General features: G+C 44.3%; 2 protein-coding genes and 1 long non-coding RNA gene across 4 annotated transcripts; all 3 read right to left on the bottom strand.

Annotated features, from left to right (window-relative positions):
* Positions 1-37,279: 37,279 nt before the first annotated feature.
* Positions 37,280-47,162, bottom strand: TFAP2C (transcription factor AP-2 gamma). The gene is made up of 7 exons (XM_034066714.1): positions 46,917-47,162; positions 45,154-45,630; positions 44,848-44,899; positions 43,114-43,336; positions 42,341-42,459; positions 40,796-40,937; positions 37,280-38,954 (listed from the first exon to the last, which is right to left on the bottom strand). Exons 1-7 carry the CDS (start codon positions 46,962-46,964, stop codon positions 38,669-38,671), a joined length of 1,347 nt encoding a protein of 448 aa, XP_033922605.1. The 5' UTR covers positions 46,965-47,162; the 3' UTR covers positions 37,280-38,668.
* A 2,009-nt stretch (positions 47,163-49,171) lies between these two features.
* LOC117436753 (uncharacterized) lies at positions 49,172-50,387 on the bottom strand. Its single transcript, XM_034066991.1, has 3 exons — positions 50,149-50,387; positions 49,847-50,034; positions 49,172-49,485 (listed from the first exon to the last, which is right to left on the bottom strand). Exons 1-3 carry the CDS (start codon positions 50,349-50,351, stop codon positions 49,172-49,174), a joined length of 705 nt encoding a protein of 234 aa, XP_033922882.1. The 5' UTR covers positions 50,352-50,387.
* Positions 50,388-52,717: 2,330 nt separating this feature from the next.
* Positions 52,718-53,552, bottom strand: LOC115946255 (uncharacterized). 2 transcript variants are annotated; one of them, XR_004080342.2, is made up of 3 exons: positions 53,379-53,552; positions 53,069-53,233; positions 52,718-52,815 (listed from the first exon to the last, which is right to left on the bottom strand). It is a non-coding gene; the product is annotated as an uncharacterized lncRNA (long non-coding RNA). The 2 variants fall into 2 exon arrangements; XR_004080341.2 differs by having other exon boundaries at positions 53,069-53,552.
* Between the last annotated feature and the right edge of the window lie 17,932 nt (positions 53,553-71,484).

Genomic DNA, 71,484 nt, shown 5'->3' on the forward strand with positions numbered 1-71,484 from the left:
AAATGTAGAGGAAGTTCGGGATAACTAGCACGTAATTGTGGAGTTGGGGGAGCCAGCACAACATCTGAGTTTTCCCTTGGTTCAGATTTCCCTGCATATAGAAAGAGTGGGTGGATATAGCAAGACATACAGTATTTATATATCAGCTGATGTCACATCTGAATGCAATTCTAGATTTACTATTACAACTCTTCCTTCATCTAGGCAATAACTACCTGCCTGCTAAAAGGCATCAGATTCTTTTATTGTTAAAATGAAACCGGACCTGGTACCCTGGGGCAACTGATTTCAATCTCCAAGTTCATATGGTTTTTCTTGCTGACAAGACTGGTTTGAAGGAAAGCCAAAATGCCAGCGGCAGTTGCCCTTGCTAGGAAGAACCTTGAAAGACTTTACAATGATTGTTAATAGAGTACGCACACACATGCACACAATTTTCTGTAATAAGCTGGTGGATTATAACTGGTTCCCCCAGTGCTACACTTGGGATGGATGTGAGGAGGATATAGGAGACACTTTGTGTCCTGTTGTGAAGGAGACAAGAAATCTTGAGTTTGCAAGAAGCCAAAGGGTATCCCAAGTATCGCACTGCACTGCCAACTGGTTGTGCCTCAAATGCAGGAGGCACCTACTTGTCATCTACACATGCAAATACCAGATTTTCATGTGGACTAAGGGTTCCTTTACACAAAAGCAATAGTAATTTCATGCATTTTGCTGGTGCATGTGCCATTGCCTGATCAGTCTTTTGAATGTTAAGCCTGATGCTTTAGGGGTAGAAAGCATGCAGAAGAGCCACTGATCTTAAAGTGACTGACGATCTGGAAACTGTCTTATTCAAAAATATTAGGAAATTTCAGAGCAGTGGTATGATGCACTGCTGATGTTCCTATAGTTGTTTCCACACACATTGTCATGTGATGCACTGCAACACAGACACCTAGCTCTGCTTGGGCATGGTTATACGTTTTCCAGACAACATGCGTGATCCTACAGGAGCATCTTCCTTAGCTCATTGCCTCTGCTTTCCCTGCATTTAATGGAACTGTGCACTCAATGGGTCTCTGCAGCTTTCATAAATAAACTGCATACCCCGCTTCCCATAAATGAAGCTTATATTTGAGTTCTGGTTTCTCTTAAAGGAGGATTACAGGTTTAGTTCTTGCATTTACAGTACTCTCTAGGCAGAGGTTTAAGACGATAGGTTTGTCTACGTGAAGGAGTTCCTCTGAATAATTGCACCAAACAGTTCCAGTTTTTCTGGACCTGCTGCATTTTTCTACATTTTGCAAACACTTTAAAAAAAAAAAAGAAGAAAAAGAAAAGCGACGACAGCTACTGAAACCCTTAGGCTGCTGGGCAGCTTGAGGAGCACCAGGCAGTGCCCCTTGTGTCTGTATGACTGCCTCTGCTCACCCTAAAACACTTCCCAGGTGTCCCCTTCGAGTGGGTTCAGGGACTCAGACTGATACAACTTCCTTGGCCACCCAAAGCAGTTACAGTGCTCAGCTGAACAGAACAGTTTCAACCATTCTGACTCCAGGATGAAACCACCCTTTATGAAAACTCCAGCTAATGCGACTTGTGGGTTTTCATTCACAACTTCTGCTTCGCTGGTGCACTCATGCATGTGCAGACTAGCTCTGCGCCAGGCAGAGGGGCTCTGCCCAAACTAGCAATGGGAGGCAGGAGACCGGCACACTGCACAGGGCCTGTAGCTCTCCATGGCCCCCAGCCAACCCTGCAGCACCACATGCAGGGCACGTTGCATGGACAGAGGGGGCTGAGCTACACACACGAGCACCCACCTGGGCAAGGGGAAACCTGAGACGACAATGTCACTATCAGTAATAGAACCAGCATTAACAAAGGTTCCAAAAGCAGCTTTTCCTGTGAGAGCAAAAGGCTGCAATGATCTTTCCCAGCCAAATGGTCCCACGAGCACTCCAGCAACGTATTGAGAAGTTGCTATTCCCCAGTCAGTTAACTGGATAAGAAATCATACTGACAAGCAGTACGCAGACAAGCATATTCCCTGGAAGTCTCCATACCCACTTCCAGAGCTCAGTTGAAAGCCTGTTTATTATTATTTTCTCCTGTAAAACAGACTATCATTTTTGACACTGATGTTTAGATCTACAAGAGCTCATCACTTGACCAATATATTAAATTAGGAGTGAATGATGTAAAAGAAGGGATCAGATCAAAAGACAGATCATCCTAACCCCTGATTTACCATATCTGGAGACAAATTATATGATCATTCCACAGCTATGGCTCTTGGTTCTTGCTTTTCAGTTGTAACCAAGTATATTTAGTTTCTCCAGCATTATTAAATCACCACAAAATTGATGTCTGACAATTGTTAGCAGTACACCTAACAGACATGGACTGCATGTCACTTCTGTCTCCTGTTTTATTCTAGCATTTCCTAGGCAGAAAATATGAAGAGTCTTCCAAAAACTCTCAGTGTAAGATGCAGACCCCAGACATGAGACAACATACCTGCCAACAGCAGACAATACGAGAAAAGGGCAACAATCACAAGCACACCCTTTACACTAGGGGGGTTTTTTGTGTTTCTGGCTGATCAGCTTAAATGTTTTGGCTGAATACTGTTTCTTAAGCAGCCTTAGTTTCTTCAGCAATCTTAGAAAAACAAATCTAGCTCTTGTGGCTAGTCTTACTAGAATTCATTCATCTTTTCCACTCTACTGTTCCATAAACAAGACAAAAAAGCAATTTGTTAGATTCAGAGATTTAACACGGTCTATTCCAGCCCAGCACACAGTTCTCTCCCTGGTAACCACATTTTTGTAACCAGCTTCCTTACGGATCCCAATCTCTAGAATATCCGCACACCAAGTCAATAGAAACCAGGGTTTAGTCCTCGTAGCTCACCACAGGGCAGTTTGCACCTTTCACTATGAGGATCTGGGAGGTGGGAAGAGCTGCTAAACACTGTGGACTTCTGACAGCAAAGACAATTTCTGTTACAAGAGGATAGACCCCTGCTCCATCCCTGGCAGTGTTGAAGGCCAGGTTGGACAGAGCCTTGGATGAAATGGTCTAGAGTGAGACATCCCTGCTCATGGCAGAGGGGTTGGAACTGGATGATCTTAAGGTCCTTCCCAACCCAAACAATTGTATAATTCTGTGATATGTAAATAGTCTGTTAATAGAAAGCAACAGATGGCTCTTAACAACAGCATAAACACAAGTTTTATTTGATCTGATATAAGGTAGTTGATGAAGCCATTTGTTTACAAGTGTATTTTTAAGTAAGATCATCCCCAGTGCCCAGAGCATTGTCTGGGTGCTGTTTTATTACAGTTTGTGAAACTCCAAGTAAAAAACTAGGAGGCAAGTAGATCGTTCTTTGGAGCTTTGCTTGTGTAACAACAGGGTTCTGCTTGCATCACCAAGTATTCAAAACAGAAAGAATCAAAATAAACTTTTACAGCTATGAATTTGCAGTTTTACTCATACACACACAAAGATGATGCAGCTTGCTTGTGCTTTTACTACTGCTGTTTGCATAACTGATGGTAAAGTGACAAACAGCCAACTATGAAGATGCACCGGACACACATGTTTTGAAGTAGTCTCACACTGTTACACCCACTTTTATCTCTAGTACACTAAGACTGTCCCAAATAAGGTCACCATTTTATATGTGCTGGCAACCCTAGATGGCCTTACTTATTTCTCTCACTGGAACAGGATCACAAATAAGCAGTAAATTTGTAATAGAGCAACTTAAAAGAGGTGGAAGAACATCAGTGGGTGTAAAGCCTTCTTTCTCACAGCAATCCAAAACCATGTGGAATTGATTTACAATTCTGACCTGTAAATTCCTCCCTCATTTCTCCGATCGCTTGCTGTGTCTGAGAGTCATGCAGAAGCACAGCCTCCTGCATCGTGGCATGCTGGCCCCACATGCACAGTCATTCTTTCCGCTGACAGTTGTCACTACCACACACACTCAGACACTGCCCCAGGGCACAGTATAACTATCTTGCTTCTAACAGACGCAGCCAGAGCAGACACAAAACAACTTGTGTACCCCCCAATACAAATATGACATACACCCACAACAGTGTGTGGAGAAAGAGGATTGAGAGCTAGTCTGGAATGCACTGGCATTTAGATATTGGTATATATGCTTCTCAGAAGATTAAAACAGAGATGAAATATGACTACAGTATAGGCAGACTTGCAAAAATAACCTTCCTTCTGTACCATGTGCAACTTTTTAATCAAAACACTGCTAAGAGCATATATGTGCTGACAGCGTAAGCATCCAACTCACAAACTCCATTACTGAAGCTACCATATGCAGTCAGCTTTGCAAGATAAGACTTTGCATACACTGAAGACAGTTGTGCAAACAGACGAGGACATCAAGTCACTGCAGCTTGAGGGGGCACAGTCACAGCAGCCTCAGACTCAGGACTTCAGCTCCTGAGTTTTGCTGGCATCTCAAGCAGGTTTGGCAACAGCACTCTGCTTCCTCCCTCAGTGGCATTGTGGGTGCCTGGGCAGCACAACAAAGCTCCCTCCCCACCTCTACCAACTTGTCCAGTTTGATAAATAGTCTAGGGTAGCTTAAAAAAAGATCCCAAAACCTTAGGGATCATAGTACTCTAAAATCTCCCTTGATTTCCTGTTAAGCAGCTACTGTGAGGGTATGTCAGCCAAGAGTTCGGTCTTCCCATCACCTTTCAAATGATTTCCTCTTCAAAATACTTGCTTTGATCTAAAATTCTTCATTTAATAAAGACTTGCAGAAAGAAAAGGGAAACCTGTAACTTTCCAATGTGGAGAGGAACCAAACCAGGAGATATCATTTTTCTCTGAGGAAAAGATTGCAGCAGGAGTACATTTGTGCTGCAGCACGGTCAACTGGCGGAATAAGCTCTCCTGGATGTAAAGTAGCACATTTAGAAGATAAAGATTTGCTCAAATAAATTAATTCCTTTCTTCACATATCTACAAGTTAAAAAAAGCCAAAACGAAAAAACACCAAACCAAAAAACACCAAACAATGCAGTAAACATCCTTAGGTTTGTGGAAATTTAAAATTAAGAGGAGGAAATATTCATCCTCTTAAAATTAAGCTAAAAGCAGTATAGGAGCCCAACCAGCAGCAATACACATGAACATGAACATTCCAAATATCCTAACCTTAGTGCTGTAAACAAACTTGTTCTTCACTCCCTTCAACGAAAGACCAAGCCACGGCTTCAGCCACTCTTCCCACCTACTGCTCTCCCCTTGCTCCACTTTTCTGAAGATCGTCCTTCAGAGTGGAGGACACATCTTAGAGGTTTGGAGCCATCTCTCCCCCATTTCAGCCTTGCACTTTGCATAGACAACACCAAAACAACCACATGCACCACCCCATGCTCTGCTCCTTCAGCACTCTCTGTCCTTGGCGCAGTGACATTGACAGCTGTATTTCAGATGCCAGCAGGGACGGATGGTCTCTTACAGCAAGACAAATCAGAAGTGGCATGTAGAGGATGATTGACACCACATGTAAATTCCTATTCTGTCAAAGCTTTATAATGTTGTTAGTTGTCAAACCCAACCACCCTGCCATGGCTCTGCCACAATCCCACATGATGCCCAATGTCTACCAGGCTTTTCATCTGCTCGCAACAATGTTCGCAAATCCCATCCTCAGGGTTGTATGTATACCTTCTGCATAGCCTAAAGTCATGCAGTCTTGTGAAAGTTCATTTGCTTTGTAGAGGATGCCGCAAACCCATTTTTGCTTGTTAGGCTTGTAAGAGAAGAAGTTCTTTTGAACTGAGGGTTAGTTTTTAAATAAATAAATAAAGCAAATCTAGGGCTAAACCAGCTCATGCGTTACCAGACTCTGCATTTAATGGGCAGGACTGGGGTAATCCAATCTGGAATTCTCCCTTTGTAGTGTTCAGGAAACTCACCTCCAAGTTTGGCCAATACAGAAACTGCCAGACCTGTTTAGCTGAAGATCACAACAGTCCTGTATCATGACACCCATGCAGCCTAACTCAGGCTACAGTCAGAAAGTCACCTTGGGTACAAAATTAGTTCTCCACAATAGGAAAAAAAGTAATAATCCACTCTCATCAGTTAAGGAAAGCTTTGCATCCTTCCAGAAAACCAGCCAAGTTCTCTTCTTCAGTTATGTGTTTAATGTTTTCTCTGCTGGAATCAAAATGCATCAAAATGCATGGAAATCAAAATGCATGGAAAAGGTAATCAGAGTTTTCATATAGCTGGCTCATCAGCTATAACAGACAACATGATTCCGTCAAAGCTTTATTTCCCTTGACCTGAGAATTTACTCTGACCAGCACCTGTTAGCAGCAGCCCCTATTGCTAATGTTCTAGGCTAACAGGACCTGCATGTCTAATGAGGACAGATTCCCTCAAAGAAGCATTCTTCTAATTGGGCACTGTATACCAATGACAGAAACATCTGCATGTGGCCCATATCAGTTTTAAAGACTTAAATTGTCCCTGTTGGGGTTGTATACGTGATGCATTTCAACACCCCTGCACAAGCATAAGGGAGGCTAAGGAAGCGAAAGGGCCAGAGGATGAGCTATTCCCATCAGGTATCAAACTTCAGCAACATCATGACAACAGTTGGTGCAGACAGAGGCTCCCCAGGAGCATAAGTTCAGCACTTAGCTTGGATACCTAAGGGACATGACATAAATAGCCCCACCTGCAAGCACAATGCTCCAGGACACCCAGCTTGTGTGGGGCAGGGCAAGAAAACAAATCCCAATTTCTCCATGCTCCCAATTAGCATCTTCCTTGCTGGATGGGCCACCCCTCACCAAACTGTTGGCAGGGAATGTTTTTACTTGCTGAGCAGGGATGGATTTCAAGAGCCACAGTTCACTGCAGTGTTTTCTTCCCTTCTCCCCACCCAGTGAGCAATGCTGTCCTGAACTACAGCAAAAACTTGCTGCAGGATTTGTTTGAGCAGAAAAATAATCCTATCTTTCAACAAGGGTCAGGAGAGATTTTAAGATGTCTCTTTTTGCTTTCCATTGAAACTTCTTTTTTTCTGGACAAAAAAAAAAAAAAAGGTAACATTTTTTCCTGTTATAACTATGAGCATCCTTTCTTCAGTTTTAGGAGAGGAAGAAAATGGTGATGTGTTATGCTTTTAAAACCAGAACAAAACCAGGGACAATTACAGAACTTGCTGTTGCACAATGATAGAATCGCATCAGTCAGAAATACAGAATGCAGTGAGATCCTTTTTCTCAATGTTTTCAGAAAAATAAATCAATACATTAAGAAATCTCCCCTGAAGTACCTGTCAGGGATGAAATTAGATGGTTTTCAGTCCTTTGTTGCCTCTCCAAATAGAGGGCCAAGCCCAAGATGTGCTGAACACTTTGAGACTACAGTGACTGCAGTGCAGATGGAATCAGACCCTCCATTCCTAAGACTTCAACAATTCTCTTTTTTCTCCTACCAAAGTACCATTGATATGCCTTTTCCTGCTATCTGTGCATTTCCCCTTGGATCCTTACAAGTGAGCTACAGGAAGTAGCAGCACCTGCAAGGAAGGAAAATCCTAAATAGCTCATTCGCATACACCAGGTCAGGATCTCTCTTCTCTTGAACAGCTTCAGGTGAAATTTCCAGCCAAATTCAACAAAATAAAACAACTTTTTTTACTTGCTGTCCTCCATTTGTGGGAATTTTAAGAATCTGCTGGTAAATCCAACTCTTAAGAGTTGTTAGTGATGACTAATCACTAACAGACATGTAGTCACAGCTGCTCAGATATTTATTTCTTGTCTAAACCAAACTCTGAATAACTTAAGCACCTTAATAGAAGTAGAATAATAAATACAGTCCAAATATAGGCAGCAATCCAATACAACCATCACAGCTCTCTCTTAATTCCCCCATCTTTCAACAGAGCTCACTGCAATAGCTCTTACTATTGTATAACAAGAATGTAACAGAAAAGCAGACTAGGAACGACCAGCATAGTTACCATATTTACTGCTTTCACCTAGTTCTTTATTTTTTTAAAACTGAGCACATTCTGGTTTGTCACAGATTCATTCCCCATACAAAACAATAACCTCCCTCTGCTTAACAGACTTGGGTGGAGATAAATCAAACATGCACAAGTTTGATTTGGATCAAACAGGATGTGTATGGGGGGAAATTTCCTGATGATCTGGGCTTAGGTTTTTGTGTCACTTTGAAAAGGAGGAGAATCCCAGCCATGAGTGCATTTACACCAATTAGGACATACTGTCCAAAGCTTCCCAAGTGAGACAGAGCCTAGGTAACATGTGCCCTGTGAACAAAAGGCCCTGAAGCCAAGTACTAGCCTAAGGAACAGCTAGTACAGGCACTTGGGCTTCCTATTCCCAAAGGAATTGCAATTCCGTAAGAAATATATATCAGCTGTTAAAAAAGCAGCTTTGGTTTAATTGGCAGAGGGACAGCTTCATTGATGACAACCCTGAGTATCAAAAATAAATCTTGGTTTTACATTCTGAGGATCCCATCAGTAACCCGTAGGGAAATAAAAACAAGAAAGAATTATTTCCAAGCTACATTTTGGGGTTTCTTATAGGCTTTTTAGTTTGTTTTTCTTTTCCCTGCTACTACAACATTTATAAACTCTTTCTGAATTAAGAACTTCAAGATAATCATGCGACTATACCTTTACAAAGATGAAAATCTACAAGGTACCAATTTCCCTGTAAAAACCAAGCAAGTCAACAGCCTAATGGTATGGCATCAAGTTTATTTTGCTTAGACTGAGTTTGCAAAGAATGAACAGAGACTGGATCACTTTGTCTTAATAGGAACACATATGTAGCAATTCAAATGGCTAACACTGCTTTGAGTTTCCTTTCACAAGGGTGTGGATTCTCAAAATGCAGAGTACCACTTCAGTAATATTTGCAAAAATAAGAAAAAGGAAAAAAGGGGGGGAAAGGCATGCACATACCACTATACACTCCAAGATATGTAGCTATACATATCAGTTCTGACTTCATTTAGAAGTTAGGTATGAACTAAATATCTGTCTTCTATTGTTTTCCCACTCTTCAGTTTACTTTGATAGACAAAACCCTTCATTCTTGACCTGGCCTCTGCTGTAAAGGTTGGCTCTCTCTTCACTCAGACATACAGTGAAGGTAAATCCTGCTGTTGCAGTCCATCAAATAAGTTTCTGTCTCCTCTAACCTATAATTGAGGTTGTAACAGATGGCTTTGCATTTTGCAAGACCAAAGGTTGTGCAACAGCAGCAGCTTTATTTAAAGGGGAAGACTTATCAGAGCACAGAGTAAGGTAGGAGTTTGTGGAAGATAAAAAAGAATTTCTCACTTTGAAGGAAGACTCAGACTTAAAGCTCATCTGCCTGCGTCTTCTTGTTAGTGCTTTTAGTGGAAATAAAACATCCATGCATCCCTGCGTGGTTAAGGATTTCCATGTTCTACTGTAATCTTGCCAACATCTCTGTTAACAGTTCCACAGGCTTTATTGTACTGAGGTCAGGTGGAAGGGCTATTACAACCACCCAAACGTGAGGGCTGCTCTGATAATCTCAAACCTTTACCAGGAGAAGCAACATTTTTGTGGGTGATGCTCCTAGCTTGTCATGCAGATTCTTTGTGCAGGACCACAAAAGCAGGAGCAGAACACTTAGTGGTAAAGCCACAGGAGGGCTCAGCAAGACAGCTTCCAGCAAGCACCACCCAGTCTGGCACAAAACCCCATCTTTGGGTCACAGAGCTCTTCCAAATCCACAGCAACCTGTGCTTTGCAGAGGGATCTCAGCTGTCAGCAGGCTCAAGCCCAACTATGTTGGGATCACACCCAAGAATTTGTTTGGGGACAGCTTTCTGAACCAGTTACTTGCCAAGGTTTTGTTTGGTAACAAGGATGAGTCCCTTATGGCCCTAAGAGAGGTTATTTCAGTGCTGCACCTGGACACCTCTCTTCTGTATCGCTCACCCAGAGCATTTCTCCCTGCTTTACATAGCTCCTTCTTTTTAAGCCTGTTAAGTGAGTCCAGCCCCCCAGGCAGAAGGGTGGTACCTTCCAGCTTTCTGGCTTTCCATGGTCTGCTTATCAGATCTAATGAAGACATTTATGGGTTGATGGTCTGACAGATGCTCAATTTTCTGAGTGGATGAGGAAGTCAAACTGTTATATAAGAAGCCAATAAGTACCATTCATTCCTAAAGCAATAAAACACTGCCGTGTTTCCAAGCTCATTGGCACAACTGAGTGAGTGTATTTAATCTAATCTTTAGTTAGGGGCTTCTGTGGCACCCTGCACTATACTATCTGAGATCTAGAACAGTAATGACTGCTATTACAAAGCACTGTTTTCCATAGCTGTATACAGCATCAAAACATATTGCTAACACAGCAAAACATTGTTGGAGACATTTGCACCTTTCTCCGTTTGCATGCATGGTGCAGGTTAACACAGAGGTTTGCTGACAAGTTAAAGTTCAGAAGGTTGCTCCTCTCCTTTACTGAGAACACTTTTGTATTCTTAAAAGTTCTGAAAATAGTTGAACATTTCCCTATTAAAGAGAAAAGCCATCACCTAATAAAGGTTTTCTCAGCACTGGCTGTCCCAGGTGTTTACTAAAGGCACCACTTTGCCATCCACTGTACATTAAATTCAGGAGTGCTTTGTGCTAAAGCATTAAGGCTTGATGGGGCACGTTTTATGTGTTCATTACAGTGTGCCTCTGGAGTATTGCAAGGCATGAGACCAAAGGCTATGTCCCATTGGCTGCCTGAGTCATTTATTAATGGCCCCATTAAACATCCCCTCAAGCTTTCGATTGCTGTTATCCAGTTTTCTTTTAAATGATGTTTTCCTTTTCCTTTTGATACACTTCCACAGCTGAAGCGCATCCTTAGGGAGTCACAGCGAGGCACTTGGGTCTGGTGTCTGAAAACCTTGGTGTGGAGGTGTCCCAGCTCCACTGTGGGCTGGAGGCCTCCTGCCATCTGCACTCCTGCCTTCAATCCCGCTGTGCACTAGCCACAAGAGGGGGACAGAGACTCACCCTGCCCCGCATAAACACAGCCTGTGGGTCAGGCGAGGGACTGCAACGCCACCATCCCAGAGCTCCAAAATCTCTCCCTGCAAAGACCAAGGATCCTCCTTTCCTCTTGCTTAGCATAAGCATTTATAATGCCCTGTACAACAGGAACATAGCATTAGTATAAATTGTTTTGAGTGTATAGGATGTCCAGTTCAGGCATAATTCACCTTCCTCACTGCCATGGAACAGTGATGCCAAGATACATCAACAGCAAGCCATACAAACTCCATGGGGTTGACCTTCAAGGGTCACCTTCCCCTCCAAAAGATTTCCATCCTCTCTGCCACTGGATTAACTGCATTCAACAGACAAGAATTAATAGCAATACTGAGCTTTGTGCTACCACAGGAGATAAAGAGCACTACTCATATGTGACAGAATAAAGGGAAAACTCTTAGACCCCTAAGTCACTCCCCCATTGTTTACCCTGTTGCTGCTGTACTAGGAAATGTCAAGCTGCATCTTTAAGAGTGGACCTGTCTCTGCAGCAAAAGCACAGAAAGCTGGCAGTTGAGAGAGCAGAGCGGATGACAGTTCTTGGCAGCAGTTTCAGCTGTCTTGTTGGGTTTTTCAGATTAATCAGCCCCTTTGGAACACTGAACAGATCATCAGGACAATCCCTCAATCCAACATCTTTTGCAGTGGAAAAAAAAGTCATAAACTGGGACAGCAGCATAACAGAGGCAGCTTTCTGAAAAGGACTCAGTCTTGGCTCTGAGAAAAGTCCTTATCAAGACAGTGTCTAAAGCCAATGGCATGTCTACACCATCATCCCTCTGCATGTGCTCACACCAGAAAGTCATGAACTGAAAAGAAGCTTCTCTCCATGCCCTGCAATGCCATCATTTCAACCTTTTGTTAAATACATTGCATTCTTGTCAAATGCCAAAAACTTTGGGTGGTTTATTTCAAGGGTATCTTCCTTCCCCAATATCTAAGACCAAGTGCACACACACAACACATTTTGTTTAAAACATTCAGTTTTGCTTTATATAGGAGACAAATAACCAAGAACCTTGTATTCCCTTAAAAATCTGTCCTCAGCAGTAAGTTTCCCGAGTCTTAGTTTTCCCGCATGAAATCTGAAATCAATATCCTCACAAGCTGAAATCATTCCTGCCAGAACAATTAGTTACTGTTAGGAGTTACTTTCCCCTGTTCCACATTTTTACTTCTTCAGCGCTCCTGTTGCTGTTTAAACACAGATTTCAAGCTCTCCTCAAAAGGCATCTGCATTTCAAACAAGGAGAATATATTGGCCTTGTCCTACTGTTGACCCTCACAAGCAGTACTTTGCACCTGCACGAGTATCTACCAGAATCAGTAGGTGCTAAGGTCTGCCTGTTGTAGCCTGGAGGCAGAACAGGGTCTACATTTTATAGATCAGAAAATATAAATGCAATTAATAATCACATAAGCTATTTATTAGATCATGCAATGAGTATTTTCTTACTGCTCTTGCCAGAAATGAGAAGCAGCTCAACGCAACCCACCAGTGTGCATTTGTAGCCCAAAAAGTCAGTGTCCGCAGTCCAGCTCTGGGGAAACAGCACAACAGGGATGTGGAGCTGTTGGAGCGAGCCCAGAGGAGGCCACAGAGATGCTGCGAGGGCTGGATCCAGGCTGAGAGAGCTGGGCTGTTCAGCCTGGAAAAGAGAAGGCTCCAGGAGACCTTAGAGCACTTCCAGTGTCTAAAGGGGCTACAGGAAACCTGGAAAGGGGCTTGGGACAAGGGCCTGTAGGGGCAGGACATGGGGGAATGGCTTGAACCTGCCAGAGATGAGACCGAGAAGCTCTTCCCTGGGAGGGTGCTGAGGCGCTGGCACAGAGCTCCCAGAGAAGCTGTGGCTGCCCCATCCCTGGAAGTGTTCAAGGTCAGGTTGGATGGGGCTTGGAGCAAGCTGCTCCAGTGGAAGGTGTCCCTGCCTTGGAGCTGGATGAGCTTCAAGGTCCCTTACAGTTCAAACCATTCCATGATTCTATGAATTCTGTAGTATAAGAGCAGCAGAGTTCATTATATGAATTTAACCACTTGATAATCTGGTATAGCTCCTTATAGCACGTCATAGTGTTGGCCCACATTATTTGAAATTTAGGCAAAAAATAATAACAAGCAACTTTGCAAAGGAGTTTCACCCTTCATTACACAACAACCTAACAATTAGCTCTTATGCAAGTTTCTGCTCACCATGAAGTGTGCGCTGCTCTCAGTTTGCCTAAGATAGCAAGCATGCAGGAGTGCAAACTGAAATTACATAAATACATTGTGCTCTTTACCTAATCACCATTGCTTTCAACAAGGATTTTGCATCATCACAAAACTACTGCACATCTGAAGACAACGCTTCACTTTACTCCTGGCATCTCTCTGTGGCTTTCCCTTCCACATCACACCAAGCAGTTTAATGTTCAGAGTGGAGATGGCCAAGTTTGAGCCATGACACCTCCATCCAACAGGCTCTGCATGTGCCCTGCACAACTGCTCACTGCATCCCTGGGATACAGGCACTGGGGGTCAAATCCCCAGCCATTCCCAAATCACACTGGCATATAGAGCTGATTATCCCTAAAAACAGATGCACAAGCACAAGTGAATATTCAAGCTCCTTCACTGGAACAAAGGGTTTATTTCCAGCAGAAATTGCAAGAGCTGACTTAAGGAATGAACCAGATGAACCCAATGAACCAGTCCACAAAACCAGAACTACAAAAGCACCTTTTGCTCCATCAGAATCCTGCAGCATGGCTATAACTTCATTGCTCTCACAAGTCCCAGACCTGCCCTCCACCAAGCACCCCAGTCCCTGCCCAGTACAGTAGCTCACAGCAGTGGGCTAATCCACATAGGTGCTGTTCCTACACTAGTACAGTTCTGCCACCTCCATCTCACTGACGTAAGCCTGGCCTGCGCACAGCTCCCCTGCTAACCCACAGTGGTAGCTTAGCTCCTGCTTTTGCCCCATGTGATGTCCTGTCACCCACCTGCAGTCTGTGACAAGCTGTGGCCATCACCAGGGATCTAGGTGGCTCAAATAAGACATGCCAGGGTTGCAAAACGTTCCCAGGGAGATGTTCTTATCACAAGCAGTTTTTACAGCAATAGCCTAGAGAAATCCCATCAGAGAAGAAGAGATGACTCAGTCTCGTACAGACACTTTACACATCCAGACATTCTTGCATATGAGAATCTACTGGATATAAAAAATGACCTCTGACTTTTTGTGCCTCTCCTCTACACTGTCACAAACAAGAATATCATTTCAAGAGATGCTGTCAACTTATATTTAGCCCAGTTTTCTATTTTGTTTAAAAATAAGTCTTCTGTAAAGCGTGAGATGACTAGAATTAAAAAAACTATTCTTTAAAACAAAACAAAAAATCGTGCTGTTGCCTTTCAAACCTTTACCCTGTAGCGCTGAAAACTTGGAATTGTCCACAAATGAATATGAGACATGATATTTATTATTCAAGCTTAAAATAGCACAGAACAAACAGAACACAAATCATGGCAAGTAAAAATTAATTTAAAAATTCAATTTAATAATCTAACAGTTTAGGGGCAATATGTGGTTTATATTGGCAGTGGCCTTTTAATCTTGCAAATCATATAATTAAGAAAACTTAATTAGTAAAAGCAGCGTTTGAATATTAGAGCTGTGAAAATCTCTCAGAAAAAATGGCAAGTATTGGCTTGAACTTTCTGTAAAGCCTCAGTTCTGTGTCTGCACTTCTAGTAGTGGAAATAAAAGGCAGGAATGAATAAATGGCAGAAGTACTCAGGAAACTGTGAAGTTGGAATATTCACAAACCCCAGCACTGTAACTGTTTGCACAAGGGTCTGAGGCATAGCCTGGCAAAGAGAAGCAGCAGCACAGCGCATCCTGCTTCACCACTGGACCTTCCCATCCCAGCCAGGTCAGCATGGAGAATGGAAGATCCCTTGTGTGAGCACAGGCCTCCTCACCACCCATCTCAAAGCATGCAAACTACTCAGCCATAAAGAAATGAAATAAAGGCAGCGCCTGATTAAGATGAGGTGTGTGTGTGTCTATCTGGAGAAAGCCCTAACTTGTTTCGTACACCTGAAGGAGAACAACAGGATTGGGGGGAAGGCTTCTGGCAGTCTTGGAAATCCAAGCTGGCTTCAACCTTCCCCCCTGCATTTGAGTTAAAAGACACTAACCCACCATCACATCTCAGGAGAGATTCTCACAGGCTGCAAGTCCTCAGAGCTAAGACATTAATCTCAAGCCCAACCAGCTTTTAAAAGCACAAAAACTACTAGACTTACATTTCCTTTCTTGGCCAGGTAGACAAGGAGAATCTATGCAACATGGAAACTCCAAAGACATCGTGCATGCAGTTGATACAGGGACTGAAATAATGGCACCCACAGGCAATATTCACACTCTCCTTGTAGTTTAGAAAGGGGGGAAAAAAATACCAAATAAAATCATAATGCTGTTAAGCATCAAAACATTCTCATCTGTAAAATCCCAGGGAGACATTTCTCTGCCCCAGAAAACCAGAAGTCTGGTTCATTTACTCCTAGGCCACTTTAAAACTGCAGAAAAGTTACAGTTTGCAGCAAAGCATCTTTAACAGATAGAGAGCTTGACTGCATTTGAAGCTTATTTTGCAATATCTGCTCAAGAGAGCTTTTATTGTTGCTGCTCTGCTTTGGGACATGTACTGTATTTTGCTAAAAAGATGATTTATCATTGCCTTAAAAAAAACAAATCAAGAATCTTTGTTACTATTCTTAAATTGATCCGATTGCTTTGTTTCTGGGGCCGATTCAGTGACTTTCATTTGCTCTGCAGACAATTTCCAGTATGGGAATGAAGTTAGGAACTCAAAGCAGATCCAAATTTTCCCCAAGCAACCCCAGGACCTTGGAGTGCTTCAAGTCTCTCTTCTGCCCTTCAAGCTGCTTCCTAATTAACTTGCACAGATCAAGGGCCCTCAGAACCCATACGAAATTCAGGGCTTCACCCTGCATCCATCCTTCCTCATCCAAGTTCAGGGTGCATGTCAGGGCTTTCCCATATATCCTAAACCCCTCCTGCATAAGGAGCTAAGGGGCAGCAGTTAATCTGTACGTCAAATGTGCCTTTTCAACAAGTCCCCTCTTTGGACTCGTTATCTGAAGAGCGCGGCAGTGCCTGGCAGTTGACATCCGGCCTGAAATAATGACATATTAAAAGGTTTTAATCTCCTATAATTGGGAAAGGTTTCCAAAGAAAACACGGGTGAACAGATAAGTATCTCCCCATCTTGAATGTGTATTACCCAGATGTCACCAAGTTAATCCATGTGAGCCACTCCGTTCTGCAGCCAGAAAGCAGCGCAAGGTGCCTGCTTCTCAGACAGACTCTGCTCTGTCTATGCAGACATCTGTGCTAAGAGTTTATCCTGTTCATTTACTCTTTTTCTCTTCCTACAAATGCACTGCATTTTACAAAAGCAAACGAAACAAAGAAGATTTAGGGAATTTTCAGTCTTTGCACCTCTGAAAATGCCCCAGTGTTAGCTAAGTATGAACATCAGGTATATGCACACATCTAGCAAGATTTAATTGTGGATTTACTCTCTCAGCTGCAAAACTATCAACATGCAAGGGAACACCAAAGAAAGGAGAAACAAGGATCTGGTCCTTATTTGTACCTGTCAGAGGACTCAAGGAAAGAGGCTGACCAACCAAGAAAATTAACATTTGTTTCTGACAGGGATCTATGCAAAGCAACAGGGTTTTAATTTAGGGCTCTTTTCAACCGAATGATAACAGCTGTCATCTACTGTGTGAGTGCAGTAATTACTGAATCTCCTATGTGGAAAATGAATACCTGATGTTTCATTTACACAATAATATCTCAATCTCCAGTGACATTCCCATAGAATGACTAACACATACCCCACCTCTAAATTCCTGCAATTCTACAGCCAGCTGCCCCCAAACCCTCAATGGTTTTCATGGTTCTTCCAACAAAGAGCAGAAGTGCTTGTGATAATATTTATGACCCTGAAATTTCAAAATCCAGCCTGATTCATCCTATTCTTTCACAAGCCACTTGAAATAAATCAAGTTTTATTAAGCAGCGTGAGTATTCTGTCTCACCTACAATTTTAACCTATTATTTTTAGTCTTTACCACACACAGCGAGATTTTTGCTCCATTCACCATTACCACACCAGCACAAGAAAATAAATAGGAAGCCACAAACTCAGGATTCAGACATCTTTTTGTTTTGATTTAAATGGAAACGTTTGTGTATATTTATCAAACAAATTGTAACTGATCTGAAAACAGAACTTGGTTGTAGATCTGATTTCCTCAAAGATGAGGAACTTCTCCTATTTTTGTTTTCCTTTTTAAAGTAATCAGCTCTGATCTGGTTTCTTAATAGAAACAAAATTAGATTTTGAAAGCTAAGCAGCCTGACAAGAGAATGCAGTGATTTTGCTTACTAATAGAACAGTCTCGCTGGTGTCATTATGGGAATGAAAGTAATTAAAAAAGAAAGCATTTCCATCAAAACACGTGTAATTGCACAGCAGAGATCAGTTTAAAAGTATATGTTTCCTGAGTATTAAAACAAGTGAAGTAAAATTACATGTTTTGCAGAACTGCTTGTACCAGCCTGGGCTGTATTATGAGGCAGGGGGCCAAGAGCTAAGTGCTTCCAACAACCAAAAAGTACCAGTAATTCCTGCAGAGCCCCACACCTCAGACAGCAAAATGGTTTCAGCATTTTATGTTGTTTTTTCATCAATTGAAGAGGATGTGGAAAATGGCTTTGGATGAGATAAATCACTTGGAAACCTGTTTCAATCAATCATTTCCCCCTTTCTAGCCATGCCCTGAAGATGTTTTGCCTACAGCTGGTTTGCATTCAAATGAGTAAGCATGTATCTCTTTTGCATACACTACCATGCAGGAGCATGCTTCAGTTTGACAAAAGGTGCCTATCACTCCAAACTGCCTTCCTGCTTAAAACTATCATGGAGCAGTTTCTAATTTTAGAGTTTCATCTATTGTCAGCACACAAGTAGGGAAGTGGGAGCCTAAATGATCTTTACTGGATAAAATCGAATGAGTTTTATGTTAGGCAGCAAATAAATATGAAGTGCCTAATTTAGCTATGTTAAGGTGTGTGCTTAAATCCTGTTAATTCCCATTTTCAGTCATTTCTCAACTGTCTTGATTAATGCACAGTGTGGATTTCCAGAGAAGCAAAGGAATTGGGGGTGTTCGAATCCTTCAGAAATCAAATGAAGCCTGAATATACAGAGAAAAGAGGTTCTATGAAGAACAGCCAAAACTCAGCCTGAATAAGGTGTTTGAAACGGAGATTGCTAGAAACAGGTTTTCTATTTGCAAAATGAAGTCACATTTGAGTGATGCGCAGACAATATGGTTCTTTTCTATATCAAGTATAAATCAAGATTTTTTTTTTCTTCTCTCCTTCAGGACAGTATGTTCTGTAAAATGCTTTTTATTTCACCAATAGGTAGTTTCCTGGAGAAGTTGACAGGGAGCTGCAAAAGAATTTCTTGACCATGTTTCGTTTCAAGCAAAATGCTTCTGTAGAAGAAAAGCTTCTGATCTGGGACAGGAAGATTAAGCTGACAAGCTTGCTTCGAATAAGGTTTTTCAGCAACTGAAGTTACAGCCTTCTAAAATTACTTATTCTAACTCATGGTGAGGAAGTGCTTACAGCAGTCATTAAAAAAATATATAATCACAAAATCCAAACAGGGCTGGGAGGGATGTCAAGCCATCTTCCAGCTATTCCCTTTCCATTCCAGATCGATGTTTGGCTAATTTCTCCTTCAGCTGAAACTCACAATCTATTACAAATATCCTCATACTGCTAAAGTTGTGTTTCTGATGTCTAGATTTATATTCATAAAATTACTTCTTGGGGATGAATGGATGCAAACAACAAATTATCTTCCTTCTTTTTGAAGGTTTGTGATGCTCGTTTACAAGCAAAGCAACCACAACTTCAATCTTTTTTTTGTAAAGTCTTTGTTTTTTTTCCCCTTCCTCTCCAGATGCTTTTCATCTGGTCCACATCTTTCCAAAAATACTGTGCCTAAATCTGTAGAGTCTCCCTACTACACCTTCACCAGTACCAAGTTGAGTCAAAGATTATCTCTGATCTCTTCTGCAAGGTTTAGTCCATTTATAGTGTTTAACTTTTTTCTTTTGGTAACAGCATAATGTCAATTCATATTCAGCAGATGGAAGTGCAGCCATTGCATCCCTTTGTCAGAATGTAGACACAGACAGGTTTTCCTGCTGGGAACCCCTAAGAATAAGATGTGTACTTCAGAGAGCATTGTCTCCAAAAATGGAGCTGTAAATCAGAATGGAAGGTGAATATCTTTGCTAATAAAGATAAAACTGTGCATCTGCACTTCAAAGATGAGTTCCAAGGGTTATATAGAGATGCAGTTTGTTTGTTCTAAACATAGCACAAGACTATTAACATTTTGCTTCTTACTACCTAGTAGTTACTCACTTTTGCTTGAGTAAAACACATGAGCAGAGTGCTACTAAGTTATTGATCATTGATTTAAGTCTGCATCTGGGGCCCAAGCTTAAAAAAACCCAAAGAAACAAATAACAAACAAGAACAGTAATACAAGTAGGATATGATTTTCTAGATTAATTTTCAATGTTATAGATAATATCTTTGCTATTACAAAATAGTGATTTAAGCAACTAAACTAATTTTAGATCACCATCTACATGCAAATTTGCCTCTGAAAGCACACCTTAAGCACCAGTCATCCTTCAATTTGGAGACTCAAAGAACTATTTCATCAGCAGATGGTTTTGTTAGGAGCACCCCTGAGTAATTGCAGGGCCTTCATGATGGTGTGCTGTGATACTTGCATCTTGCCATGAAATTTATTGTCACACCTAGGTGGTCTTTGAGATGAACATCTCAAAAGCAGAAATTTTGTCCTTTTTAGAGCTATAGCCAACAATGTCAATTCTTTCTCTTCACTAGAGATGTAAGATTAGGAAGACAGATGATAAAGAGTGCAGAGTAAGCAGAACAAATAAGCATGTTTGTCAGCTGCATGAGGAGTTATACACTCCACTTACTGACTGTTTTGAAATCCAAGACGAAGGGTGTCCTGTGTGCTGCTGCATTGTCCATGCTACGCGTCTCCAAAGCCCAGAGTTAAGTTTAAACAAGAAAAAAAAAGTCTTAAGAGGTCATCTATGGAAACATTAACATCAAGTAGCAAATGTTTTAAACAGAGTTACTCCCTCTGTTCTTCTAAACAGGAATTTTCCTCAATGCAGATTCCTGAAGTTTAGCAAATGACAAAGCCCTGCTTCAATACCTGTCCTCCCACACTACAGTCACAGCACGCAAGGGAGATTCCCATCTCCTGCTGCCAAATCCAGCCCTGCCAATGTATCTATAAGCAAAAAATTTCAAAATAAAATACCAGGTATGACAGGCTGGTTCCTTTGCTCAGGAAATGTCAATTTTCCCATTTGACATACAGCTGAGGAATGATCCCACCTGCAAAGGGAAGGCAATTGCTCAACTGAGAACGCACTGTGGCAATTTCTGCGTAATTAGCAGAATACATTTAGTCTTAACCTTCTTCTGATGAATTCAGTCACACCTGTTTACGTGAAATCAATTAAGAGACCTTAATCTTCTTAGACAGTTTCCAGCACTCCATCCACAGGTTCAGGCCTGTTTCTTGTATTGCGAAGTTTAAATTATATTAAAAAGAAACAATTATCCTATAAACATTAAGACCTAAATTAAGCCTTAATAATTAAAACCAGTTACACTTTTAGTCTGCAGCCTTTTGGTGGACAGACATATATCAAACAATGCTGTCCATTTTGACACTGATGAGCGGAGGGGTGAGCAGAATAACCTCAAAGCAAGGTCAACATGAACATGTCTGTGTGCCTGCCCCATACAGGCATGTGTCAGAACACACATTGCTCTGCCTGGATTTGCTGAGGACTTGTGGAGTGATGCAAGCATAGCCTTGTAATGGGGTCATCCAAGGAAAGGAAGCCCAGACTGCCTCTCTACAGCATCCAAGATCCCCCTTCTTACAGAAGAATTCTTTGGGAAGGACTTTATTTCAACTTACTCTAGTCATGTCCCTAAAACAGACATTAACAGCAAGTCAGTTGAATCACTCTTCAGAAGTAGCTATATTTCTTCACTTCGAATGGAGCCTGCAAAGAAGCTCAGTTTGGATATCTGGAATTTCATGAGACAAATCCCACCATTAGTAGGATGTACAAACAGCACTACCATCTAGTGAAAGAACAGGGTTCATGAATCCATGTTCACCTATGAAGTCAGAAGCTACCCTATTAGCTGAAGCTAAAAAAAGAGTAATGTTGCTAGTCTCCATTGGGCATAGTTTGCGGTTTACAGCATAAAGAGTCCTGGCAATGTTTTATGCCAAAGGAGGATTTAAATCTCACATCTGTGTTTGTTTCTTGAAGCAACTATGCTGGCAAGTGAGTCATCCTAAGAAACCTTAAATTACTTTTCATCATACATCTAACGTTATAAAAAGCATTGAATTAGTGTCCAGAAATAGTTCAAGGTGAAATAGAAGCATACTTCTTAGGACACTCACGAGACTATCTACTGGGACATACATGAAAGGTGCTTGAAGTACCTTGCAGATTTTGGAGCCAAACCTCTGTTTAACCTACAGAGCTGCACAAGGCTATTTTGAGGTGAAACAAAAACAATGGAAGTCAACAGCTTTACCTGAGTAAACCCTGCCATTTAGTATGTGCCTTGTCAAAACTGACCCACTCCACTAAGCCTCCTCAGAAGGTGAGATCCTGCTCAATGTGAATAAGGAGTTTCTCTTGCAGTAGCATACATGTTTTCAAGCCATGTTCTTTACACTGTTTCTAGAAGGTGGTTTAAAAAAAATGGGGAAGAAGAAAGAAAATAAAAGGGAAAAAAAAAAGGAAAAAAGGGGGGAAATTCCTTCCCCCCCTCCCCCAACCTCTCGTAAGAGAAAATATCAAGTAGCAGCTAAAATCTGTTTGAGATAAAATTTTGTTTTATAAACTTTGGGTTTCATTCTAATTGTTAGGAAGACACATAATAACTGGCTTTAACATAATTTTCTTTGGACTATCTCCCCAAAGCCACAATTAATGTAAATACCAGTGTCTTGTTAGTAATTTCCTTTCATTGGTAAATGCTGAAACGCAATGATCCGACCACAAATCACAAAGCAAATAAGCTTGCAGCATTGTTCAAGCTACATTGTTATTATGCAGTTTGTACACCAGTGTTGATAAGGGAGATTTCTATGAACAGCAGAATTATTTAAGTACTCGGAAGAGTTTCACAAGGACTGTAATGCCCTTCCAAGCAATGGAGATAGCAGCTTCTAGGGGCACTTGCACATAAACTGGCTTGAAGAAGTAAAAGCAGAATCAGGTGTTAGGAGATACCTGGTGTAGATGTGGTGTCAGACACCAGATTACTGTCCCTCTTCTCTGGTCATAAACCTGAAGGGATTTACTCTCTTGCATTTTCTTCAGTTGCTTTTGAGGGGCCTCTAGTGATGGACAACACAAACCAGCAGCAGGAGATGACTACCAGCCTCTCTGTCTCTCCTGTGTGCTAGGAGACCAATGGTAGAGGAGAAAGGACCTCCAGCATGCACAAATCCTAGTCTTTCTAGTTTTGCTATCACTACACATCTCATATTTCAGCATTCACTTGTTGGTATGCAAGAATACAGGTATTATAATGCCCTGTTTTCACTTTATTACAGGATATATGTTTAGCAGCCAAAAATACACAAACAAAAGACTGAACATCCAAATAACTGAAGTAGATTTCAGTCTCCTATCAGCCAAGATCCCTCTTTGCCAAATCATCTCTTCTCTGCCAAGCACTCAGTCACACACAGAGATGCTACTAAAATATGCAACAGTAGAAGATGCTTTCCAGGGAAAAATTAAATTCTTTCACTGAAATACAATTGGCACACACACAGCAAAACAAGATTTGTCTCCATTACCAGACTGCCATCCATGGTGTGGCAAGACCAATCACTGCAATACACACCAGGGACATGTTACCAACATGTCATGCCTGCATATGACTGCAGCCAATATTGCTCTGACCAAATAGAAATCCTTGGTTTTAATTCAACATTTTGTAAATTGAATGGTTCCACCCCTGTTCTTCCATGATGATCTACCCATTAATCTCAAAAAAGTGGCCACAGAGCTGCCACTGACAGGGCAGAATTGTCATTCTCCTTACAGGGCCTCAGAAATGTTTTCCCAAGGCAGGAAAATCTGCCTCTAATAGTTGTGAGGAAGAACATGGAGGGATAACTACATTAATCCCTTAGCCTTCCTAAGCAACCTAAGTAACATCCTTCCGTTTCTGAGCATCTTTCAGCTCAGAGTCTACCACTCATCAGGATAAGCATGATATCATGTTTTCAAAGATAACAGTATATGCCAAAAGAAAAAGTAAACTCCCTGTGGCTATGCAAGACACTTGGACACAAGGAAACAAGGTGCACAGCTGTACTGTAGGCTGCACTTCTCTGCCAAGATACTTTCTGGACTCTCTAGCATTGACGTCTGCATGGCTTAATGTAATCTGCTGGTGGAAGGGAAACTTGCTCCCCATACCCCAAAGTGCAGAGCTAGGTTATTCTGCCAAATAAGCTAGTCACAACCAGCTCAGGTATCTATGTGCTACATTAAAGTCTGCAGTGTCGGCATTCATCACATCTTCTCAGGTCAGAGATTAGTGCCTAATCCCTCTGCCATGTTTCCCAGTAGGAACATCACAGTACTAGGGCTTTGCTCATCTCTACAGCCGATGGTTTTGCAAGGCCCTAACTACTTTGCAAGGATTGCAAAACATGCTTGAACTTCTACATTTTCCCAGTCACAAAGGGCTGCTCAGCCCCTCCCCCAGTATGTTGGCATGAGAGATGGAAAATAAACCAAAACCCTCCCAGAAAAAAAAAAACATGCCATCTTGGAAATCAATAGTGTCTCAAAAAACAATCAGATACATGTGGATGTAGACACACAAGACACGAGTTCATCATCCCTGTGTATTCTTACATTCTTTTTTTCCCCTGACATTTTTTCTCTAGGCTATTTCTATATTCTAACTCCTGCTCCAATTTCTAATCTGTGTTTCTGTTATGCTCCTGGTGCAAGAGCCGCACATCCTTTTCCATCTTGTTCTTGCCATGTAGTTAGAAGTGCCTATAGATGATTCGCAAAGGCTTGTGACCTTGCTGCAGTACATTTCCCAACATTAAGCTCCTCCAGCTCCCTGTTGATCCAAATCACTCTGAATTTTATTACTCTCCTTTGTATTGCCTGACTCCCTTACCCTGTAGTTTATGCTCAGTCCGACCTTTGCATTTCCATCAGAAGACACTTCTCAACTAACATTAGGTTAAAGCCTTTTAGAGCTGCTGATACAAGAGAAACCCCTAAGAAATCCTGAAGGGTGGAACTGGGGATACAAACAGTACAGGAGCAATAAGCTTGTTCCCTAGCAAACATGATCGAAATGATGGATCTTGCCAGAAGTGTCAGTTGCCCAATTTTTGTTCTTACTGAAGCTATAGGGTTTCCTTCACACCCTTTAATTACTCAAACCTTACTTAAGGAACGTGGTTCAAACAAATAAACATAAAAAAAAAGTTACAACAACGTAGCATGATCTTGACATACAAGATGTCAGAACCATTATAAACCCCTTTATTCCAGAATGATGTCTTTTGTGCTTAGAGGCATGCTTGCTATTCATAGATCTACTGCTCAGCTGTTCCAGTTTTTAGTTCTGCATAAATGCCCACTCATTATGTCCAGAGGGTTTTGCCTGTAGCTTTGTGTTTATAGCCTTGAGGCAAATGTCTTGATGGCTTAGGGAACTCATAGGGAATGACCAAATAACATCGGATTTTCCACAGCAACGAAGCCATTATGGGACACATTTCTATGTAACAGCACCCTTCAGTGTGCAATCATTATAACTAAGGATTTAACCAGGCTCTGAGGACATAACAAAATCACTTTGAAGCCAAAAATCCACAGTGAAATCTTAAGCATTAGATTTCTGAAATGCTGCTCAGAATTGCTTGAGTCAGGCAGCTTTGTCACTTACAGTAAAACCAAGCAAAGGGGAAGGAGTTTGATGCACATCTTAAGAATGAATCCAACTATTCAGACCGGTGCATGCAGAGCAGGGGGTGCAGTGTGCATTCACTGCACATAGTTTCTTACAGTTGCACACGGAGCCATCACAAGCACACAAAGTCCTAGTTAACATCTATATTTTTAAGCTCTGACTTTTAGCTATTGCTAAAGCTTCTAAGTATGTTACTCACAAATTTGAGGAAAATCTGCAGCTAGGCTGTAGGAGCTTACAATGAGCCTTCATAATCCTCATAGCCCAGGGAATCCAGAGCCTGAAACCCAGCCTGTTTCAGCTGCAGTACTCCCCACTGACTAAGGAATTGATCTGGTGAGCTCCTGTTGCATTAGTGGTCTGTGCAGATCAGGTTTACAACAGAAAAGAAGGTTTGTGATTTAAAAAAAAATAATAAAAAAAAAGAATTAGAAGAAAAATAAAATCAAGGCTATAGCATAAGCCCTGGGTGAAAAGAGTGTGTGCAAGTGTAATGGGTTAACTCTGGACTGCAGCCAGCCAGCTGCCCAGCTGCTGTTTTACCCCCTGCAACAAGAGAGAAATAAGGTGAAAAAGTTAATGGTTCAAGATAAAAACCAGGGAGAGCCCAACTGTCATGAGCAAAGACAGACTTGATTTGGAGAAAACTAATTTAATGTATTGCCAATCCAAATAGATTTGGATGGTGAGAAACAAAGGCAAAATTAAAACGCCATCTCACTCACCTTTTCAGGCTCAACCTCACTCCTTCATCTCCTACCCATCACCCTGACATTTTTCATAGACTCCTAGAATGATTTGGGTTGGAAGGGACCATAAATATCATCCATCCACCCCCTGCCACATGCAGGGACACCTTCCACTAGAGCAGTTTGCTCCAAGCCCTGTCCAGCCTGGCCTTGAACACTTTCATGGATGGGGCAGCCACAGCTTCTCTGGGCACCTTGTGCCCCTTTAGGTACTGGGAGCTGCTCTAAGGTCTCACCAGAGCCTTCTCTTCTCCAAACTGAACCAGCCCAGCTCTCAGCCTGGCTCCAGAGCAGAGCTGCTCCTGCCTGAGCACCCTGCTTCAGCCTAAGTCCTTCATGAGCCACAGGAGATCTCAGCTCCAGCACCTTGAGCACATGCTTGGCAATGGCAGGGCTGTTTCTCACACTGCTTCCCCTCACTCCCAGCAGCATTTTGCCCTTTCTTACACCTGTTTTCAGTGACAGACTCAGCTGTGGCTGCAGGGGTGCCACTAAAGAACCAGCATGGGGCCACTACACAGCTCTCCTCACACAAGCAGCCCCACCACCAGCACCCAGGCATGGACACCCCATACAGCAAGTACAATACAGGCTTTGAGAAGCCACACAAGAAGCTTTAGTCTCTCCAATGAGAGAATCTCAGACTGGAAGGGAAATTATAGCTGAATCTATCAGAACTTGCTCCCTGCTCTTTGCTTTGAAGACCAGACTGCACCTACATATAGGCTTGCAACAAGAGAGTTCCCCACACACATGCCCATCCCAATCGCCCTCAATGCCGAGAGCTGGAAGAGGAGCTCATGCGGAAGGAATGTCTGTTTTGATGGGGAGCGTGTGGAAATAATCACATGTGGGGCAATCTGTGCCAGGCAGCCTGCACCCCTGGTCAGCAGACCCCAAACAGGGCTGCCGTTAATGAGCTCCTGGTCATGGCACATGAGAAACTGCACCGGCACTTCGAGGAGAGGAAGCAGGACACCTGCCTGCTGCACATATGGCTCTGTTCTCCCAACAAAGGCAGGGAACAACATTCAGCCAAGGACAGAGCGAGGAGGGATGTGGTTCAGGGAGCACAGTGCCCTGGTTTCACCACTACTGGGAGAGCAAGAACAAGGCACAAGCTTACAGCTGGTTCCTTCTTACGTTAACACAAAGCACCCCAAGAAAGGCAGCATTCTGCCCAGCAAGCATCTCTGAGGATGAGAAACTGTCCTGTGGTAAAACTGCTGAGATGCTAAGGGTTGGATAAGGGCTGCATTGAAGAGGCAGGAAGTTGAAGCACGGATCAGAAATGCATGATTACATAGAAAAGTCAGAGGTGTACCAAGACAAGTGACCATCTTGTAACATAAGGTGATGTGGTCCCGCACTGGAATGCCATCAAAAAGGGGCTCCCAGTCACATCCCTCCCCAGTTTGTAGCCCTTAAACACAAGCATTACTGCATTTTGACATGACTCAGAACAGCTCACCACAGAGCAGGGATTAATCTGACTGCACATCTCACCCCAGATACAGCACAATTTTTGCATCTTCAGGAAGGCTGGATTCATAGCAGCATCCAGCAACATCACTGTCACAATAAGTTAGTGCTTCTAAGTAACAGGAAGAATAACCTCTATATTACGGAGGCTTACAAAATGGTTCAACCCAGGCAGTGTTCTAGCCCAGCAGTGACTCACCAGAAATGCTCACATGCTCCTTGTGCTGAAAAACACTGTGGAAGTCTCCCATTGGCAAGCCCTGCAACAGCCCCACTGCAGCCAGGCTGCCATCGGCACAGCCTGGAAGAGCAGTTGTGCATTTTATCCTTAGCTTCTTCCTTCCTCAGGGATGCAATTTCTTACCTGCCTGGTGGCTCTGGATATTAACCTTGATGGAAGAAAGAGGCTGGGCCTCGGGGGGGTGGTGGTGTTACGTACATATCTTTGAGGAGGGTGTACACTCTTTGACACCTTTCCTTCGTACAGTAAAGGTCAGCCAGCACGTGCCAGAGGGAACACTCGCTTTTGTAGTAATTAAAACAAAAAGAGAAGAGAAAGAATCATAGAATCATAGAATAGTCAGGGTTGGAAAGGATTTTAAGATCATCCAGTTCCAACCCCCCTGCCATGGGCAGGGGCACCTCACACTAAACCATGTCACCCAAGGCTCTGTCCAACCTGGCCTTGAACACTGCCTGGGATGGAGCATTCACAACCTCCCTGGGCAACCCATTCCAGTGCTTCACCACCCTAACAGTAAAGAATTTCTTCGTTATATCCAATCTAAACCTCTGCTGTTTAAGTTTCAACCCATTACCCCTTGTCCTATCACTACAGTCCCTAATGAATAGTCCCTCACCAGAAGTTTAGCACTTTCCATTTTTTGCCCAGTTCAGGTTCCATAAGTTTTCATGTTTCTTCCTCAGATACAAGAACCTTCTTTCTTTCAAACTTTTCTGTTGGATAAGCCTGAAACCACAACTTTTGTTGTCTACAAAGTACTTGGGACACAGTCCTAGAGCTGCCTGTATATGATGGTTTTTCAAGCCTCAGAAATCAATGCAGGACGCAAAAGTCAACAGAAGAGATTTTCAACAGCCAGACATCAAATCACCAGCTCCAGGAATCAGCTATCACACCCAGCAGCAGCAGCACAGACTGGCTTGCTTGACTTGTTATTGTAATGTAGCTTGTTAAGGTCCCAAGAGAGGACATTCCACAACATCCCAGCTCCAGTGGATCATGCAGTAACCATTTCCACCTGTGTGGAAGGTGTGCTAACACCCCTAAACACACACTGATCCAGGCCATATCTAGGAACTGCATGTAGGAACAACAAGTAAAGTCAGCTTTTCTTGTATCATCCTGCTAACAGCAGTACAATCACACAAGCTCATCCTGGATCTGTACAGGGGCATACTTCAAAAGACAGGTAAATAAAACTTAGGGCAAAATGAAAGGAAAGCAGAAAAGCATATATACAGAGCGTTGCAAGTTAAACGAACAGTATTAGCACAGACACGGAGCTACTCCTCTGTGCAATCATCTCATTCAATATGCTTATTTCCTTTTTTCCCATTTCCAAGTTAGCACCCAGGCACATAGCAGATTTCCCCTGCTTCTCCAACTTGTAATTTTGAGTCTTGTTTCATGAGATGTGAAAGGGAAGAGGAGGAGAGAGAAATAAATAGACAGATAAAAAGTGGATTTTTTTTTTCTTCCACCAGATACAAGACTTGCTCCTTGTACAATCACTTTACAGTATCCAGGCTAAGAGTACAGGTTTCCTGTCCATGGCACTTTGACCTCAGGACCATTGTGCAGGCCCATTCACACCCTTCACAACTTTCCTATGGCAAGCAGCTACTCCTTCATCTTCTTGATCTGCAAAGTGCTTGGGTATTTCATTGCTATTTATTATGGTAACTGTTAGGGGCCCTAAGTATGTGCTCAACCTGACCATAGACACTTGGAATGTAGTTCACTGTAACAAGAAGACACAAGTTTACATCTCCTGCATCCAGAGCAAGCAGCCGCCACTGCCTTTTCCTTCTGCACAGAGATACAAATACACCCATGTACATGGGCATAGCCACGGACACCATTGCCAAGGCCTAGGGAAAAGCCGAAGACCACAACTCTGGGAGTCCTGCAGGGAGTGGTTGAGCAAGGGATTAGTAAACCAAACCCTGCTAAAACAAAGCCTCTCGGGAAACCCAATACTGCCTCTCATTCAAGTCTCTTCATCACCTTCAAGGACAGGGCTGTGCTGGAAGCAGTTTGGTTGGTTCAGTTAAACCAGCTATTAAAATCATAGCCAGTTCCTTAAGCAACAGCTGAAAACAACTTCCAGCCAGCTCTGCTGCCCAGCCTGGACACAACATTCCAGGGAGGGAGCTGAGCATCTGCCCTACCACAGCCTCAGAGCCCCATATCCCTAAGTTTCACACTTTCAGGGGAGCAGATGATTGAATGTCTAAGTGCACCTTTACAACCAGCCAGGAAGGTCATGCCTTGCCTTCCACCCTTTCCAAAGTGGCAAATTTCTCTGTTCTACTTTCTTTGGATGCAGCAGCTGTAGCTAAGGATGATATCCACAGCCACAGCTACACTCTGGTGTATTTATCAGACTTTCACAAACACCAACCAGCATTTCCTAATGCATCACAGCAGACACGATGTCCAAGACTTGCAGTTTCCTGGGTTTTACCCCCCCCCTTCACCTGTGGCATATTTTTCCACTAAAGAACTTGTGCTAGATTATCTCCTATGGGCCACAGTAAGCTCAGTGCAGGAGACACGTCCAGCTGGGTAACAAGTCATCAGCAGACTGATCCATGCAGTGACCTTTTCACGAAACCACTCACTCCCAGTGAGCCAGCACTGGCCACGTCTTCGAGTAAGGTGATCATACACCATTTTACTGACCTCTGCATTAGCATCTGAGTCACCCACTATAATTAAAAATCCTAAGAACACCTTGGGTTTGTGACTCAACAAGCTTTGACAACCCTCTCCATGCCACAGCCCTGCTGTGGAAGGAGAGTTTTCTCCTATGTGTGGCACCCAACAGGTTTGAAGAAACAGCTCCTTCAAAAGGGATGAGTTTCCCCATCACTGGTCCAATGCTCACTTTTGTTTATGGTCCTACCTCTGGGTTGTTTTCCCCAAGTACACAATGACAGAGTTGCAAATTTGACGTGAAATCGTTTCAAACCTGATTATTGACAGCAATCATTTTGGGAACCACAGGTTTCCGATATCTCATTTGTGTGGAGCTCTTTCACCTATTTTTCCCCTAAAAAAAAAAAAAAAAGTTTCTTCAGTTTTAATCTTGTAAAACACATTATGCAAATGTATGGGTTTTATGTAAGATGATGGCCTGCGGCCATATCACCCCTGGCCCCGGCTGTGATCTCCTTAGATCTCCCAGCCTAAACAGGCTGGGGCCTGCTGCACTGGTTGTGAGACCTCTGGAGCGAGCCAGGAGCTGCCGGAGCGGCAGTGATTCAGTAGGTGGCCCCCACTGCTATGAGTCAGCACCCACGGGTGCCGGGCATGACCCACCCTCCATAGCGAGCCCAGGGCCCCATGTGCACAGGGTTCAGAGCATCCCTGCATCCGGCGCTGCCTGCACATGGTGGCTTAAAGGGCAAAGCGCTTCCAAAGGGAATGAAAACATCGATGTTTCCAAGAGAGCAGCAAAGGAGAACATCAACCCTGACCAACCCAGACGGTTGCTATTTCAAACAATGCAAACACCTGATTGTAGAGGAAAGTAGAAAGTAGAGCTTCCCCCTCCTCCACATCTTGAGTTACCTGGGAAAAATGAATGGAAAGGAAATCTTATCGATTTAACACATTTCTCTCACCCTTTTAGCTAGCACCTAGCGACTCGTTCTCATTTTCCCTTTCTGATGCAATTCACTGCCTTGAATACCTCACAGCAAATATGAAAAAAGGATTGATCTTAGCTGCACTTTTGTTGCTTTTCAATACCACAAGACCTGAAGAGTATCAGGCAGAGATCATTTTTACTTCAAACATTAACAAAGATCACTGATGACTCTGAATCCTTCCCCCAGTCTAGCAGTTTTTCTGGAGTGAATCCCTGGAAACACTCTCCACAGGGAAGCTAATAGGAGTTCCTCACAACAGCCTTCCCAGGATCTTATCAACTTTTTATCTTCCACCAAACAAAGCCACTAAGTACAGGCTTTTATTTACCAGACAATACAAAGATTCCCTACCATTGGAACTAGAAAACAGTACTTGAGGCTCTTAAGGTGCTACCCTACTCTTTACATAGAAGCATGCATAATTTTTCTCCTCCTTTAACATTTTCCCAACGGCTTCATCCACATGCAGATGTACCCTGTCTGCAGCCACTGTACAGGCCATTATCAGGAAGAAGAAACCTTACCTTTGCTGAAGAGATGGTGTTGGCAAGTCCTAGAGAAGGAGCCACAGCCTAAAACTGCAGAGAAAGAAGTGGTTCAGACCTCTGTCTGCTGCACTGCTGAAGCCAATCAGCCAGCCCAAACCCCAGCTGATCCCCCTCACTTCATCAAATGAGCTCATAGACTAACTCTTAAATGTGCTTCAGCTGTGGCTTCTAGGAACTTGTGTGTGAGGTCTGGAAAAGAGGAACCTCTGCAGTAAAGCAAAAATGGTAGCTCTAAGTAATGCCTCTGTCCACATGACATCTTTGCCTGAGTCACATTAACTGGTTACAGCCTAGTAAAAAGCTATAAATGTTTAACTTAATAAGACCTCAACTGTGAAAGAGCTTTTTCATCTTATGAGGAGAGGGCCAGAATCCGTCTCCACTGATGTTTCCAATACTGTCCCCACTGGGGTTTCTTGTTTGAGGTTACAAAGAATCAGAGCCTTGTCCCATGTGCTTCTGAATACAGAAAATAGCCAGATTTGGGCTTAAATGACAAAAGTTATTTGGCTTTGGGTCTCCAACTGAAGAACCCCCTGCTAAGAGGTTTGGTGGTTGTTGCTTTTTAGGACATGTGAGGATAGACGCCCAGTACTGAACAGTGGGTTCTGGCAGTTTAGGACCTGTGCTAGGTCCCACTGACACATTGAGCCATTCAGCTTCCTTTGCACCTACATGCACCTTGATCTCTGAGCGGTTTCCTGGCATCTCCAGCCCTGAACATCCTCCAGCTTCTCCTGTGTTTTCTCTGGGTTTCACCACACCTTAGCCTTAAATACAGAGCACCATTTTGGGGTAATTAGAGATTCTTAATTAATTAGAGTTATAGATTTAAGGATTCAAAGCTTGACAAATGAGCTCAGGTAAATTTTGCTGCAAGAGCTGAAGAAAATTACTGGTCCCAGGTACATGCCCTACCCCACTGCTGGAGGTTAATTACTGTTTCTCTTGCAGAGCCAAAAACACATGTGCTTCCATCCCAGCTGCTCCAGCTCACAGTCCAGCACTCAGCTCAGCTTCAGTATCATCCTGACAGGATGCACCACATGGCTACAGCTCTTTTCCTTCAGCCCTTGTATCTTCCTCAGGTCTGTGGTCTTCTAGCAACAGGCAGGGGTGCAACAGCCTGACACAACCTAAAGGGGATCTTACAACCTTACAAAGGCAAAAAGTAATGATTGCACTCAATATGCCCCTGAACCTGCACTGTTCATGCCGTTTGGGATTTGTCTTTCTCTTGTGGTGCAAAAGGGGAAGGACAGGATGAGGACCTGGCTCCCACATGGGCACTGTCCTATAAGAGGGCTGCAATCAAACACTTCCCTTCTCTCTGCTTTGACATCCGTGTTTTATAACAACAGAGCTGGCATCATTTTAGATCACTTTTTATTGTTTCTGAATAACTCTTTCAATTAACTAGAAATGATTTTTTATTGCAGTAATCAGCTGAAGAACACTGCCTTTCAGATCCTCTTTAACTACTCTTCCCTTAGTTTTATGCTGATTAACCTTGGAAATACAAACTCTAAAAGTCACCTAAAAGATGACTTCTGCTATTTTGTCCATGGTTCAGAGTGAAATTTCTGCTATATTCATGAATAAATGTCTGGGGCTTGTGGCAGAGAGAGCAAGTGACTCTATGGTTACATGTTTTCAATTTTAAATTATGGGTAAAACTGTAGATTAAATGGAATACTCAGGGAACATGTCATGGAACAGCAGTAGCCTGTGAGCAAAGCCTTCACAAGAACCAGTTAAAAAGGGCTGTTCAGCCAAAGAGAGGAAAAATTGAATAGTTGTAGCCAGCCCTTACACAACAATGGGACATGGAAACCAGCTGGAACATCCTTGTAAGACATTAGAGAACATCCAATGAATGCAAAACGTCATCTGAAACCAGGAAAGCTTATATAACCCTAAGAAAGTGAAAATGAAAGAGGGAGAAGGCAAAAAATAATACACAAAAGAATATAACAATTTGTTAGAAATACAGTTTCAGTGCAGGCGCTGTGTGATTTGGACAGAGCCGGTCATCCATGCAGCTACTTGGATAATGTTAGGCAACAGGCAGCAGCAACAGCCAGGCACTGTAGAAGCGTTATGACAGACCACAATGGGTTTGGAAAACACATTTTGCAGGACATGGTTATCTCTGGCTGAGATAACAACCTTGGGGTTGAAACCATTCTCAGTTGGATGGTTCTATGTGCATCCTGTGGCTCACCACCACCAGGCCTGGGTTATCATCCCAACAGAACCCCAGAGCGCTCAGCAAAACAGGCTCTAGGTTCCCCATATAAATCTGCAAATGTCAATGAACAGAAGCATATTACATTTCAAAACTTGCTTTTTGTGAGAGGGAAGCATTTTTCTCCCTAACCTCGTGTTCTAACCTCATTGATCTTAAGGTCTTTTCCAACCCAAACTATTCTATGATTCTATGTTCTTTAGGTGAAATAACAGTTTCAGGACAAAATCTTAACAGCACCCTCTTTCTTTTTTTTATTAGTAATAAATAATGAAGCTCTCATTGCAGAACATGCTTCAGAAGGCCCCCAAGCCCATTGCCAGGGCCAAGGCTGCGCACCATTAGGCCAAAATAACTACAAGGATACACCTAAACCTCTCATACAGGGGAAAAAAAATGGAGAAGGGACACAACTAATAAGCACAGCAGCCTATCACAGAGAGCTTGAGCCATTTCAAGATGCATTGCTGGGTTTATCCATACTGCAAAAGTCTGAAGGAGCAGAGGAACAGATACCAGTCAGGCTGCAGCCAAGAGGCAGGGGGAGACAAGCTGTTTGTAAATAACAATGAAATGAGCAAAGAGCAAAGCAAAAACAGAGTCAAAGGTGAAGTTCACTGAAATCACTTATTAGGAAGCTCATTCTTTTTCCATATTTTCTTATATGTTATTATTTTTCTATTATTTTTTTCTCTCTGAAGCTACGAACACTGGGAAAAAAATATTTTTAAACTGAAAGCACCACTGCTGTGAAGTCAGATGGTTGCATGAGCCAGGGTCTTCAGTAATCATCAGCTTTGCCATTAATAATTTGGGGTTGCCTGTCAGGTGATAGGATTCCAAAGGCCATGCCCTTAGCTGCCATGGGTGAAAGGAAGCAGCATTCCTGCCTGCCATGGTTCCAGCAGTGCCAGGGGCAGACCCTGGCATGCTCCGATGGCCAGGCAAGAGATGGTCAACACATTTTATTCTCCCATTTTTATACTGAGTGACATGAATTCGGCTATTTTGTGCGCATGTATCAAACAACATCCTTGCAGAAGGGCAATACTTAGAATGGCTCATTTCAAATGCAGAATTTTTACTTTTAAATACTAATAGCTTTAAGTAATTTTCCATCATATAAAGACCATACCCCTTACTTTTCTGGGAAAAGGGCAAAGGACAAGTCATGTGGATATTCCACTTTTAAAGGAAATTAAAAATGGAACTTCAGGAGTCTGACTTTAGAACTTTCAGGCAGCCCAGGAATAGCTTACATAAAAGCAATTAAAAGAATGAAAATTAGAGCATCAGGAAAAAGCAAACTGTGTGTTCTGATAACTTTGTGCAATTTAGATTTCCCATCACATTACTAACCTAGCAACACTTTTAGATTAATAATCTCAGATGACAAACAAGTTCAGGTCAGTTTTACTGTTCTCTTCAGTGAATGGAGCAGAAGACATTGTTCTTGTTTCATATTACTGACACAGCTTACTAGGTAGTTGAACCTCAAAATAATGCACCATCTAAAATATACAGTAGAGGAAAAGCATTAAGGTAATGGAAACTCAACATTTCTAATGTTCCAAACATATAAATAGAACCTGAGTCAGTACATTAGACAATTGACTGGCTTTGCTTGAATACACGCAGGAATAAATGGAAACATCCTTATTTCCTATCCCAAGGGGCAATTATTGCAGAGCCTGGTTTTATGCGTTAATAAAAAGCAAGATTCCATTGTCTGGTAGCTAAAATATCTTACTGTATATGCTGTATAAGCAGCACAGCAGCAGAAACAGGAAAACAACACCAACAGAAAACAGAGCTCTAGCATCATATTCTCTAAACAAGCTCTTCCCATACCTAGCATATTTCTATATATATATATGCTATCTATATATTTACATATATAGAGTATATATATTAAAAATATATATGAAATCAATAAAAACATATTAACAGAATGGTGTGATTCGTATATTTTAGAAGTTCTGTTAGACATCACATGTCCTGGCTATGCTTATGTCTACAGATGGTCCAAAGTGCTTATTTCTCAAATGCTACAATGAGCCTAACAAATGCAAAGACTGGAATTTCACACCTCTTTAGGAAAGAAGGGGACCGGATTGCAGATCAAAAATACTAGTTTTCTCCCTGCTCACCACCGATATATTCATTTATTTCTTTGAGCTTCCCTTTCTTCCCCCTGCACACCTTCAGTAGTTTGCATTTATCCTTTAAAGGAAAAAAGAACATAAAAAGAATTTATAAACAAAGTCCTCAAAAATCGCACGTATTGTCGCTTCTCCATGTCTGCAAAAGAAACGCACTGCCACAAGCTGAACCACATTCTTACTTGCAGTTATTGTCCAGCATCACCATTCCTAATGTTTGCCCTTACTACACACCCGACAGATCTGGTACTCTAATGCCAAGAACAAGCTGAAGCCCAAGTTCGTGGACTTGCTTTTTTAAAAAGCACCAGAAAAAAAAGAAGCAACCCACCTTTTCTCTTAGGAGGGTTTGTTTGGCTGTTTGACATCCAAGGCACTAAATGCTACCAAAAGCCTCAAATCCTGCCTCCCCACTACCACACAGAGCACAACATTGGGAACTTCCTACAAAATGCTGTAAACTTCCTCAAATCAGCAAAATTGGGCTGAAACAAGATGAGAAACCCATCAGATCTCACACCCCGGGACTTTGCAAATATTTGTCATAGGAGGCAATAAAGTCCGATTCATCAGAAAACAAAGCTGGCAAGATCAATCTTGCAGTTTCTTTTTAAGCTGCTTGTTTAAATAGGCAGCCTGCATGATAATGAAATCTTAAGAAAAAAGATTCTTGGAGATACATGTTTAATTGAAACGATCAGTTTTACTGGCAAACAGCTCCATATTTCTGTTCTGTTAATCTGAACAAAGTGCTGCAATTATGATTCAATACATAATGTCCTCTAGTGCTGCTCGCCCCACATTCCCGAATTATAGAAAGAAAGCTGGTTTCAGTTAACAAAACATTCCATGCTTCTATCCAGAATACTTTTATTATATGGTTATCATATACATCAGAATTATATTGGGAACATTTACAAATATGTAAAGAGAGTTCAGAACCTCCATTATTCACATACACACTAACTCACACACTCATTTTGCATGTCTAGTCAGTTACCAGGTGAATGATGCACAAAATTTTTGCTTTGTGAGCATACACCTCAGATTAAATCTAATCTTCAGTGGCAAGAATTGAGATATTAAAAAGTCTTAAATACCCTGTATAGCATACCTGTGCATAAACCTAAAGATATGTTTAGCTTACCCATTACCTTTGAAATACTTACCAAAATTAACATTTGAAACCCATTTATAAAAACAAAAAAGTATTAAAAAGTTCACCATTATTTACAAATCCGATTAAATTACACATAAATAAATATTTACATTCAACACACTGCTCCCCTTAATACACATAAAGCCTCCCTGGAAACAGTTTTTTGGCCTTAATAGGCAAAAAAAGAAAATATTCAAAAAAGAGTTATGTGCCTATTCTTTCAAGCTCGCCCCAATTTAAAAACAATATAAATATGTCAATAAAGCTGCAATATCCTCAGACACAGAATTTCCTAAAAGCAGTTTCATTCTGAACTATTCCTCATTTAAAAAACAAAATAAAATCAAGATAAGATTCACTGCAGCCAGCATTGCCGCAGCAATGAAGCCTGAATATTCCCATTAAAAAAATCAGCATGTCAAATGCCATCAGATAACTTTTAAATTGAGCAGGATTTTAGTACTCTCCTATGGTAATGTGAAAATAAAAATGAGAAACCACAAAAAAAACCAAGCAAAACAAAAACCCCCACAGAATAATCTTACTATTTTCAGGTGTTTATAAAAAATTTTAATGTACATAAATCTATATATCATTGTTTAATACTGCTTTATTGTTACTGTTGCATTTAGAGAGAATAAAACCCTGAAATTGTATCAGATAACAAATAGGCTTCCATCTAAAATCTGCATCTTAAAAACTATACATGAAGCTGGTCACCACTAGATACTTAGATGTGGAAAAGATATCTAAATATATCTCTTTGTATATTTCCATCAAAACCCCTTTATAGCACCACTTTTACAGCAAAGGATTTCAAGACGCTTGTACCAAGTACTTATCTTCTGGTAATTGCTTCCACAGGTAAGGGATACTGCAGCTTTTGGAAAGACTTGTCTCATGGATCCAGGAGGAGTGATGATCCTGAATAAGATGAATTTTTTTTCCACCCTTTTTCCCTCTTTTCTTTAAGAAGAAAAAAAAAAAACACCAAAAAACCCCAAATTTCTACGTTCCCCCTGGCAAGAAGATCCCAGTCTGTGCTTAGGAGGAAGAGTTTAAAGTCTGTTTTTTCCCCTCCTTTTACTTCCTGTGCTTATCCATTTTATCAATGGTTTTGTTGGTTTCTGCAGGGCTCTGGTCGCCAGCGTTCATGTATGTTTTGTCTGCTATTTTTAATGCTTCATTTAGGTAGTTCTGGACGGATGTCATGGCAGCACAGATGGCAGCGCTCCCAAAGCCATGCGTGATCAGGCTAAAATGAGTCAAACAGCCCTGGATGCCAGGGTCCAAGATGGGACTAGGTCTCGTGTTTCCAAGAGGAGTTCTGTCCTGAGTGAGGAGGTCTGTGAATTCCTTACAGATTTGCCTGCAAGACACAAAGTGATCACACTTTACACCACGGTGAGAAGTTATGCAAAAGCAAATAAATAAAGAAAGCCAACAGAAAATTTGGCAGTTCTGTGGAATTAAAGAGGTTTCAGAAATTCATTACTTCATCAGCAGCAGTGTCTAAAATTAAAGCCTATTTATTAGCGCCAATTCCTGATGAACCTGCTGTTATATTTATGTCACTAAACCCACACAGACTCTGCAATATAATCTGTCCACCTCTGGTGTCATTTGCTCTAGATTTCAAGGAGGGACTGGGAATTTAGGACTAGTTTCTATGAGAACATCCACAGCTGCAGTTAAGTGATTTAGAAAGACTAAAGCAGTTCAATAGAATGCTCAAGTCAGTTATGAACATTACATATATACACCCTCTTTAAGAGAGACCTGGGCCCTGATCCTGCAAACACTAACACATATGCCTGGCAAAACATGAATGGTTAATAATGCTCAAGCATATGTTGTTTGCTGCTTGCAAATCTGTCCCCTTGATGAGATTTCACAGGAGCTGAGCAATCTTAACAGAATCACTTTATCAGAATTTGTCAATCACAAACGTCTTCCAAGAAGATTCTTGTTATTAGTGCCAATAACAAAAGCAATCATGAAAATACTGGGAGAGCAGAAGGAGCAGGGCTCAGCAAAAAGCAGAATGTTCAAGCTATAGGAAAGAGAGATGCTATATAATTGAATTTCTGATAAATATTCCTTTACATAGAATATATCTTGTAAAAGAAGGTCTCTTTCAGGAAGGCTGGATTAATTCAACAACAGGAGGAGTGTGGTTTTCATGACTTATCCAAGCCCAAAGTCAGAGCATTTCAACAGTTTAGCCAGGCTTTTCTCAGATCTTCTTGCACAGCGAGGGTGCTTTCAAAAGCAACAAATTACATGGACCCCAAAACAGACAACACCTCAGACCAGAAAGGATTGTGAACTGAAGACTTTGTTAAACCTCAGCCTGGGAAGGCAGCAAACACTCCAGCCACTGGTTTAAGACAAGCATAACTCAGCACAAATATTTCCTACCAAAGACCTGTCCAGTACATGGTTTATTTACAGTTACAAGTGTCTGCAGAACAACCATAACAGATCTCTCCCTCAGCCTTCCTCTTCACCAAGGCTTGTAGAAGGAATTTAGTTAAGCACAATGACGTTTCACATCTACCAAAGGTTGGCTTTCACTGAACTATAAAGAACTTCAGACAAACTTCCCCAGAAAGGGACTATCCACAGATCTTGACTCTTTAAGTGCCCAATGGGAAAAACCTGTGTGCTGGTGCTGCCAGAAGCAGTTGTGAGGACATAGGTCCTGAGCTTCCCTTGCATCCAGCATGCCCACCAGTAACTCTCCTTGGAGGTGCCCCTCTGGGCTTCACATACAGGGGGTCGGGGGGTTAACCGGCTCCTGTTCCCAGTCTCACTTTTCCCAGCAGCACCTCTCTCCAGGCCCTCCACCCCAGGACACTTAGGGACAGTTTTTCCTTAGAGATATAGCTAAAGACTTTTTCCTTAAGTATATAGTACTCTTTCCTTGTATAGGACTTTTTCTTTAAGTTTTTGCTACTGTTAAAAGAAATAAAGACAGAACTAGTCCAAACTGCTTTAGAGTTATTATCCAGGGTTATTATTATTGTTATTACTGGTTCAGATAAAGTAAGTTGTCATAGTTGAATTCAAACCAAAACCAAATAAAAAACGTTCCCAGATTAAAGTTACACATGAAAATGTACTATATTCCCCCAGCCATAGGTACTCATGATCATACAAAACATCTTTAAAAAGGAGAAAAGAAAAAAGTCCAAGCCCCAAACTTACTTTGCAGCAAGAAGCATATTCTTCCTGTTTGCCATTTCATTACGGCCCATGTGTGGTCTAGTTAGATATTCGGCCACTGCTTTGGAAGGAAACTCTGTCTCACATACATAACCAAAGTCACGAGCAAGATGTACAGCTTCACCTGGTGTGGGCAAAAGGGAATGATTATTAAGTTTAGCAGCATCTATTTGTTATAATGAGATCAAGGGGGTTAAGGGAAGTGCTGTGAGCTTTTGAGGTATACTCCTGATTTGGAAGGGGACACTGCTGTTACCACCATACCACTCCTTACCATTTTCTAATTGATAGATCAGTGTTTCTTCTTAAGTTTGCATCAAGAAAAAAATACCTACATGGTGACCACTACAAAAAAATAAATCATTCTCTTGCCTCTATAACTAGAAAGAGAAACTCACACCTCTCTCCAGATCAACTTGCAGCAAAGACTGGAAGTCAGGTTAGATCACATTGTGCACATTGTGATTTTTAAAAACCTGGCAACTATATTCCATTTACATAGTAAAAGATCTACCAGTTTAGAATCTTTTCTAAACACTGATAAGCATTTTCATACAGAATATTAATTGAAATTGGTATAACTAGAGCACTTTTCTTTTTTTCCATTAAGGCAATGTGATCAGGCTTAAAAGAACATATTGGCATGACCAGTGCATTACCTGTAAGGTACACGTGTACACATGCACACACATAAGTTCTCTTAAACCCAACTTCCAAAGTTTTTAAATGGAAGCTGCTATATAATCTTAGCTAAAGTAGAAGTGAAATAGCAATAAGGTATTAGATCATTATTCAACTTTTCAATTGCTGCTTCCATTCCTATTAAATTGTACCACTACCAGGAGCTGCTTTAAACAGAGACACAGAACAACCACACACATACATATACAGCTTTCACATCAGCTTAGCTGATAGAGGGTTCACATAGCATGTTACAGATTAAAGGGGCTCCAGTTTCTTATCAGGAAGTCAGAAGCTATAAATCTCACTTTATATGCTTGTTTATTAGAAAAGCTGCTGAGGACACGTCTGAGGTAGGGCCGGGTGCTAGAGTCAGCTGCACAGACTTTTAGTTTCTCAACAAGGAGCTAAACCCACTAATGTGATGAGTTTCACCCCTTTTGCCTGTCCCTGCCCACAAAACCTGAAACAACCTACCCCCCTGCCTCAAGAAACACAGACTGGATAAGATGCATTTTGAATGTCTTGGCATATAGAAGTTATTGCATCCCTGCCAGCATCCCTGCGATGCAGCCATGAGGAAGAGGAGCATCAGCTGGGTTTGTGGAGGTAGGGCGCTAAGGCCAAGGGCATAGCAACCAAATTTGAAAGGACAAGAAGGGGTGAGGAACCTCTCAAAGGCAACACCAGCTGTTAGCTGCTGCAGTCCCCATCGTACTCACTTTAAAACAAACAAACCCCTATTTATTATATTCATTGACTTTCTAGACTTTCCATGCTTTGCCTAGAGGATAAAAGCCATACACAAGGGAAAAAGTTTATTTTTAAGACACATTTAACACTGACCTTCCACCAAAGATGTCAATAGTGTCACATTTGCAGCTTTCCTTCTACCAGCAGGAAGATTCAAGCCAATTTTATCCAGTTTTTCCCTTAATGATCTGCCACCATTTTTAGATTTAGCTCTGTAATTAAAGAGAAAAAAAAGTACTTTTTTATCTTCAGGGAACACTTCTTTTTAAAGATGAGAAATTCCAGTTACTGACATTCAATAGGGTTCTACTTGGGAGGGAATAAAGAGCATGCTTTTTTCAGGTGACCTAGTTTTTAAATGCCCTGCGACAAACCAGCCAGGATGAAATATAGCAGAGGTCAAAATCAAAATGCTTCTAACTTCACCATCAAAGCAAACAGCTGTAGAACGATTACAAGCCAAATTAAGTGTATGCAAAAAAAAGGACATACTAAGTGTCCTTGTAATGATTAATCAAGACCAGGAGATTTAATCCAAAAATCATTCCATGGGGAATGAGTTTGTCACAGGAATAAGAAATCTCCATGAGCCATTTTTGAGACAAAAATTCAACTTCAAACAGAGAACAAGAATTGCTGTCAGAGCTGTTAATAGCACTTCTCGAGAAGTAGCAGAAGTGCAAAGAAGTTTTATTTCCAAAGCCCATTAGGATTCAGTGTTGCTGGGCTTCTTAAAAATCAGAAATTCACTACAAGGCTTTCTGAGCTCCTCGTTATGCTAATCCGGCTGCTCGCACAAGCACAAGGAAAATCACAGACAATGGACAGGATGGGGATGGCTGGGAGGGGAGTGGGAGCCTACCTACCTTCGGAGTACTCCTCCCAGCAAAGAGGCATTGAGGCACTCGGGGGGCGAGAGCCGCCTCTGCACCTCTGCTACTGTCACTTTGTATTTCGATGTGGAGCTCAGGAGGGAAAGTCTGCCCGGAACCGAACAAAATACTTCATTGGGGTTTATGACCACTCCAATTAGTCCATCCTTTTGGCAGGGAAGACTCAGAGCACTGTTTTTCGTTAAGGAAATGGGACCTGTGGGACGAGGAGGGAAAACAGGTATTTTATAAAAGGGAGAAATAGGAAGAGGAAAGTGAATTTCCTTTCTACAAAAAAAGACTAGGAGAGATTTAGTTTTGTGCTAAATGTTCACACTACTGCCCCCTCACCCCCATCCCCAGCATTTATTTGCAGCACAGGGCTCGGCTGCAGCAAAAAGGTCCCCACAACTAATCCCAAGCAGCTGTATTTTGCCACACTAATTTTCAAGGAGCTGCCGAACACAACTAAGAACACGTTTAGAAAACGCACAAACCCCCACGTTTTTGGAGCAGCACGCTGCAAGTTAGCAAATCCGTGCCCATAGAAAGCCCTATTCAACTACAGACTCCAAATCAGCATCCTTCACTGCTGCCAAAAAAACCCTTCTGAGCCGGAGCAGGGAGAAGCCTCCCAGCTCCTGCTGGGCTTCACCTTCCACCACGCACACGCGGATGTAAGAAACTGCCTTTGGAATTTAATCCGAACAAATTCGTAACAGACAACACAGTGGAGAGGGATAGAGCCCAGAGGAGAACTGAAAGTAAAACGTTGCTCCTTAACGGCTTCAGCCTTTAAGTGAACAGGGACCAAAAATGCTTGGCAAGAAGCGAGCCACACATCCAGCTTTTCCATCCCGGATGTATTCACCCGTTAACCTGGCGGCAGCACCGATCAGAAAGGGTTAAAGAGCCGAGGTCGGCCCTGCTCCCCGGAGGGGGAAAGATTTTTCAGTGGTGCATCTGACAACGAAATTATTCTCCCATGAGCTAAAGGCAGCAATCAGCGCTCTGACAAACACTTCTGCTTTTCCTCAGCCGGGTTTTTGTTTGAAGTCTTCACAGGAAACTTCCACCGATTTAATTTTTTTTTAAAGCACAAATTTGTTTAAAAACAAAAGCAGGGAAGGAAGGAAAAAAAAAGAGAAAAAAAGAAAAAAAAACACCTCTAAATGGCTGTAAATGGAGCCAATTCGTCTTTCTCCTTCCTTAAAACCTCAGCTACAAAGCAATTTCGATTAAGGTAAAGCCGAGCAGTCTTCTGCCAGCGATCTTGTTGCCTTCTTCAGTCTTGTGAAGAAGTTGAAGGAAAAAAATAACAAAAGAAAACCCAAAAAGCCGTCTTCGAGTGCTGCAACAAAAAAAAGCCCAACCAAAACCAAAACAACCCAAAAGTCAGCCCCGAGTCCCTTTGCACGCGTACTCCAGGGCAGCATTACATTTGATCCAAGGTCCTGGTTTCGATTAAGGCCGCACAGAAGGGCGGGGGCTATTCCGATGGGGAAGACTGGGGGCCCCCTGCCCAGGGTTTGTCCCCGCGGGCGCTTTGCTCGGAGGGCATTAGACAGAAAAATCCAGCGACTTCGAGAGGGCAATAAAAACTTCTCCTCCCTCCCGATCCGAAAGGATTTGTCTTTGGAAAGATAATAAGGCGTCAATTCACCGGTGCGTCATTAAACTTTTTAACTATTGACAAGGGAAAGTAAACTACAGTGCCACCTTACTGACCTTTTCTAATGACTGTCTGGTCATGCATTAGTAAGTGTTGATCTTCCACGTTCTGGAAAGAGAAAGGGGAGAAAGTTTCGCACCTTGAACAGCTGAGAGAAAAGGAGACCGGGGCTTTCGGGGGACACCCCCATCCCACGCGTCCCGTTTTCAGAGCAGACGAGGAGAAAAGGCGGGTTTCGCTTCAAGGACGGGGATAGGGCAGGTGAAGGTGCAGAAGAGGACGGTGCCCGGCTCCGCCGCAGGGCGTCTGGGCATCCCGGCAGCCCCTGTCCCGCGGGGTGGAGGGGGACACAGAACCCTTACCTGCACCTCCTCCATCTGGTGAGCCATGTCGTGCAGGCCCAGGTTATCAGCCAGCGCGGAGGCATCCAGCCCGTGCCCGTGGGGCAGGAGCAGCTCGGAACGGCGGTACGTTTCCCTGCGGGCACCGGCGGAACCGCTCTCCAGCGCCGAAAGGTGAGGGACGAGGCCGGGGCGGCTGTGGGGGGCGAGGCCGGGAGGGTCCTGGCTCTGTCGGCTGGGCCAGGCGCTCTGCTGCTGGCTGGGGGGCGGCGGCGGCGGCTGGTGCAGGGGGTTGATGGAGAAGGGGTCCCCAAGGTGGGAGTAGGGGTCGCTGGACTGGGAGTAAGGCAGCGGCTGGTACGGCGGGGGGAAGTAAGGGGGCTGGAAGTCGGAGGCGCCCGAGTGGGAGAGCGGCGGAGCCGGGCTGTACAGGTGTTGGCTGACAGCAGAGAGGTGCGGGAGCCGCGGGTTCCCGTTGCTGCTCCCATCGTGCCGATCCTGGAAAGCACAGAGGGGTGGGGGAGAGGGAAGCCGGCCGTCAGCGGGGGGCTGACGGGCAGCGGACCGGATCCGGGGGAAGGCACTTGCCGATCCCGGGGAAAGAGAGGAGAGGAGCGAAGAGCAGCCCGGTTCCTGCCCAGGAGCCTTCTTTTAAAAGGCATTTCACGAAACAAGTCAGTCCCACTCCCAGGAAGAGATTACAAACCAGTTTTGTGTGCTATCTTCACCGCGACTACAGCAGACTAACCCTCAACGCTTGTGCAAGTCATTGGGGAGGATCATTAAAATCAGGCAAATTCAAATCAGAGACACGCAGCCCGATTTCCGCCGGTCTGTCCCGGCTGGGGAGGAGACTCGGGGGCCGGGAGCTGCGGACCCACCGCCCTTGGGGAGAAGGCCACAGTACCGTGTGTGTCCCCCCCGCTCGCCCTAGGCCCTGGAGCTGCTCGGGAGGGGAAGGCGGTGTCCCCGTCCAACCGTCCCGTCTCCGCTTCTCCCCCGATTCCAAATCTCAGCAGTCAAGAGCTGAAATGTCTACATTGAACTGATCCAGGGATTTAGCAGCTTCTGGCTTCACAGTCATTAAAATAACAGGGCCAGTTAATAAGAGGTGAATGGGGTCCCAAATGGAGCGTGAAGCGGGAACTGCAGCTAATCTGTAGGAGCCAAGCAGGCGGACCAGGACCACGGCCGCTTTCGAAGAGATCAAAACCCGAGCGGGGAGCGCCTCACTGGGGTGGGAAACGCTCCCGCGGAGGGGAGCGTGGGAAGGAAGAACGGCGTAGGGCTCAGCCCCGCCAGAGGCTACCTGCGGGCCGGCTGCACCGCACGCGTCCATCCGGACCGGGCCGGCGGGCTGAGGATTTTGGGGGTCTTGGTCCCGCACTCCGCCAGCACACTTGGGGGCTGCCGGCACCGGTACCCCTGCCACTGCCTCCTGCTCCTCTGCTTGTGCCCCCAGACCGCTCAAAGGGGACACCCCGAGCCCGGAAGGCGCAGCTCCGCCAGGCGGGTGGGGGATGCGGGAGGAGAGCTCCCTTCTGCCAGACGGGGCTTTCACCCAGTTTTGTTTCAGAGTTCAAAAACTAGAAAAGTAGAATTCTCCTCTCCAAAGGAAAACATGAAAAAGCAAACCGGGATTCCTCAGGAAGGGTCAAACCCCGCTCGGCGGGACGGCGGGATAGCCCGGACAGAAGGGGATGGTGGGTGGGGGGGCGGCGGAGCTCCGCGCTGCCCCAGGCCGGACCCCCGTCTTTAGTGCCGCCCCTCCCCACGGTTCTCACCTCGCAGTCCTCTTCATACTTGACATTATCTGCTAGCTTCCACAACATGGCGTCCAGCGTCCAAACCAGGTGTGTGGTGCCGAAAACAGACGAGAGCTCAGCCCCCCCCCACGGGCGGTAAATCCACGTCGGCGCTGGGGAAGAGGAGCTGCCCCCCGGACGGAGCTCAGTTGGCAGGCATGAAGGCAGATGACGGACTAAACCTCCGCGCTTATGGTCACTCGGTTTTTTTTCCCTGCCCAGACGCCCTTAATGGCAATAGGATTATCATAACTCCTCCCCAGGGATGGCTCCGGAGCCGCGGCCGCCAGCCATTCAGGAGAGAGCGCGCAGCCTCAAGCCACTCCTTCCGCGTTGCTCTCCGCGCCCGCGGAGGAGTGAGGAGGCAGCGCGGAGTCGGAACAGGACACCCCTCAGTGCCCTCAGAGCGCTAGTTGCGCAGCCCTGACCCTACCAAGAAGGGGTCACGCGTGGACACCCCCTAACACCCCACTGCAAAGAGACTGCCCCCCCAAGTCCACCACGTGTTGGATTAGTTGGGGGGGGGGTATTTCCACTTCCATGCATGGAAAGACTTTGCCGAGGTCGGCGTGGGGGGGTGCAGCGCCCGAGCCCCCCCCGCGCTCCTCGGCTTCTGCGCGAAATAAACTCCCCAAAAGTCCTGCTTGCAAAAGGAAAAGGTCCGAGCGCCAGCCTGAGCCCAATCTGCATAATTGCCAAGAGTTTGAATTACTGATTACAACTTGTAAGCTACCGATGTTTAAGGTATAATTTACTTAATTATCCGACAAGATTATTGCAGTTGTGCTGGATCCCTGGTAGGTAAAGCAGCACTGATTCAGTGTCCTCGATTCGGGGCTGCGCCAATGGTGCCACCGGTTCCTCGCATCTTTATTATTTTTATGTTTCTGCTAACGAAAATTATTCCCGTCTAATCTTTTCGCTCTCACTCGGGGCTGGGGAAGCAGGTTGGAGGTGAGACAGACATTTTCGGACGCCGGGAGCTCACTTTCATTTAAGCTTTGAAAATACTTCCCTGCCAAATTGCTACCTTTCTGCAGCCATTTGATCTATGCAGTTATGGTGTCAGACAAAATGAACATCGTTTTCAACAGCAACGATTTCTCCCAGTGTTTTAAGGTGCATCCGGATCGCTGCTCATTTACATGAGAGGAGCAAGTGGTTGTTTTTTTATAGCAGGGACAAAAGCTGACCCGGGGACGGGGCTGGCAGCAGAGATCTGGGCTGTCAGCGCCGGGACCAGCCGCCCCAGAGCTGTTACTAAAGGCCGCAGATAGACCCACGTCTTGGGGTTTAAACCTGTTCACACTTCCCCTTCTTTCTCTAAATATCAGGAAACTAAAAAAATAAAGTGGAAAAATAACAATAATAATAAAAAACCGAGGAATAATAATTTAAAAAAAAAAGCAAAACCACACAAAAAAAATTAAAAGAAACACCATCTAAAAGCAAAAAAAAAAAAAAAAACAAACCCCTCCATCCAACTAAATGATTGATCTAAAGCTAAACCCGAGGAGGACGGGGGTGCTGGGGTAGCTGTTGGAGGTGTTATCTGCCTTATCTAGCACGCAGGTGCTGATTTGCAGCAGCTGCATTAAGCCCAACACCATCATCAGGGACTCCGCATTATCATTTTTGGTGGAGTCTCTATTTATTCTCCCCCCCCCCCCCCCCAACGATGGTGTTTTTCTTCCAGGGATGTTTCTTTGAAATGCAGTTCGTGACGATTATTAGCGAGTGTGCTTGCGCTGCTCCTGGCGTCATTAAGACTGGGAATCTAAATAATAAAAGACAGGGGGAGCTTAAAGTTCATTTGTATTAAAGGGACAAGATGGATTTAGAAAGAAACGAGGAAGGGAACCGTCGAGCTTCCCAGATTTGAGATCAGCTTCTCTTCCCCCCGAAGAGTCCCTGTATTGTAGCGACGTTGGTCATTTTTGTCAGAACCTCAGAAATCAAATTTGCTTTCTGCTCAAAAATATCACCCAAAGAGGGGACCGTGATTTTCTCACTCTTTAGAATTGTCAAGGTCTGAACACCTTCGGTTTGCTACCTTTGGTGGCCAGAATCACGGAGATTAATCCATTTTCTTATTATTTGCTGTGTATATGTAAATAATATTTATAAATAAAGGCGTGCAAGAGGATGAGTGATTTATAAGAAATTATCTAAACAAGGCGACCAAAACAAGGACTTGGCTTCCTAGAAAACAACCCGAGAAAGCAGAGGAGACGCTAAACACGGCAAGTTTGAGGCAAACTTTCCCGTGCATCCACTTGCTCCTCGGTCTCCGCTCGCAGCAGCGGCAGCTGCCGGGGATCAGCACAGGGCTCGGGGCTCTGCGGTGAGCAGACAGCAGGGCACGGGCAGGCCCTGGCTCTGCCCTCCGCCTCCCGCGGCGTGCCTGGCCGGGAGCAGCGTCCTCCGCGCCCGGCCCCTCCGCGCAGGTGATGCCGCCCCAGGGCCGAGCGCGGCTCCTGCCGCGGGTGCTCCCGAGGGATGCGCTGATGAAATAAGCGGCCGGCACCGGGCAGCTCAGCGGCGTGTGCTGCAGGGGGAACGGGGGTTCGGCTTTAGCGCCTTTGGAGACGCTCTCTCGCCGAAGAACGGCTGCCGCCCCCCCTCTCCCCTTTTACGCTCAAGCCAGCGAAGCAACGAGGTGACCGAGGCCACCGGCAAAGCTCCCCGGCGGCCGTGCCCAAGCCCTCCCCGTGGAGCCCTCCTTTTCCAGGGACCTGAAAGGCACCGGCAGCCAGAGTTGCTGCAGGGATCGGGCACTTCCCTGGGTGCTCCCTCAGGGACCACAGGTCAGGGCTCTTCAGAAACCGAGCAGTCAGGGAGGCAGCTGCTGGCAGGTGGCAGTTTTATTTACTTATTAAATAAATAAACACATAAAATGGTGTCCTCACTTTGGGGACATCCCCTGTTTCCCATAAAAGGGGGTTTCTTGCTTCCTGGGGGCTTAGTTCTCCTCACACCCCTCTTTTTACGAGGACGCAGGTTCCCGTGGGGGCCCGCAAAGCCCCCCGAGGTGTGAGCACTCTCTGGGGAGGGAGCCAGCGCCACTGCCGAGTCTCTGTCACATCCAGTATTTTTCCTATTTGGCAGCAATTAAAAGAGAGCGTGGGGATGTTAATTAGTTACATCCCTCTTCCTTTAAAAATTATTTAAACATACACGTATCTTGTATCCTTAATGAGACTCCAGCAACCTGTCCGGGTTGTCGCCTCTGCTCCTCCACCGCTGTACAAAGGGAGCTGCTGCCCCCCGGGCCCGGCAGAGCTTCCGTATAACTTCCACGCCGAGCCCGCGGGGAGGAAAGCGGGGTGTCGTGTGTGTGTCCCGGCACGGAGCCCGCAGCACAGAGGGACAGAACACACCCCCCGCTTTACCCCTATAGCCGGGGTCCTCCATGGCGGGGCCGCGGATACCTGAGCACGGAGCTGCGCACTGCATATGCACTCTCTTCCCCCCCGCCCCGGCTTATGCCCTCAATGCCAGCCACATCCCTGGCTCCCCAGCCCCGGAGCTCCCCCCGCCGGGTTCCTTTCTCGGCGGCTGCCTCTCACGGTCCTTCTCCGCTGCTGGACGGCTCCGATCTGCCCGCGGCGAAGCTGGGATACTTTAGAGAGGGTTTTGCCGCAGATCCGCCGTTTCCCCTCCCTTTACGGCGCCCCTGGGGATGAATGTGTGTGTTCGTGCTTCCCCGTGGCTGCTCCCACCGGGAGCATCCCTGACCTACGGAACCTCTTCCCCGCCTTCCCCAGCCCCTGGAGGGCAGCGGCCGATCGGGAGCCGCTGTCTCAACTGCTTCAGCAGCTGCTCCGTCTGCCTCCACCTTCCCGAAGCTCCCTCAGCCCCGTCGGGCTCCATGGGCACCCACACCGGTGTCACACCGGTACTTGAGGTGCGGTGGGGGAGCCAGAAGCTGAAGGTTCCGGCCCCAGCAGTCGCTCTCCTGCAGCTTGTTCCCCAGCAGAGAAAGCGAAGAACTTTGGGAGAGCTGAGGGGGGTGCACCGTCGAGCACCCATCACCTGCCCAGCTCTTGCCTCCGGTTCCAGCCCCTGCTTCTGCAGGAGCCGAGAAGAAAGCGTGCCCACAGCATGGCTAGTTTTCTCCCAGCCTATTAATTTGCTTAATAAACACGATTCCAGCTAAGTGTTCTTCCTGCTCCTTCCCGGTGGAGCTGGAGGAATAGAGTCCCCCGGCCAGAGCACACCGTGAGCCCGCAGCGGGAGAATGTGTTTAGCAATTCACGACTGAAGTGACAGACTGATGCTCTCGGGCGCTGGGTCAGGCGCTGGATGTGGCAGAGGCTCAGCAGTGGTGTGCAACTGCCTCAGGCTCCTGCAGAGGAGTTCCTCTGGCTTTTGCACTGCAGCTCTGTCAATCTGGATGGTTTGGATACCTGGGAAGCAGGGAGCTCACAGGCTGCCTGCAGCCATGGCGTGGGCCAGGAAAGTGCAAGACACAAATTCCCAGCCTGTCCGTGTCCTTGGGGCAGGGGATGACCACCACTGTTTTTACCTTGGTCTTGTCATTCATAAACCAAGGTTAATGGTCCCAGTGCTGTCCAGAGCTGGATTCCTATGAGCTGGGACCAAGGGAGAAGTGGGAGCTGTGGTCCCCAAGGCCCTTGAATCTCTGCCCAGTGACCTTGAGGTACTTCCTTGGGGCTCTGACACTTGCCTGCAGTGGTGTGTGATCACTCGCTCCAGGAGACATGCTCTGATTATTTTTTATTCCCTACATTTTATATCCGTTAGGAGCAGCAGTGCCAAGATCTTCACTGCTGTCAGCCATTGTGTTGCTCCAAAGGATGCCCTTGCTGGACTGTGTGTGATAGAACTCAGTTCGCTAGTGCAGGAGGCAGACTACACATCAGAAAAAAAACCCCAAGATCGAAAACCAGAAACAGTCAAAACACTACAATGTTAAATGAGAAATCAGGATTCATAAATTTAGTTAGGCTCTTTTCTGGAAGCAAAAAGATAAACAGACTCTTGGCACAGTATGCATAATTCATACTTTGTAAAATAAAGCCTTGGTGGATCGTACATTCCTACAGCTAATTGCTTACACTACAATAAGGAAAAAAAGCCCCAGTACCACAAAAAGAAAGAATCCCATAGCCTGAACCAGCAGAAAAGCAAGTATTTAAAAAACAGACACAGAAATGAGCTGAAAAAATATTGCTCAGCCCCATTCAAGCTGTAGCTAATACAAATCCTTCAATACAAGCCTCCCACTCCTTCTGCCCTTTTAGAAACAGGAGTGCACACTGTCACTGAGCTGTACTTGCACTGTGAAAACATCTGCCATGAGATGCTGTCTGTATTCTCTCTTCTGCTTTCAGAGTATACACAGCCCACATGATACCCTAAAGGATGCACCATGTTTTAAGAAAACAAGTGCTGGGGCACAGCAGTGATGGTATGGGGAAGGTTTTGGGCAGAGATGGGCACCAGGTACAACAGGTCTTTTCCATATCCCCAGCTTCGAGGGGTCCTGCAGCTTGTGCACCTTTAGGGAATCCATCAAGTGTGTCAAGCGTGCTTTTAAAATATCCCCTTCTCCATGTAGACACACACATATACACAGACATGCACGAACTGAAAATCCTAATAGATAAATATATAGATATCCTAATAGATAAATAACCTAAACACTTTCAAAGGTGATTTTGAGCACAATATAAAGGAGCTCAGCAGAGATGCAGACAGTACCTGTGCAGTAGGAAAGGGATTTAGAGAACAGGCAGATGCCTTCTTTGTAGTTACCTTTCACTCTTCATTCATCTTAAAGGGGTGATGAAATCAGTAAACTGACCTCAATGTCAGGGAAATGGGTCATGTGAGTTGAAGCTGAGGATTTTCCCTGTAGGCAATGTAAAGAAGTAAAGAAAACAAATTCAGTTACTCTTACTTCCATAGTCCAGGTTCTTTAAGATTCCTAATCCCTCTAAACAGCCATCTTCCCTGGAGCCCTCCATCAGAGCTGGGCTGGAGAAAATCTGAACTGTGTCAGATATGGGGGAAAACCTTGGAAGGACAAAGGGACAACAACAGAACTTGCAATCTCTTTGGCCTTTTTATCACTTAACAGCAAAGCAGAGCACAAGGACACTCACCCTTCCATGTCCCCTTTAATAGATTACCACAGGTGTTTGCATACTTGCAATGCATTGGAAAATACAGAGGGTTTTGTGGCATCACGTTTCCTCCTTTTGTGGTGTTTCTCCATTGCTGATGCCCCAGTGAGCTGCAGGTCTATTAGATGGCAAGATGAAGCAGAGCTGTACAGAGAGAAAGAATGAATGGCTGGCAAAAACTACATCAGTCAAAACTCTGCCCCTAATGCACCCTGTCATTTCTAATCACACTAATAAGGCACCAGGGAAGGGCTGTCAGCATTATGAAATATCAGGTGCTAGAAAATACCTCCAAATTCTTCCAAACCTGCTCCAAGCTGTGCTCTCAAGGACTGGATGTTGCAGGTGTACGTGCAGAGACAGGAGTGCAGGGTGATGCTGCGTGGTTCCTGTAGCAAATATATGCAGACTCTGGATATTTTAAAAATAGATTTGTTTTCTTTTTCCATGCAAAATGATTTGCAAAGCTTCATGCAGTGCTGCTGCAGCAAAGGCACAAAGGAGATACTCTGAGGTGAAGGAATGCATGCCACTTAGAAAGCTCTTATCTGTGTCCAGCTGATTGCACACAGGTAGGATAGCAGAAAGACACAGATTTGGGATGTCCAGGTGATTCTTCTTGTATTAAAACCCTGCACTCTTTGCTATTTAGTGATAAAACAGAGGCAATAAGATTTGGAGTGCTTCAGTTCAAATCTAACTCGAGGCAGCATTTCAGGCATCTTCATTTGGGGGCTTCCAACCTTTTCTCTGTCACCCCTTTCCCCTATGCCTGCACACATGCACCCATGCTCCAAGATTTCCCATCGTTGCTGTTGTTAGTGGAGTTTTGCTCGGGAATATCACTGTGATCAGGCAGCTGTGGCTCTCCATGCCTGATCCCTAGCTTGCTCTTTGCTGTGCTACATTTCTACCCACTGGAGTACTGAAAATACCCAGTACATATTGGTCCAGAAAAGTTTAAGTGCCATAACAAAGGTATTTGCTGGATTTCTAACCTCAAACATAGTTGCTTTGGAAAAGAACCTAGTGTTCCCATCCCATGTTATTTAGGAGCCGCAGTTCAAACACTGCCAGGCAGCATAGTCCAAGCTCCTACTACCACTACAAAAATCCATCACAGGGAAACACAAAGCCAGGACAAATTTGTGCTACCAATGAAAATGTATTAAGAAAGAGGCTGACATTCATTTGGCAGCATCAGTTTCTTGCTGCATAAGATGTCTTTTCCCACACCACTGCAGCCAGGTCTGGTCCATCACCCTATCAGCGAAACAAATTCACAAGAGCTCCAAAGCTGACCCTATCCATGTGCTTTGACTGACTCAGCAGACAGGCAGCTCTGACTCCACACCTGGCCTGTTAGATGGGTTGGTGGTCCAGAGAGCTGAGTGACTCTGGGAGCATGGCCTTGGGCAGCAGCCAGGGGAAGCCTACAAGGGGATGTGAGAAGAGCTGCTCCATCCCTCTGAGACACTGGAATTTTTGCCTAGGGGAGATGTTAGGCGAGGGTCTGTCAAGGAACAAGAGGGAACTTGGAGGGCAGGGAAGGCAGTTTTTACAGCTGAAAGCTGTATCGGTGCAAGATGGATGGCTGCCTTTGCCAACCAGCCCTGATGCTGAGAGGAACCAAGCTACCACTTCCTTGTGCTGTGCTGCATTAGAATTGAAAACAATCACAGCAGCGAAACAAAACCAGCTCAGCTAAACAGATGCAAATCCAGCGGCAGACACAGGCATAAATCAGGTCAAGCTGCACCCATGCAAATTATGGGTTACCCCAGATCATACCATGTCCACACCAGAGGGTGTGTGCTAGTGCGCTGCCAGAATGACCTGCACTCCAGTTTGGGTCCGGGGTGTCAGGCAATGCTTGCCCTGGGGGGAGCCTGGCAAACAGCCCCATTCAAGCATGGCCAGGCGCTTGACAAGTCCCATCACCTAGTGCCAGATGCACCCCTCCTTGGAGCCTCTGCCTATAGAGCTACACAGCAAAGGTGCAGAGAGAAGATGAACTAGCCCGAGGGGAGTTTTGCCAGTGTAGCTAGACCGATAAAGCACTCCTCTTGTGTAAACACGGAATACACCAGCTAAAGTGCTCTTCTGTCAGCATAGCTTATCCCAGCATAGTTTTGCCAAAGGAATCCTTGCTTGTGTTTCAGTGAGACTGTAAATCTGTTGTAGCGTGGTTAGGAGCCACTCAAAGCAACATCACTGCAAACAGCACAAATATCTTCATCCTCACCAGTTCAAGTTTGGTCCCAGGTTTCCAAGTCACAGTGGTGCTTTTCAGCACAGTGGCCAGCAAAACATGGCCATGAGGCCAGGGTCCTCCAGAACCCCCAGTGCCTTAGGAACACCCAGGCTCCGTGTCCATGCACAGGGCACCAGTTGTCACTTGCGTTTGTGGCTTCTTCCAACAAAGCAAGCCAAACCTCACCAAGCCTGCAGTGCCTTCTGGAGCCCAGACCTGGCCCTGCTTAATAACCGCGGTGTGTAAGTAATGACAGAGAGGCTTTGCAATGAATGGGAGGGAGGGATGAGTTCACACTTCTGCTGCCACAGCTGTTGGCCAGTGGTGAGACTGGGTGAAAGAGCCTCAGTTATTGACTTGTCTAGTCATATATATACATATGAAGCTGCACTAACTGGGGAGGGGAAGGGTTTGCATACTTGCTGTTTCAGCTTCTCTGGAGATCATGTTGTGCCCATGAGCCTGGTCAGTAGCAAGAACCATGTCTGCACACACGCAGAGGAGAATTTACCTCTTCAGCAGTCTCAGACCAGCCAAACAGCTACCACGCTCTGTTGGTCTTCTCCAGCTCTGCACTACCTATGCTGGTTGGCAGCATGCCATCTTCCTCTTCCAAACATCAGGGATGCGGTGTGTCTTTGTTTATAGCGCGGAAGCAGGAAACACGGAAATGTAAAGCATATCTACAAGCTACAAACACCTCCAGCTCACCCTGCCCCTGCCCCAAGCTGGCCAGATGTGATCTGGAAGCTCCAGTAGCCCTTGCAGCACTCGACACACCAATTCCCTACTGGAGCAGGCACACTGGCTCCGGCAGAGCAATGACTGGCGGCCTCCCAAAGCCACTGACACATCGAGCTGGCTCAGAGCAGGCACAGGGAAAGCTCCAGTCGCTGCAGACATACCCCAAGGGTCTTGCTCAACACAGGAAGGCTGTGATGGCAAAGAGGCAATGCCGGCTCTGCTGAGACCTGGGCTGTGGCCACTGCATTATTGCATTCCCTGGACACAGAAAGTCCCTGTGCCACCCTGAGTTCTGTAAATGGATTGTGGCACATGGCTCCCCAAGCACACAACTCACTGGTGAGACCAGACCATGCCTGAGACCTTTAGGCTCCAGTCTCAGGACTGCCTATGTGAAGCATGCAATTGATGCTCCTTGTAATTTTACCAAAGCTGGTGCCATTGCAAATGCCATTCTTATCTACCTAAGTACAGATCCTCTCCTGAATTGTTAACAATGTCATGCAGCAATTTGTTACATAAGCTCATTAAGTTTTTTAATGTATCTATGTTAATAGGGATGTAAATATGGAAATCTTAATTTCAAACTTGTTTCTGAAAGCATTAGCTAGGAGACTAGTCTGAGAAAAAGCAAACATGACCCAGGAATACACAGGGACCTCTGCAGGGTTTAGGTATCACTGTGATGAGCAGAGCAGGAATGGGACTGTCAGGATGCCTGAGTTACACTCCTCACTCATCAGCACTGTGATCCTCTAAAAGCACACTCTCAACAGAAGAACTTCAGTTATTTTGCACATTTCTTCCTATCCTTAGCTATGCTACAGCAACAAGCTACTTTTATTTCTATTATTTGTTTTCTCTTATTGCATGTGGATGACTAAAAAAATGAAAGACCTCTGGCTCTCCAGAGGAACCAGTGACATTGACTGCAGCCCAGCTACCCCCAGTGAACAAAGAGAAACAGCAAAATGCATCAAAAATGGTTCAGCTGCATTTCACCCACATTAATTTTCAGCATCATTTATAGTAGTAAACACTTTTTCAGGTATATTCACGTTTGGATTGACCTTTTTAGTTTAATGGTTTAACATGAGAGAAACTTGTGATCCTTTCCCAGAAGGAATGGGCCAGTTACTGAGCTCTCAGGCCAGGTTCATCTATTCTGGTTCCTCCACAATAACTTCACCAGGAGCAGCTGTGTAAGCTGTATTCATTACACAGGCACATGAGGTAGGTTTATACTGCTATTGATACATCACCACAACACTTTTGGTGCCTGCAGATGGAAGTTAACATCAAACTACCATGCTATGAAGTTGGCTGCTTCACATTAATTCTCTGTGTAAGGCTATGCTGCCAGAAGATGCCAAATCCAGTCTGAAGCCATCTGGGTGCCAAATGAGCAATTCCATGTCCCCATTGGAGCAAGTTTCATCTGTTGGTTCAATTCTATCCCATTTTTCAAGGGGTGAATCTGTTGGGGTAATGGTGAAGTGCATAGTAGAGCAGTACAAAGCATTGTGCTGGTGTAAATGCTATACCACGTGCTCCATTGCACAGAGATAAACATGTCCTTGCACTCCTGATGCACATCGGATGCGTGATGCTGGACACTGCTGTAGCATCTGGATTCACTTACAGTGAATGTGGTCCCAGGCTGCTGTTCTGTTGGTTCTGCTGCACCAACCCAACTCACCAGTGCCAAAGGTGGTGGTGAGAATTTCCCTTTCCTCTCTTCCTGCTCCTCTCTTTGGGCTCCCAGCAGCAAGATCCAGCTCCTGGCACTTGTTGGACTCCTCCAGGCATTGTTTCTGTTGTGTGAATTTTCTGCCAGATTAGTGACTTAAAGTGGCCCATGGAGGACTCCCATGGAGACCCAACACCCAGCAGGCAGCTCCAGCCTTCAAATCTTATTCCACAGTTTCTACAGTGCTTTTCCACATCAGCCACTTCCCTTTCCCATCACCTTCCTTGTTAGAGAAGGAGGCTGTTTCTAAACCTAAGCTTTTTAAGGAAACATTTCAACATGCCACAAACATTGTAAAGTGCTTTGGATAGGCAGTGTCCCTCACTATGTATGTATGTATACATACAGACATGTATAGATTTATATAGATAAGGCACATCATTGGTGGCAGATGAGGGTGGTTGAAGGACTGGGGATTGCTCCTGCTCTCACAGCCCCTGTCTGCCAGACCAAGAAGACACCCTGGCTTAGCCCAGCCTGATGTTGATTCAAGCCAAGGATTCATTGTCTGTGATCAGAACGGTAAGAGAGAAGGAATGGGCTGGTCTGGACACATTTGACCATTCTCAGCTTTTATAAGCTCTTACTGACACCGTGGCATTGGTTGGAAATACCTGACTTTAAATCCAGCCATTTCTACCCATAGTACTTGTGAAAAACTTTCTTCTCGGGGTGATACTGGAGGTACCACTCCTGAGCCTGGAGCAGCAGAGACCAGGCACGCATCTCACTGCCGGGCTTTCACATGCAAATGCTGCCAAGTGCTCTGCAGCCCCCATCCCTCAAACTAGCCATCTATTGTCATTGACAGCGATTGCGAAATACTGCGAGTTGATAATTAGGCAATAATGACCAATGGGAAGGGTATTTCCTGGTTGTTAAATGGAGACTCCTGACCTGAAGGTCAGCATCAGTCACCCAGGAATTATTAAAACATGGAGGAGGAGGAGAGGCACAGACCAAGAAGAGCAAACACATCAGCTTTTAAGGTGGACAGTGCTTCTCCATTGCACAACCCAGCAGGGAAAGGCACCTGCCTCCCACCTGCACCCGGCAGTAGCTGCCAATGCTGCTCTGCTCCATTTTCCCAGGCACTTCCATTTCCCAACTAATCCTGTGATCATGAAGAAATGGGACATTAAATATTCAAGGATTATCTTCTTTTATCCATTATTTTTTTTAATATGGCTGAAATGTGAAGATGCAATTAGCAATAAACTGGGCACCTGCTGGGCCTGTGTGTACTAACTCTTTCCCCACTTGTAAAGGGAAGATTTACATCTGCTCTTCTGGTTTAAAATTTGGCCCTTTCTCCCATTTAACCCTTGTGCTTGCTCTGCTCTCTCTCACAGGTGACTGCATTTCAGTACAATGGCTTGTCTGGGTTAATTAAACTAATGTGAATACTGTATTTCCTAAGGGGTTACTGTATGAAATACTGTGTTTGTGTTTCTACAGAGAGAAGTACCCGAGTGCAAACTGGCTCTGGTTAGAGGGCTGCCAGCAACACATTCACCTCTCTAGCATGGCTATGGGCCAGAACTTGCAGGCCATGTCTTAAGGACAAGTAACAACGAAAATTAACATCCCCATGCCCTACTTACCCACATGGATTCTGTCAAATGAACACCACTCCAAGCATACTTAGGAGTGAACGAAGGGAGCAAAGAGCCAGTCAAGATAAGATGGGGTGGGAATCCTCCTTTTTCCTTGCAGGGAAGAGGATGCTGCCGCTTGGGTGGTGGCCCAGTCACTTGTATTGATACCCAAGTCACCAGCTCATACAACAGCAAAGGGCAGGGGGACTCTCCTTCCCTCCTGCAAATCTTGCATGTGTGTCTTCAGACTTCTCTGGGTAAAACTCCTTTATTATCACACCTTGGTAAGCGCAGGCAAAATAAATGAGAAGTTTATGAGAATGTATGAAATTCATAGAATAGTTAGGGTTGGAAAGGACCTTAAGATCATCCAGTTCCAACCCCGCTGCCATGGGCAGGGACATCTCACACTAAACCATATCACCCAAAGCTCTGTCCAACCTGGCCTTGAACACCGCCAGGGATGGAGCATTCACAGCTTCCCTGGGCAACAGATTCCAGTGGCTCACCACCCTTACAGTAAAGAACTTCTTCCTTATATCTAACCTGAACTTCCCCTGTTACAGGCAGAGCGCTGGCTGCTGCTGCTGCTGTCTGCTCACATCTACAGCTGCCCAGAAAGGTTTGCCAATTCCTGAGGACCTCTCTGGGCAACCACTCCAAGATGTCTGCACATTAGTAGTAGTAAATGGTCATACACAGGCTATTAAGGACTAAATAGGATGTTTTAAATTCACATCCTTAACCCACTGTAGCTTTCACGCTCATGCTTAGATGTTGGCTAAAGAAACAGTAGTAGGATAATATAGAGGAAATTGCCATGTTCAGGGCATTAAACGTTTAGGGTGTAAATATAATAGCTAAAACCTTGGCCCAAAGTTTGAAGTCTTTTTTATTGACCCATCCTTGGCAGATCTGCAAATAGGCAAGGCTTACTGTTTGTAAACAGGTAGAGTTGAGCAGAAACTCCATCCTTAGCTGTGAAATGATAACAACCCATGGCTCCTGCAGCACTGTCAGCTTTGGCCTGTGGCCTTACCTGCAATATTCCTGAACTTTATCCATGCTCCCAAACCAAGCTATGATCTTGGTCAAAGCAAGAGATATGAGCACAGAAAAGTTTCACCTCCATCACAAAGCAATTGGGTTGTTACCTGTAACCGCAGCTGCTCCCAGCAATGTCTCCCATCAACCAGCAGCTAAAATAATACTGAAAAATTAACCCATTCAAGCAAACCTGGTTTGTTTTTGTTTTTTTTTAACCTAGTATTCCCTATTCCTTCTCACCTGAGGGATGCTCTGAAGAGCCCTGTTTAATATGCACTGTATCCAAATGATCTGTCAGATCATCTCACCTGGATGCAGGTGTGAGTCAGGGTGTTCCTCTCCTTTCCTGTCCAGCTTTGTCTCCCATTCCCAGAAAAAGCAGGTAAGTCCTGTTATCCTGTCTGGAGAACGCTGATTGTTTACTGTGATTTTTCAAGCCAATCATGATACGCTGGTCCCAGAAGTACTGAATATGAGTGACTTTTCTGGAACATCATTTGGGGATCAAAATTCACTCACTTCTTTTCCCCAGGTGATATTATTCCCTCAGGTGGGTATGTTAAACCAGCAACACCAGCAGGAGAATTAAAGGACCTGTTATACTCTGGTGCAAGGAAGTTTTCCCATTCTTCATAGGGAGCACAAAGGCCTGGAAACTTATTAGGAGTCATACCAAGCAGGATTTATATGCAGCCGAGATTGATGAGCTATGTTATGCTACCTTTAACAAAATATCACAAAGTGATCCACACCCAGCACAAATCAGGGAATAAAGGCTTTTAACAGACAGTTGCTGCTTGTGAATTCTTTAGAAAGTATTCCATCCTGTCTCTCCAAAAGGTTTGTGAGGAATTTACAAACGGCCTAATCCCCCTCTAATCCTTTAAAATGCTGAGCTGTGATCGCACAGGCTGTTTTGTGATTATGTGTCTTCAAGGGCTTGTTTAGATACTTATTAAGAGATACCAACTCGGTTTTGTCATAGAAAGACAAAATTGCTTGATAAGTTTCTGTTGCACTTTACATTCTTCTGAAAAGAAGCAGCAGGTCTGCTCAGAAAGGCAAATCCTCCCCATCCTGCCTCATGGCACTGCAGCAGCTTTTGGGGACAGCCAAGAGCTCTTCTCCACACAGGAGGCCACCATGTACTTGAGGTCTGTTGAAGATGCAAGCAGAGAAATGCTCCTCTCCTTGCTACCTGCCCCAGCTACTTCTCTTGAGCATGGGGACAGCAATGGCCCATCTGAGTTTTTAGAACCTTTTAGGTTCCTACATAGAAGAAGCTCTGCAGAAAGCACAGGGTATTATTACACTGCTTGGTGGTGCCCTCAGCAAGCACTAGTGGAGACTATGCCTGTATTAAATTGTGAGTGATATTTCTATGTGCACAGATAACCAGGGCAGAGCCAGCTTTTAACTGCTCATATGTTTTTAATTAGAGCTGCATTTTTAATCCTTTTAATTTGTATCTCTTTCTTAACAACCTCAGCTTGGCAAAGGTTGAAAAGGAATAAGTTTCATTTGAATATTGGGTAAAACTTCGTAACAGCAGAGCAGATTGTTTAGCAAAGAGGTTACAGCATGTTCCTTAAAGACTGTGGGTAACAGTTTGGCTCTATTAAACTCTGGAGCTAGCTAAGTCTGGGTTTTCATCCTTTGAAAATAATTTCAGAGAAGCTTAATAAAAAGCACACTTGGAACTCAATAATCCAAGCTTGCTATGGGAAGTTGAAACAAATCAATCAGGTGTTATTTACCTGCAATCTCAAGGCAAGTAAGATCATAGCAACATTGATTAGTTTTTACAGTACAGTTCTGAAATCTTACTGCAATCGTAGTGTATATTCTTGTTTAACTTTTGTTGCCCAAAAGGAGAAAAAGTCATTGCAGACTATTGCAATCCCTGCTGATGAAAGGAAACGTCCTCAGAGGTTAAAGGAAAAACCCTAAAGGAATGCTCCAAGCTGAGTTAGTGAAAATAGTTTCAGTAATCTCCAAATCTTGAACCCAGAGCTTATAGAGGAATGAATCTATTTCACAAGCACTTGCTGGTTTGTTTCAGATAAATTTGAAGATTCATTTCAGAAAAAAAAAAAAACAACCCAAAACCCTGCCATTAAATACAAGGTAACTTCGAAAGATAAAAATCAGCAAGTTTTAGTTGTAACAACCACCATGAATTTTGACCGACACACTGGTAGACCTCAGGGCCTGCTGATATCTTAGGAAGACAGACCAGACTCCTCAGCCAGGTGGCTGTGGTTTGAAAGGAACAAGGCAAAGAGATCACGTCAAACACAGTGATTTTCAAAGTCAAGGTTTTCTGTCTGTTTTGCTGGGCCATCAAAAACCACATTCTGGTGTTAAAAATGATCACACTGGAGAGCTGTCTGCACCCTCCAGATGACAACTGTTCAAGCACCATTTAGAATACACAAATAGGCATTTGCTGGTTTTATTGTATCTACTATTGGAGGTCAGTTCTCAGCATCTCTAGTTTTGGTGATCACACCTTCCAGAGGATGCTGGGCATCATCGTGTAGACAATAAAAGTTTATTTTTCTTCATTACCATGCTCAGGTCATGTAGAAATAGCCCATGAACCCCAGAGGCTGCTGGAGCTGGCTGGAAGGCAGCAGTGTAGATTCAAAAAGGCCAAGTGTAAAAGCAATGGCTTAATTTGCGCTCTGGCAAATCACGGCATCCTTATCCTCAGGACAACTCTCACACCACCAGCAGCAATGCAAGCTTCCACATAACCTCATTTTTCATTTCTGAAGATGCCCAGTTCATGGGCAACCCTCTCTCCAAGCTGCAGCACCAAGTTGCTCCTTCCCTTCTGATATGATTCAATATGAATTTTTGTGCCAGATGCAGAAGGCTCACTACTACTTTCAGGCAGCATTCCTTCCCCTGTGAGTGCTGATGCCTATACTTACATTAACTATAAAGGCATGTCCCTGCATGAAACCTGTTGCAGCTGTTGCATATCTGCATGAAGTGATCTTCAACAGGCGTTGTGTGAGCAGCATGTCTGCACAACTTTGATTCTCTCTGACTACTCCAATTTTGTCTCAGATTGTTGTGGCCACATAGCACTGGGATGTTTTGAAACCAATAATCAGTGCTCTGGTCAAACTGCTTGCTCAACATTGCTCCACGTCTGTGCTGTCCGTGTTTGATGAGGTATTTCATGCTGAGTATTATATGATACTTCCCAGAAAGCATCAGAGTTCTCAGACAAAATTATATACTTTTCATAATTCTTTTTGTTCATCCCATCACTCACTTGTTTTCATATGGACCATTTTCTGACATTGTGGAAGAACAAGGATAATCCTTGTGATCACCATCCTAGAAAAGCACACAAAGCTTACCACACTGGCAGAGGGTTGCAATGGCTTTGTGCAGAGGGATATAGGACAGAGCGTTGCAAATACACCACTTCCACTTCTACTAGGAAAAAGATAACCAGTGTGATACTGAGAGTTCAGCTGTTGAAGAAAACTCTAAGAGATAAACCTCAGAGGGGGATTCTAACAATAACACATACTGCTACAACATGGATAGGGGCTGGGCCAATGAATATGCTGTCTTAGGAGGTACACTTAGGTGTGATCCCGTCCTATTTCCATGTGTCAGGATGCAAAATAGCACAGACACAGCATCATCAAAATGACACATTTGCATGCGCAGGGGGTCAGAGTTGTATTCTGCTTTTCTAAGTACAGGCAGTGGTAGTTTGAGCCTTCTGGAGTCAAACAGCAAAGGATTTCATTATTCTGGCTGTTTGGCAATGGAGAAGTGGTCCAACTCTGGCACAGCTCCACTCACAAGCTTGTCCCCAAGAGCAGTATCTGCTGCAAAGGAATAGCTCCAGAGAGCCAGCAAAGCATCCAGAGCAAACACGGGAAGAGATCCATCAGTGCTCCTCATCTCATACTCCTACTTTACTGATGAATCACCACAATTGAAGCCCATTTCCAAAGCAGACTGACAATGTACTCAAATACAAGAGGACTCACATCAAGTGCCGCTTCCAGACACAAAGGTCTTCAGTGTGAGTGAGCACAAAACAGTCTACAGTGATGGGAATGGGAGCTAATCCCCCCTGACTGTGAGAGGCATGGGCTGTCCCAGCAAAAGCACAACGTGCTCTCAGTGGCACCATGACTTCCACGAAGCTGGCAAGCTGCTGGAGCAACACTGCCCTTCCAGCACTGCCCTGTGCCTCCTCATAGCTGTTTGCTCAGACCCCTAACACCAAGAGAAGACAGAAGCAATGTTTACCCGCACGGACGGTGATCAGCTGTAGCCCACAACATGAAGGACCACGATAAAAGCAGAGCAAGTGCCTCCCTGATACACTACTACTTGCAATGTGCCTGCAGTGTATGGCTCTGAAGTCATATACTGATGCCAACCAACAGCTTGAGTAGGATGTCAACCTTGCAAGCAAGCCAGATCATTGTGCCATCTCCTCAAAAAATCCTTCTCTGCCTTTGATATGTTAATCCAGCATAAGGCAAATTCTCCCATTAGAATATAGTCCATTCTGGTCTCTGTGCAATCTGCATTACCCAGTTCAAAGTTAAATTAAAAATCCCAACCTGTGTGAATGTTGCAATCACATTATGAAATCTGTAAATCTATTTTTAATGTCTTAATGCTGCTCTAGTTGAACAAGGCAAAGAGACTGCTGCATTGCATTTGCTTTGCACTTTTTTAGATTCTCATGCACTAGTTAAATATTCACTCTGCGGTGGTTGCATTTCCAGTACTGCAAGACCCTAAAATAGAAGACAAGTTTTTCTTTCCCTCTTTTGTGTTTAAAATTCCAACTACAGGCAACTTGACTTGGAGATCTCTCCAAATCAAATGTGGAGTGCTAAACATTGCAAGGAGAGCTGCTGAAAACGTTTCAATGTAACACAGATGACAGAAAATAGGACTGAAATTCCAAACACACAGCTATTGGCACTGGGTTTAGGGGATGATGAAGCCAAATATTTTTTTCATTTCAAACTTAAGATATATTAAATGTTAATTCTGTGAGTAGCTTGTTTTTAAGAATGAAAGTATTTGAACATAGCTGGAACAGCTCAAGCAATGGGCACAACTCAACTATCCCAAACCAACATTTTACAGAACACTACTTCAGGGAGTAGTTTGCACTTTTCATCCTCATCTGGAATGGCAGCAAGCTCTGAAGCACTGGAATTTTCTGTGGAACAAAACCTCTATTTTCTGACCAAGTCCCTTTGAAAAAAATCAATGTATTAAACAGTCAAATCCTGCTGTTTTCACTTCAGAGTCATCCTATTAAAGGACAGGCACTACCTCTGCACTGGCTTCTCCCTTTTTGTATTCCATCTCTGTATTACCACTAGTATTTATCCTCTCACAAGTATGATGCGGTCCCTGATATTAAGCACATACAAACTATGTACATACAAAGAAGAGGGAAAGGACAATAGAGACCACAGATCTATCCTGTGATCACAGGATCTTCAAGGCAGGCACTAGATCAAAATTCTGTGCTATCCAGACCATGTGCAGCAGTTATTGCTGCATGGATGCCTGTGTGACACTGTAACATCATTTACTCAGTGTCACATGGAGTTACAGGAAATTAGTGTTTCTGTAAGTAACAGAAGGCAAAGCTTTAGCGCTGCTACTATCATAGACTCACAGATGGGTTTTATGTTGGAAGGGACCTTAAAGCTCTTCCAGTTCCAACCCCCTGGCAAGTGCAGGGACACCTTCCACTGGAGCAGTTTGCTCCAAGCCCCTGTGTCCAACCTGCCCTTGAACACTGCCAGGGATGGGGCAGCCACAGCTTCTCTGGGCACCCTGTGCCAGCGCCTCAGCACCCTCACAGGGAAGAACTTCTGCCTAAGAGGTCATCTCAGTCTCCCCTCTGGCAGGTTCAAGCCATTCCCCCTTGTCCTGTCCCTACAGGCCCTTGTCCAAAGCCCCTCTCCAGGTTTCCTGCAGCCCCTTTAGGCACTGGAGCTGCTCTAAGGTCTCCCCTTCAGGAGCCTTCTCTTCTACAGGCGCTCAGGTTGGCTCCAGAGCAGAGCTGCTCCAGCCCTCTGATCTTACCTAATAGCATTTACTAAGCTTGAAAAGCGGAGATGACTTACAGCACAGTGAGGGAGTTTGAGGAACTTTGGGCAGCAGAGAAAGGGAAGAGGAAGTTTCAGAAGGGAAGAAGCTCAGTTCGGGCTTTGCGAGGGTGTCTCCAGGCCGGAGCCGCATCCCCGCTGCTCCCGGCCGTTCCCTGAGCTGGACTTCGGGTGCCACCGCATGGATAACTTGGCCAAGTGCAGCTCTTGTTCGGTCCCTGCCCGCAAAGCCAAAAGCGGGTGGAAGGAGGAAGCGGGGGAAGGGAGGGAAGAAAAACCCAACCAAGTGTGAAGGAATAGATCTTGTTCTCCTACGCAACCTCCTGCGGCTGCACTCGGCGACTCCCACTTAGCTCTCGGGATGCTTTTACGGCACCCGGGATGCTGCAGATGCACCCCTGCCTGCTCACTGCTTCGGAGGCTGCATTCACCAGGAGCGCACCCTCCCTCACAGGTACTTGTGCTCAGGCAGCCGGTGTGTGTGTGACACTAAACCTTCACCCATTCGATCAAATTCCAGCTCTTCCCTGCGGTTTGTGAACCTCTCGCCCCTGCCCGGCGCAGCTGGCAGCAGCCAGTCCGACGGGGATGTTTGAGACTGTTTAATGATTCCTTTAAGAATGGAAACATGCAAACCAAATGAGCTATGAGTAGCTTAAATCTCAATGGGGAAGTAAATGGCTACAGCTTAAGAGATCCAACCAGCCCAGCATGCCCACTGCTGACCACAATTCAAATGCTAGCAGATTCTGTTTCACTGAATTAAACAAGAGTCCTTGTTCAAATATTAGGAAAGCCAAGAAAAAACGTTCTTGGAGAAACAAATCCTGCTGTGCTGGATCAACTCCATGGACTAACTAATCCGGGATTCTGTACTAGGAATCACCAACACCAAATATCTCTGGAGAAGTGCAAGATGCAGATACCTCATTTCGAACCACAGGGATGTAAAGGGTCAAGGGAAACATTTACAATAAATACAGAAGAGCTAGTTGGTCTGAAGTGAATGCCATAAAAAATAGTTCTACTTCATAAGCTTGGGCAGACAATGCAGTTTTGATGACTGAGTTTTCATCTTCAGTATTGTAATTTATTGGTCTCAGTCAGATCTCAGCAGGGAAGAGGAGGGCCAGATTCAAAGGACAGTGATGGGCTTATTAAAAATATATGTTATCACATTAGGAATACCACTTTCTCCCAAGTAACGTACAGTGCAAAGCCTGACTGGCAGCTGCTGCTTGAACAGCCAGGACGGGAGCTGGGACATGGCATTCGGCACTGGGTGGGGAGGGGAATTGATGGGGGTGAGAAGAGCATATGCAGGTATCCCCACTGACCTGGCCAGTGCTAATAATCATTGCCATTCATAAGCATAAGAGGAGTCAAGTATTCCCACCCCCACCACCCCACCATTTAAAAAGTATCTGACCTAATTATTACTATCCCTGTTGTGTAAATTCAGCACTTTGTCAGTCTGAATAAATGTACATTAGCCTTAACATGAGTTAAACAAGTTTAAACAATGAAGGAAGCTCTGTAAAGCTCCCTTGCTTTTTAACTTATTTGACACCACACTAAAGAGCCCATTTAGACTGAAGAGTTCAGCACATTTTGGGACCCATTAAATACCCAGGTTGAGACTAGATATTCCCTTTTTCTTTTTTTAATTTGTCCTGCCTTGTTGCTAAAGTCAGCATAATTGAGCAATAAGCTGCTTTGCATTTCTTTAGCTTTGTAGGCAAGTTGGAGAAAGCTACACCCATCCCATTCCACACAGCCCTTTCCATGCTAATACAGACATCCCCACTTATCACTGCAAAGTGGATACTCAGTGATTCCTCAGAATTACTTTTAATTAAAAAAGGGGAAACTCATGGCATAAAAATGTGACAACCATTAGGAAAACTTACACTGTCAAATTATTTCTATTTTAGGCTAACAGCATATTTCTTCCTAGAGTCAAGTCAGCCTTTGACAGCCCACAGAAAAGCATTCCTTGTCTCCTATTTACAAATTACATTGTATCCTGATAAGGACACCTTCCATCCTCCAGACATAATAATTAAGTCTTAAGAGATCCTCATACAGTGGGGAGATAACTAACATGGGAGAAGGGAGAGAAAGATGGGGAGAGAAAGATCCAAGGTCATGAAAAGAAGGGAAGCACCTTCTTACCAGTATCATGAAAGACAGACTGAACATCCTGAACAAGCTGCCCAGAAAAGCTGTGGCTGCCCCATCCCTGGCAGTGTTCAAGGCCAGGTTGGATGGGGCTTGGAGCACCCTGCCCTAGTGGAAGATGTCCCTGCCCATGGCAGGGGATTGGAACTGGATAAGCTTTAAGGTCCCTTCCAACCCAAACCAGTCTGGGATTCTATGATATGCTCTCCACTGCAGATACAACTCTGCTCTTTAAAAATTGCCACACAGGGAGGAAAATAAATAAATCACACAGTGACAAGCTATGAGCCTACCCTAACTCAAACTGCCACCAAATTCAGGACACAGCCTGGAAGATGGAGAATGTTCAGCTGGGTGAGGCAGCCTGTCTGGCTGCGTAACACCAGCAAATTAGCCCCAGAAAGCAAACAGGGCTGCAAAACCAGAGCATCCATCACTGAGATCATTCCCTGTTCCCTGCTCTCCTGATCGTCATCAAGCAAAGCACTGTCTGATTCCTGCAGGCAGCGGATAAGGGGTGGCAAATGAGAATGAATAAAGGGAAAACCAGCTGGAAGAAGCAGTAGTGCAGCCTGACAGACAAATGCTCTACAAGGGGAAGGGGCTGTTTTTCACCAACTTGCACCCTTTTGAGAAAACCTCTTGGAGATATCACAAGTACCACACAAGGGTTGAGTTCTGCTGGATGGGTTACAAAGAGCTGGTAGGGCAACATTTAAAAATGCAAATTTCATTTTACTCAATGTCATAACGAAATCGGCTCTTCCCCAAAAAAAGATCTGTGGTCGATCTGCAAATTGAATTCTGTCACTAACCTGTAAGAGATAGTTTAATCCACATGAAGTTAAATGCTTGACAAAACCACAGCTATGAAATTGTTAGCAGTACCTCCACAGTAACTGGGAAGTTGGATGGATATTTAGATTTAAATCCTGGCTTACAGGCAGAATTCCCATCAGTTGCAGATGGATTAGGATTCCATCCCTCTTGCTCATTTCGAAAGTTGGTAAAGTTTAAAATGCAGAAAAAAACCCAGCTCAATTATAACTTCTAGCTGTCAGGAAGGAATTATATCAGTTCCATCTTACAGAAGGAAATCTGTGCTGTCTAGCAGTAATCAGTTCCATATTTGTGAAGCCTTCCAACAAAACACTTTTTGTCTATGATTTGTATTCATCTTGGACACACTGATTTCAGACCCTCTGTGGATTGTGATGTATAAACAGCCCTTTTATTTTTAAATGCAACTAAGAAACTATTTGGCAGGGTCACTGCAGTTCTGAATCTGGAGCAAAATATACCAACTGCAACTGGCGTCTGGGCTGCGAAGCAAGCAAGACGGGACACTTAAGAGACAATTGTGTTCTCTCAGTTCATCTAAGAATAGGACATTAATAAGAAATATTTTAATGTTTTAAAGGGAATGTTAAGCTTTTTTTGGGTCAATTTCATAGGCATGTGATGATCTCATGACATGGACCTTGGAGACTGAAGCAAAGAGGTTCTGAGAGTCCAATAAAATCCCCCAACCATGTGAGCAAACGGCATGCATTTTCCCACTGTACACCTCCCAAACTCTATTCCCATTAGAGAGAAGATAGCTCTATGATTACTTCTAAAACAAAATATAGTAAAGGGAAATTAAATTTCACATATACTTACAAAACAAACTCTGTCCTTTGAAGCTCACTATTCACTAACTACAGCTTTAACCTCAGGATGTCACAATTTCAGTCTTTCCAGAAAAGATACTCCATGTTGCTCTTCTTCAGAAGTCTTCTCGATGGCTGTTGGGGTACTCCTTCTTGTCTGAAGGATTTTAGTCTAATTTTCTGGAGATTCAGGGCTGCTACACCCTCAGCTGTATCAGCAATGTTATAAAACATTGTTTAATTTCAACTAGTATTCTCAGAGATGTAACACCCTTGAAGACACACTGGTTTTAGAGGTCTTGTGGAAATAAATGTCTGGAGAGACAAGGCCTTCGACAGCAGTGTCCTTACAGAGGGACAGGCTGCAGAGCTCAGCACTACCCACCAGCAGGCTGATCAGCATGTACCTCCAGCCTAACTGCTAGTAAAAAACACACTGGGCAGAGCTGACAGTACTAGAATATGGTGAAGTCAAGAGATGTGCAAAAAATGGAGGCCAGGGAGTGAAGTCACCTTCTACTGCAGTGTGCAGGAGCCAGGGAAGAGCAATCTGTCCCAAACCCACTTTTGTCAGCTCAAGAGTGTTTGACATCCAAGTTTAGTGCTTGCTGTCCTCTGCAAAGCCATAGCACCATCATCTCCATTCCTCTTTGCAGGTCAGCCCATGGTGCAGGAGAGCACGTGGTGGTTTGTCAAGCTGCGGGAAGGGATTGAGGCTGCTCCACCATGCCTGAGGCTACAGGTGCTGTGGTGGATCACTGGGGATGAGGAGAAAGGTTTTGGATACCCCATGGAACAGCATGAATCTCACATCCAATTGGGTGTGAGTAGGGAACAAAACTGCAACACCGAACATGGATAGCAGGCTGACCTCGCTAAGTGTGAATGTGTGAACACCCTCACATTGTCAGATTGAAAAGTACCGAAATCAGGACTGAATGATCAGCAAGTGTGCAGGACAACAGGCAGCTCACAGGATTGTAACAGGATATATGGCTGCACAGTATACACCCAGCATTTGATCACTGGGCTATGTGAAGG

This window comes from Melopsittacus undulatus, chromosome 10, assembly GCF_012275295.1.
Source record: "Melopsittacus undulatus isolate bMelUnd1 chromosome 10, bMelUnd1.mat.Z, whole genome shotgun sequence".
Taxonomy (NCBI): Eukaryota; Metazoa; Chordata; class Aves; order Psittaciformes; family Psittaculidae; genus Melopsittacus; species Melopsittacus undulatus.

What these genes read in the sequence shown, in the direction of transcription:
- TFAP2C (XM_034066714.1), bottom strand. Translation starts at nt 46,964, where the DNA reads ATGTTGTGGAAGCTAGCAGATAATGTCAAGTATGAAGAGGACTGCGAG. An exon ending in CCAGACAGTCATTAGAAAAG is followed by an intron (nt 43,337 to 44,847) that starts GTCAGTAAGGTG and finishes CTCGTCCCACAG; the next exon opens with GTCCCATTTCCTTAACGAAA. An exon ending in ATTGACATCTTTGGTGGAAG is followed by an intron (nt 40,938 to 42,340) that starts GTCAGTGTTAAA and finishes TGCCCACACCAG; the next exon opens with GTGAAGCTGTACATCTTGCT.
- LOC117436753 (XM_034066991.1), bottom strand. Translation starts at nt 50,351, where the DNA reads ATGGAGGACCCCGGCTATAGGGGTAAAGCGGGGGGTGTGTTCTGTCCC. An exon ending in AGAGGCGACAACCCGGACAG is followed by an intron (nt 50,035 to 50,148) that starts GTTGCTGGAGTC and finishes GCTGCCAAATAG; the next exon opens with GAAAAATACTGGATGTGACA. An exon ending in AAACAGGGGATGTCCCCAAA is followed by an intron (nt 49,486 to 49,846) that starts GTGAGGACACCA and finishes TTCCCCCTGCAG; the next exon opens with CACACGCCGCTGAGCTGCCC.